Consider the following 72,089-nt stretch of genomic DNA (forward strand, 5'->3'; position numbering starts at 1 on the left):
TTTAACTGTTTATTTATTTGAATTTTATGCTAACCTCATGTGTCATTTTGCAGATACTGAATTAGATAAACAAGGATCCAAATGTACTCTGGGATGGAATAATGACAGAAGGTGCAACAAATCTGTCACTGTACACAAAACTTTGTCGGCCTCATGTTGCTGTCAGTTTTTTTGACAACCTCCCCGAGACGCTCGACTAGAAGTCCCCATGGACGCGTCACTTCCTTGCGCAGACAGCCAAAGTCAGCCGGCTCTGACAGACAGTCAGACTGTGGATTTTGACTCGGTTATGCACAGCCCCTCAGTAGACAAGCTGTCTGGAACAGAGACTGCGCACTGTCTTTCAGACACCACTGATAAATCCACACATCCACATGTTTCTGCAGACCCACACAGCCTAAAGTCTTTATCGTCCATCCAAAATGTATCAGAGCAGTTTTCGCTTTCCTCAGAGGCTCCACCAACGGATGACAATTCCAGGGTTCAGCGCTGTTTGAGCCAGTCAGGAAGGAAATCACCTCTAATACGTCAACTCTGTCAGGACCTCATTTTACCTCAGTCTGAATCTGCTTCATCTCTTCTCATGGAAGGACATACTCCACCTGAATCTTTTGGGGCTGTGTCACTCACACTTGAAGGTTTGATGGAGAACCTTCAAGTGTGAGTGACACAGCCCCAAAAGATTCAGGTGGAGTATGTCTTCCATGAGAAAGAGATGAAGCAGTTCAGACTGAGGCTAAATGAGGTCCTGACAGGTCTGAAACAGACCTCCATTAGTAGGTCGTTATCACCTCAGTCGACTGGCTCAGACAGCGGCTGAACCCTTGAATTTATCTTGAGATCTGGAAAGCCGAAAACTGCTCTGATACATTTGGATGGACGATAAAGACTGTGGGACTGATAAACATGTACTGATGTGTGGATTTCATCAGACGTGACAGGATGTCATCACAGCTCTTGTGAGGAACAATCCACAGAGAATAATGAGCCAGATGTGAGTGAACACTTGGGGCTAAGAACACCTGCTGTAGATGCTTGTGAGGAATACTTTATGTTTCTAAATGATGAGAGAGAAGGAGAAGCAGAGGTCACTGGAGCAACCCCGCAGCGCGGCAACAGCCCTATGGAGGTCTGGCAGGACGCACATCAGTATCTGGCTGGTGATGATACAGAAGATCGGGATGTTTTGCATCACTCTGTGATCCAAGAAGCTCTCTCTCCTGCCAGTCACTTGTCGTGTTCCCCAAGAGAGACACAGGTTTCACATTACAACCCTGAAGGTAGCAAGGGGATTGGCTGGACGGGCGATGACACCAAAGGTTGGGGGCCACCAATTGAGAGGTGGTCATCAGTAGACAGCTGGGCAAGTGCACTCTCAGATTGGACTGGGATCATTGTAGCTCCATCTGAGGACTTCACATCAGCCTTTTCAGAAATAGGGGCTGAAATAGATGCATTGACACAGGCTCTATCAGAGGTAAATACTCATACAGAAGCAGAGACTGTGAAAGAAGGACACAATCTAGAAACAACAGCTAAGGCACAAATGGGCGTGCAGGATCAACCTCTAAGTGCACAAAACATCTCAGAGAGCTCCATCCACTCTGGGCAAGGCTGTCTCTCTTTGTACCTCGACTCTACAGGACTTGAACCCCATCACACAGAGGGGGCTGAATCCTTCTGCGATCCAACACCCACCACACAGGGAGACAAGTGTTCCCCATCCAGAGGTGCACCTGGTACAACGGTGGCCTCTTCAGGAGAAAACACAGCAGATGCAACTGTGGTTACACTGATGCCTGGATCTACTTCTGCTGATCTGGACCTCTCTCCGTTTGATGAATGTGCAGAGTCCCAGGACACAGAACATTTCATCATCGATGAAAAAACCCCAGTCGTACTGAGCATAATAGAAGATACAGATTTGGACCCTCCTACAGATTTAATAACCAAGGAGGTAAGATGATAGATCTTTGAACACTTGAGAGGTAAAAGTTTGTGATCAGTATGAAGTGAAAACATGAACTATTACAGAATATTTTGCAGTCGTGCTTGGGGGATGTGTGCAACTCTTTCCAGTCTGTCTGTTTGCATGATGGCCAACAGCATCGTTGGCCAGCAGACAAATCAGTCATGCCCTTTAGAAACACAGGCACAAAGTTAAAAAACATTCCTGCTCTTGTCCTTGTCGGCGTTGTCATACCTCTAATATCACTAAGCCAGTCATGAGTTGCGCTGAATATAAAATCCACGTATGTCACCACACACCAGGCTCGCGAGCATTGTCGGCTTGCTTTGGATTGGAGCCATTCAGTTTGCAACCAAGTCCTTGCACCCACAGCCTTGATTGGATAAGTCGTTTGGCTCCCAACCTCAAAGACTGACAGCTGTGGGTGCTGAGGGAAAAATGAGTACCTAAGAGGAAAACTTTGGATTGACAGAAATGGCACCTAATAATAGCTGAGAGTCCAGTGATAATAGCATGCATCCTTGGCGTGTCAGGGTGAGAGGAGAGCACAGCTGAAAACTGAAACACGACCCTCCATTGCCCTCTCTCTATTTGTACGCACCCTTTAACACACCCATTTCCACCACATCTCCTTTAAAAAGCCACGATCAGGACCCTGACAGGGTCTTGGGGCCAGGAGACTGCTTTTGGTTGACTTAGAGGTGCAATTGCAGCTGGAGGTACAGTCTTTAACACTGACAGTCAGGGTTCCAGTTGCATGCAGGACATATGGACTGGTGGATTGGGTATAGAAGCATGGTGTTTTATAAACGTCTGATTTTTGGCTCTATAGAAAGGTACGTGCTAAAATAACAAATATCTGATCAGTCTTTAGTGTAATTGCCTGATACTGAACCCTAAGGCAGTATATTAACAGCACTGTTACAGTGTTCTGTGTTTGTCTATGTGCAACCATAAAGGAAACTGAAAGAGAACTTTTTTTAATTCTCAGTTTAACACTTTGTTGTTCTTTGTCCTTTTCTCTATCAGCCTGTTGGAGATAGACTGTGTGAAGTGACAGATGAACACAGGCTTGTCCAGCTGGGCTCAGTGGCCGAGCCAGAAGCTAAACTGAGCTGTGGGCGATCAGAAGTCAATAGGGATGAAAACAAATCAATAACTGATTTTAGTGTCCTCACCGCGGACGCTCTGACAAACTCAAACGTGCCAGGTGGAGACACACAACCTGGCCTGCATTTTAATGCGGACAACTGCGTGTCTATTGGCACGTTGCCAGACCTTGATAGAGCACGTCAGGTGGAGGCGCAGAGGGACAGTCCCACATTTATTATGCCCTTAGCTCCGGTCAGTATTGGCCCTTCCCTCAACTGTAGGATAAGCAGCAGTTTGGAAGGTGATCAGATTTGTTTGAAAGGCTCTCTCAATAACAACAGTTGCAATCAAGTAAGACAGAGTGCTGTCTTGCCAACCCCGGATGGAATTACTAACAAAACATCTCTGGAAGGCGGTGAGGAGTTGATTCATGAAAAGCAGAATACAACAAAGACTGCTGAGAGATCTTCACCAGAAGGACTACAAGACTTGAAAACTAGTGACACTATAGACTCTTTCTTTTCTAGAAAGACAATATTTGAGGAGATTGATGACTTCAATAGGGAACTAGAAAACTTCATCCCTATCCACGCTGAAAATCTCTTCATTTCAAAAGAGAAACACATTGCATGCATCACTTTAGATATTTATGATCCATTTGTCTCCAAGCCCGTAAAACCCAAAGCTATTAAATCGGAGAAGACTGATCTGACTCATAAAAAGACTGAAAAGATGCCTCACAAAACCCACAAGAACACCTCAGAGGGAAAAACACGATCCAAAAAGGATAAATCGGCCGGTCATCATCATTTCACCCAACCTTCCAAAAAACAGGAAAGCAAATGTCACCGTGTTTCTGCTCAGCAGACCTCCAACCAGCAAGAAACTCACCCTACTATTGGAGAAAATCATAGCAGTGAGAACAGTCAATCTGGACTTGAGGCCAAGGAGGCTACATTGGTTATTGAGACAGGTGTAACCGAGAAGGCAACAAGCAAGCCACACAGCAAGAAGAAAAAGAAACATGGTCAGAATACAGCGCCGGGGGAGCCACTGGCTGAAGTGGAGAATGGAGCAAAATCAAAGACTGCAAAAGGAAGAATCGAGCTGTTCGAATCTAAGTTGGGTGCCAAAGCTGGCAAAGCTCAAAAGGAAAGCGAACAGCCAGATGTAGCCGAAATAAAGTCCCAGCAGCAATCGGAGGCTAAAGCGTCAGAGGGAGAACAACCTCCACATCCCACAGACGATAAGGGCCACCAGCCAAAGAACTTTACAAGTCCTCTGAATGATGATGTGGTTAAAAGGCGACGTCTGTCAGAGGATAAGTTTGGGAAGATTGTGAGCATTTTGGAGTCTAAACTACCAAAGTCAGATGTGTCAGCAAAAGGAAAGGAAGCTGAGCTCAAGACTGATGTTGGAGGAACTCGTAAGAAGGCGTACAGTGAAGTGGTCAAACAGAGGATTCCACCCAAGGAAGGTACGGGAATTGATTAAACAGCTAGTCCTCTGCATGGAAACACATAGTTCACATGGCATTATTAAAGCCTATCATAATATCTGCAGAGCCCAAGGTGGTGAAGCCTATACAGGCAGTGCCCGTGAGTGGTGACCCCCAGAGTCTGTGCCTGTGGTGTCAGTTTGCTGCTGTAACCTCGGCCTACACTGTGACCTGGAGCAGAGAGGATACTGTCCTGGCTGAGATGAAAAGAAGGTAATTCATATGACTTTTATGTCATTTTTAGCAATAATAATGTCCTACCGAGCTGGTTTAGCTTCCCTGCAGCTGCTTTGTATCTGCAAGCTGCTTTGCAACCCACAGGGCGTGTCTGTTTTCTTCTACTGAGTAACACTGTCCCTTTGTCTGAAGTGCAGGGGATGAGAGCAGAGTGACCCTGACCATCAGCAATGCTTCTCACAAAGATCTGGGCAAGTACCTCTGCCAGCTCAGCAGCTTATATGGCTCAGTCAGCTTGGACTACCTGCTCACATATGAAGGTAACAAAAAAAAATTTAGCTCATTTTTGAAAGTGAAAATGTTTAAAATGTTTACATGATGTATATAAATGAAAACTACATTTTTTATTTTCCCTGTTATTTCACAGTGCTCAGTGAGGTTGTCATCCCCCTGGCTCCAAAAACCATTTCATGTGAGTTAAGATTTAGGAGCATGTTACTTTATACAGCTGAGCTTTAAAAAGAAGACCCTAGATGTAATATTGTGTCTATATTTTTTTCCTCCCCAGCTGACCCTGTTGAGGTTAGCAGTGAAGAAGAGGACGCCCATTTCTCCAGACTCTTGTTCAAAGACGATTTCTTATCCGATCAATACTTTGGAGACAGCCATCCTATCAGTATGATCACCGAGAAGGAACACTTTGGGGAGGGCATGCATCGGCGGGCTTTCCGGACCAAGCTGCATGTGGGTCAGATACCCCTGTTACTGCCAGGTCACTCCTGTGTGCTCAAAGTGCACAATGCTATCAGCTATGGGACCAAGAACAATGACGAGCTTGTTCAGAAGAACTTCACCTTGGCTGTGGAGGTACGAATATCACAATTAGTGTGTAGTAATTCTTCATGGCTCAAGGAGTAATTATGAGATTATAGAAGACTGTAGGAAAACAGCCCTTAGCTCACTACGCCCTCGCTAACTCTCCTGATGATATCTAGCCTCTGTCACTAGTTTCAATTTTACTTTCAATTTACTTTTAATTTTTAATTTTACAAAGTAAAACATGAGGCTAATTTTGGAAATTACGGTCTCCATTAGAGTCAAAAAAGAGGACAAAGCAGATCATATTTTAAGGTAATTGCACCTCATTAGAGAGGGTGCATGGGGAGGGGTTGGTGGCTGTTGGAAAGATGACACTGCACCAAAAACCTCCTTGTGATTGCTTTGGTTGTTAGCATATTGGTGCAGTCACCTGTGGTTTGCATGGAAGACACTGACTTGTCTGCAAACACTTGCTAAGCTCTAGCCATGCAGTGGCAAACCTTGAGAAAGTACAACATGAACCAGAATCAAAGTAAACGTTGTGTCTCAGTGCTGCAGTTGGCATGTTTGCAGACATGTTAGCATCTTCCATGTTATCATGTTAGAACCGTAGCAATCAGCCAGCGATCGAATCAGTCAAAAGAAGGTTTCTGTCAACTGACTGGTGAACACATTTTCTCTCTAGCAGCTGTGGTTGTTAGGAGCTCACCGACTAATCTCTAAGCCTTTGTTACTGGGGCTATCAATCTGAGCAACCACTCACCAGCTGGTTGGAGCATACCTGTTTTTCCCTAATGACCCGCGGTTCCCCTATGCTTTTAGACCATTCTTAAGTGTGGCTGGGGCCTTAGTGATGTGACTCTACACTGTCACACGTCCACTATGGTGGCCAAGTTAGTTATCGTTAGATATCTGACTGCAAAACCTAATTTGGACTAATTGTGTCCAGTTTCAAAACAGTAAGGTAGTGACAGTGTTAAAGCTCAGGGTGAATCTTCATAACAGGAACTCAGTTACATTTTATACACAGTCTATATATGATTAGCTTTATGGTTGTTGCTATCATTTTTTTTTTTTGGAGACTGAAGTGACTCTTGACTGTGAGGGAGACATGCTAGGTAGCACTAGCCCATTTAAATGTGCTGGTGTGTGGTCTAGCAGCTTAAAACAATTGTTTTAAGCTGCTAGACCTCTTGGGCCAGCTTTAACTGCAGTTAAGCCCCAGTACACCACAGTATTTGACAGCTAATGGCGTATTTAGCACATACCTGTCACTCAAAGTGGCCATTCTCTCAATATTGTAAACTTTAAGCCTTAACGAAAGTTAAACAGCACACTTTTATAACATCTATAAGCCATAAAGGAAAGATCAAAAGTGCTCTTTTACCAGACTACAAAGGAAGTTTTACTTTTGTCTTCAACTACATGCATCATAATGATAGTATTCTTATTTTACAACTCCAAAGTGTCTGTAATAGACAGTATGCTGTTCTACAGAACATACTGCAATTTTTTTCTTTGTATGTGTGTTAAAAGTTGGATTAAAAGATAAAATTCTCACCAATTGATTCAGTTCACTTCATTCTGTTTCATTTTATTATTTTATTTATTTTTAATGGTCTGCAGGAATGCCAGGTCCAGAACACAGCAAGAGAGTACATCAAAGCTTACACTTCTGCTGCTCAGTCCACTGAAGCCTTCGGAGACATCCCAGAGTGAGTGACACGTTTGATAAGCTCGTTATAATTTCTTCACTACATTAATTCGCTTTTAACCGGATACACTTTTTTTTGGGGCATTCACCAGGATAATTCCCATCTACCTGATTCACCGTCCGTCGAATGACATCCCCTACGCCACGCTGGAAGAGGAGCTAATCGGGAACTTTGTTAAATATTCAGTCAAGGATGGCAAAGAGATCAACCTGATGAGGCGTGATTCAGAGGCAGGACAGAAATGCTGTGCTTTCCAGCATTGGGTTTACCAAAAAACCGACGGCAACCTGCTGGTTACTGACATGCAAGGTCAGGGAAACAATTAAAATAAAAAATTTTAAAATATGTTTTTTGTGGGAACTATTTCTTTGCAGGTTAGAAATCTAAACACCTATGTGATTTGTTGCTTTTCAGGAGTTGGCATGAAGCTTACTGATGTGGGAATAGCCACCTGTAAGAAAGGGTGAGTATGTACATTTTTTTGTGACCAAAGATACTCTACGTGCAAACTGTGATTTTGAACTAACTGATCTCTTAATGTTATTTATTTTCTTTGTAGATACAAGGGATTCAAAGGAAACTGTGGCACCTCCTTCATAGACCAGTTTAAGGCCTTGCATCAGTGTAATGTGTACTGTGAGATGCTAGGTCTCAAATCCCTGCAGCCCAAAGCCAAAAAGCCAGCGTCTGCTCCAAAACCCAAACCCCAGAGCTCCACTCCACCCAAGAAGAAAACATTTGGGCCAGTAGTTAAGGGGAAGTCATAACAAGAGGAGAATACTGGACTAAGGATTTGATTATGAATTGAATCCGTTACCTTTTCTTTTTTTAGTGATTCGCGTGATTCACTTTGGACTGAATACTGCAGTTTGGTGGACAGTTTCTATAAACTTTTTAAAGGTAACAAATGTAGCACAAGCTGGGGCTGACGAGACTGTTGATGAACTGATGAGCGAGCAACGATTTCTTCTTGTTTTTCTACTCCTGGGATATTTTCAAACTATTAGTTCATTAAATTAATGGACTTTTTATTGATTGATTAGAGGAAATGTCTTTAAGTTAGGTTGTATGAATGGGTGTGGGTTTGTTTTGTGCGTGTGTTCGCTTTGCAAACTGGCAAATAATTGATGAACATGTATCCAGTTTAATGTTACATTATATTTGTTCATGTGACTGATTTAGAATGACATCATGATCCTACTCTGGACACAAAACAAAGACATTTTTACCCATAAAGTTGATGTATCACTTGAATGTATGTAGAAGTGTGAGCCGTTGTGAGCATCTCTCAGCATTTCTAAGTTAGGCTTTGGTGTAAAAGTCCTCCAGCTACCCACATTCAGTGCATGTATAGGGAAAGGCACGTAGAGTGAACCCTATAATACCACATTCATCTGACATCGAGAGGCTTTACGACCCCAGGAATATTCCAGCTATTCAGCTGCAGTCTAAAACAGTCTTTATACATTATGCCTCTGATCACTCCTCACGTCTACCTTTCAGACCCTGACCCACATTGCTGGCATCGCACTCAGGTTGCAAATGTTTAATTTCTTTCACATATGCGTGGTAGGACAGGTGAAAGATGTTGAGTCAACATTACTAGAAGGAATACAAATTCCTGCGTATGTTTGTTCACCGCTTGGTCTTGAAGGCATCCGTGAAATGTGAACATCTGTCAGCAACAGATCAAAAGCACTTTATTTATGGTAAACAGAGACAAATGTGCAATAAGCTTTACATTTACAAAGCTGGCATCAGTAGTAGTAAACCAAGGTCTGTTTTAAGGTCTCCAGCAGCAAATTAGCACCTTGAATCCAAAAAGAAAGTGGGTCACACTCAGAGGCTCAGCATCACATATGATGCATAAACACACCAAATGTCTATTTCCATCTCCTGCCCTGGTGTAATGTGCACAGAGTCATTGGCACAGCTGATATACAGTCTTGCTTTACAGTTTGTACAACAGATTTAATAAGAGGATTAAAATTTAGAAAAAAAAAAAAGAAAAAAAAAAACCCACACACCACAAACACAACAACACTTAAACCCAAAAGTGAAGGGGTACGTCGAGGGGCTTTTCACACTGTAGCTATTTAGTGTGATAATGGCGTTTGACGAAGAGGAAACAAACACCATTGTCACACTCCACAGCTCTGGAGGACAAGGTTTTCTGCAGACAGAGGCGCTGTTGGTGCAAAGTGATTGATGGGTGACCTGGTGAAACAGAGGGGGGAAAGAGCAAAATCAGGAAAGAAAAATCCAGATTAAGTGAATTGTGCAGTTTATACTTGGCCAAAAAACCAAACCCAAAACAGATGTTGAAGCCAAAAAAAAAAAAAAAGCCATAGTGTCATGTAAATATTCCAGGCTTATTCAGCATGTTCAAAGTCCAGTCTAGTCGCTCCCCCCCCCCCCCTCCCCCCTCCAACTGATTGTAGGGATGACTGCAGCTGTGTGTGTGAAGGAGACAAAGAAAGACACCCATGTGAGACTCAATTACCAAGTTTGCCTTAACGTCTTTAAAATGAAGAAATTAAAGACTGGGTCAGGCTGTATGCCAAATGAGCTTGAATGAGTTTTCAGTCTACTTTTAATGTTAAACACATCTGAGCTGAATCGGTACAGGGGACGGTCCCGAGCTCTTTACAATTTAAACCGTTCAATCATTAAGCTTCAGACCTATTGGAGGGAAATGTCTACTCACCTTAATTTTCAAAAGGTCTTTCCAGATTCATTTATACTTAATAGTTGCACTTTTCCCTGCAGTTACTCTTCTACTCTCGGTCTTCCTGCTCATGCCAGTGTCGCTTTGTTAATGCCAGTTTTAAGTCCAGTAGAGCGTCCGCAGCTGCAGGTTGGTGAAGTGATCCGTGGTGCATTTGGGTTCAGGGCTGTCCCATCCAAGTCTTTATGTAGACAGAGCAGAGTTTGGACAAACAGCCAGTTGCACATTAGTGATAAGCTACGGGGGAAGTATTGATCGACCCTGACCAGAGGTAGAAGGTGGAGGGGAGACTTTTTTTTTTTTAAATACAACTGTTCAGGGCCTTAATCAGGATTCACTGAAAGTCACTGTGAGCTCAGCAACAACAAACTTAAGACAGGTGCTGCTCCCAAACAGATAGCAGTTTGGTGGAAATGAAATTTCTTATTTTTGTTGGAGGTAGGAATCTAAAATACTCATAATGCCATGTGCCGTTTCACATGTTCTAAATTTTAAACACCAAAGTTCCTAAGAGTTTATTCATGATCAAAAACATCAGTTCTAGGGTCACAACTTAATCTGCAATAGCTGCCAGGTGAATGAACAGTTAATGGCTAAACCACACGAATCCCACAAGTTTCAAATGTCACAAGAGTTAGCAAAAAGTAACTTGCTGCAATAGTTGAGTTATAGATATGGCTGGTACTACGGCCAGAAATGTAGATTATATTGAGACGGATGCTTGAAGGTTTTGAAATATAAAACCTACATGTAATTAGATGTAATTCATACATTTTTTTTTTACCAAACTGAGAATAACAGCGTGCATGAATTTGACAGGTAAACAAAGGCCTGTATGACACTGAAAACAGCTTTACATGAAGGGTCCAGTGTTTCACTCAGAAACAAGTGTTTAGCCTGAAATCAAATCTATTAAAAGTTCGTGTACCTACAAGAACAAAACAAACCTGTTTCAATAGCACCTGTGATTTTTATTTATTATTAAGTGAGTGAAAGCGTTTATAAGGAGGAGCTACAGGAGAAAAGTTGGCTTTTGGTTTGTTTGTGACCAGATTGAGGGTAGGAGGGCTTGATAAAATGTCCCCGGACTGGCAGGGTGGCTTTTATTTGCTCGTCCTTGAAGCTGATAACTCTTAGATTGCCTGTGTGAATGAACTGAGGTCCCTTTACCGCCCACGTGCACACACAGAGAAAGATGGTAGTAACTTTCAAATATTTGTCAATGCAGACAAATTTTCTGTAAAAAAAAAAAAAAAAAAAGCAGCAGCAGCATAGATACCTGGAAATTGAATTTAAATAGTTAGAATTGGAGAATGTAGGTGGGGAAAAAGGTGCAGCAGCAGCGCTCCATCTGGGATTACAAAGATTTCTGAAAACTTGTGAGTGAAGTAAGTTGGCAGAAGTGCAGAACTAATACACTTTAAGAGACGGTCAGTCATTTTTGAGGAAGGTCAACAAATGAGTTAAAATACAATAGGGAATAAAAATATAGGTGCATTTTTATCCACCCAAATTTCTATGAACGATCAGTCAGTAATAAAGTTAGACAAAGTCTCTGAATACATGTTAAAAATACACTCACTCAACTTTCATTTTCAAGGGAGTCGTGCAGGTGTTATGGAGGACTTAAGTCATACGATGCCAACCTTTCATATTTATAAGAAGCATATGCACAACTATAGAAAGCAACCAAAAGTTTTTGGCTGACGATTTATCCTAACTTTACAGGATGCTCATGCACTTGAGCAGATTTCTCCAAAGGGGCTTTATTGAAACCGTAAACAGTGTCCGTTTCATGGCTCTTCCACCTCGTTTTTAAGGAAAGTCGGATCTCGAATGATTAAACGACACAGTGTGTGAGAAGTCTGATTTTTATTTGACTGAAATTAAATGAACCACAAAGAGTTGCAGAAGTCAGCGAACTGTGAACAAAATGATATTAACCCTCATTTGTTTAAAAAAAACAAACAAACAACAAAAACAACAAAAGCAAAACTGTACTGAGTCAGTCTGAGTGTTGGGATCATAGACTGGAAGAAACAGAAGGGAGGGAAATGTAGAGAAAGGGGACAAAGGAAGAGATAAAAGAATATTAAAAGACGTGAAGGCTCAGCTTCATTTCTGTCAACTTTTTGGAGCAGCAGCCCAGATTTACAGACCACATATTGCACCAAGTGAGTGCTTTGAATAAGAGGAGGGGAGGGGGAAATCACATTCAAGTAAATGACAAGAGACATAACAGGCGACATGACCTCAGAGTGATCTATAAAGTGCCCTTTAGGTTCAATAGTGTTAGAAAAAGAGAAACAAGATAGAAAAAAAGAAAACACTTCTTTTCTTTGTAAGAAACGTGCTGCTTTATATTCAGTGGGGATCACAGCTTTTCTCTCAAACATCCACGCGCACACACACGCACAGCTTCATTTTAGTGTTGATCAGTAATACTTCTGTTAAATGTAATACATACATAAATTCATATAATCATGAAAGAACTTAAAATTGTTTTTAAATCTCCCCTCAAGTACAATTTACAGCATTATGAACAGCAACAGGCATGAGAATATTAATGTAATCGTGACGTCTCAGAGAAACTACCCCCCCTTAATTTTAAGTTTTCCCTCCCCAACTTCAAGATCAATTACACTTCCAAATTATTACGTAGCAAACACAAGATACAGTTTCATGCTGCTCTCAAAGCACTACAATAAAAACAGTTTTATTAAACACATTTGCTATCACTGTAACAAATGATATGGATTCATCATTTCCCAGACTAGCCAGATTTTCACTTCACACACCATGGCATATATAGTAAAGAACAATTGTTCATCAGTACAAATACACTGAGAGTACTTTCCTGGAAGAGTTATACCAAATGTTCAAAAGAAAACATGTTCCATGATGACAAAACGTTGCTTGTTTTTTGTTTTTTAAAGGAGAAAAAAAAAAATTCCCATCTCTGGGAACTCATCCCCCATCTTTGAATCATTATTAGTGCCTGAAAAAAAAAGAAAACATTATTCTACAAAAAGGCTGCATGGTGATCTCTGATCACACAGTGCAGACAAGGCTCTACGGAGGGGCGTGGCCAATTTCCTGAAATGTGATTGGCTAGCATTCCTAAGGTAATCTGGTGTTGGTCTAAGGATTTGAGAGAGTTGTGATCATAGTGCCGTTGCAGTTTCTTAGAGAAATAGTGCATGTAGAAGCCAGATTAAGGCCATGCGAAGCACCCCTCTGTAGAAGACGGTGCAAATACTGTGCTATAGTGTACATAAAGGAGCTATTGAAATGCATTGGTGTTTTCCAGCACTGTAGATTTTCACAGGACGAGGGTAGAGGGGGAAGAAACAGCGGATCAGGGGCCAGCTCCCGTCATTCATTGCTCATGCCTGTGGATAACAGAATTCAGCATTCGAAACAGTGCGACACTCCCTTCCTTTCCCCAGCACCTTAAAATGAGGGACCTACCCAAACCGAAAAGATATAAAGACGTAGGCATATTGGCTCGACAAGTCGCTGTACAGTCTCGAACCACCGTGCAGTGGAGGTGGCTCGCAGTCAGGCATTACAGTACAACATGCTTGCACAGAACTGCTACAGCAGCTGGTTTGACATCCCCGTTTCATTTTGTCTTATCGTTGGCGGGTTGGATGCGGTTGGAGGGAGCCGTTCTAGTCGACTCCCTCGAAGCCCTGCGCGTTCTCGACGGCCATCAGGAGCTTCTCTCTCAGGTCTTCAAATGATTCATAGGTGGGTAGATCCAAGCGGTTAAAACTGGAAAAGAAAAACAGGTAAAACAAATAAGGTAACATTTTAAATAAATAAATTAATTAAATTTTTTGGTTCTGTATGTGGCAATTTCATATCATCCACAGTGATCACTCAAGTCATTTTCATTTATATCGCACCAAATAGTTGCCTGGAGGCACTTTTTACTGTAAGTTAAAGATCTTACAGTAATTCAGAGAAAACCCAACCCCGTCTCATTATTAAAGTCCTACCCCACAGCTCACGATCATAGTTAAGGTTGAGAACGTAGATCGACCAGTACATCAACAGCTTCACTTCTTACCATGACAGACCAGTTCAATCTCCACATGACCATTGATGCACCACCAATCTGTCTGTCACATGAGATTATAGGAAGAACTGCAAATATGCAGTGAACCTCTGTACAAGACTTGTGTAAACCTTTCACATACAAAAGGGCTTCAAATACTATGGCAGTATATAAAACAGTGGCAATAGTGCTACACTGTAGTTGAGAAAAAAGCTCAAAAGTACGATTTAGCTCATACGTTCTCCTGCGTGGCTACAAAAAAAATAAAAAAATACAAATTCAGTCCATGATGCTAAAGAGAAGAACACAGACCGCACACACTGAACACTGGACTGGACGACCGACAAACTCAAAACCAAGAATATTACTGCAGAGTTTAATTTGGTCAACAGGGGGCAAAAACATGAATGTCTTCACACTAGCTGGTACCATTCCCACATTTTAAAAAGATAACATGGTAAACAACCTTTAGCAGCTGCACACTTTTACCTTGCATGTGACAAAAACTCTGCCAAGCTGAGATTCCTGTCAGTTTAGCTTTAAGTGCCTGCTGGGACTGCCACTGAAAGTATATACGATTTTTTGCTAAGCACCACTGTGCAGTTTCACAGAGCTGCTAGCACAGCTGCAGACTCTCAGCTTTGTTGTTCTGTGAGTGTGTGTAGCAGTGACATACCATGTGTGAGCTCTTGGCAACTTATCTGGTGTTCCCCACTGCTCGATGGTGAACAGCTGAGGACCATTAGAACCTGGCACAACGGGAGAAACAATTATGATTCCACTCTTGATGCACACACGGGGACAAATTAAACCCTTTAAGACCTTGGCTGCAGGAAAGCCTTTGGATATTTACTGCATTTTACATAAACATGTGTTTTTTGTTTAAAATGGAAATACTGGGTCAAGTAAAGCTGTACAAATAAATCTAAAACAAAGGATTTCTTTTAAACAAATCAATGTGACTTTTTACAACTTAGAAAGAGATGTCAAGATTTGCTATGTATGGAATTACATTTACTCAATGTGGTAAATGGACCACAATTTGTTAGAAAAGGATTTTTGTGACCTTGTTGCATCTTGTTTTGGCCGAGTATATGCTAACACTGCTACAAAAGTAGAAAACACCACACAAACACCAAACACGTACCATAAAGCTCAGCAAAACCATTCATGGGCACTCGTGATGTTCCAGTGACAAACTGGAGGAGTCGAATTCTTTTTTCAGCGTCCATCAGCAGGACAACCTGACGAGAGAGAAACGTTTCAATTTCCCAAAAGTCAACAAAATTTTTCAATCAAAAAATAAATAAATAACACTGTCTTTATTAATGCTTTCCCATCAACTCAACACAAAATTATATTTGAGGAAAGTTTCTGCATATAGTTTTCCAGTGGGGATGAAGTTTTAGATCTCTGGCATGAGGACATGGACGGTCTCACTTTGTGACCTTCAAAGAACTTCAAAGAACTGCTGGACTGCATTTTAGGGTTAACAGTTAGTTAACAACTAGTTTAATAACTAATTGGCAAGCGGTGAGGGTAGGTTTATGTCAACGAGTATTCTTACAAATATATGCAGATTATAAATGTACATTTGAACACATAAAAAAATTAAAGGAAAAAGTGATGACACAAAATGAAACTGAAGCGGTCGAAGCCCTTAATCAGATGACACGACACAGCAGTCTCTGTGGCTGGTGTGTGTTTGCTGTGTGAGTGTGTTAACGCTCAAGTCAAGACAAATGATAACGAGGGGCAGGTACCACTTTCATCAGAGCAAACAAGCCTGTTCTTCCAAATAGACTTTGATCTTCAAAAACGAGGCCAGCAACTTCCACTCGCAGGCCAGATGGAGGGAAACGTGCTTTTATGATGAAACGTCCAGAAACACGTAGACTAACAAAGTTTAAATGGTTCTGCTGCATCCAGTTATGAGTCTCGAACTGTGTAACTGAGTAATGAGCATACCTTCCAGAACCACTGTATGACGGGATGATTGGGACAGTAGCCATTCTTGTAAACGGTGTGTTGTCGCCAGTCGTTGACGTCAACGTCACCCAGACCACACATGAGCAGCTACAGAGAGACGGAGGCAAAAGAAAAAGACAGCATTTACACCCGGTGCCACATTTTACCATAAAATAAACCCTTAACAGAAATTTTAACGAATCTTTCAGCTATAGCCTTAAATAAGTGGTTTAATATACGTTTCCCCAGCAAGCAAGGTTACTTAAGACAGTCTAAAGATGACAAAGCAGCTTAAGAGTAGGATAAAATATTCTCACAGAAGTAGTATGTTGATTTAAAAAACAATTAATTTTACCCACTGGCTAATGAATTAAACTTTTCTTTCAGCTTTACTAGAAAGATATTCATACCTCCAGTTCGTTTTCGTCAAAGATCTTGATCAGATCTATTTGAATGAGCTCAGTGAAGCCCTGAAAATTAAACAAAAAGAATTATGATAACAAGTAAGCAGGTTTAGAAGAATTTAATTTCAACTCTTAAACTAAGTAATGGTAAAATGAACTGGTCCTTATATAGCACTTTTCCACTTTTCTATACAACAACCATTCACACAAGCACTTTTCTATGCTTTGTTTATGTAAGTGCTTTCTAGCTAACATTCACACACATTCATACTTGGAGTTAGTATCTTGGCCAAGGATATTAGGCATGCAGACTGGAGCAGCCAGCGATCAAACCACCAACCTTTCGATTAGTAGATGACCTGCCTCTTGGGCTCTTAGCCACCCCAAAGGCTTAGGTAAACTAACTAAAAATCAGTGGCCACATTGCCCTCGAGTGGTAAGCATATGGCTGTACATAAATACCTCCAAGAAAGCGTTCATCTGCTTCTGGACCCGATTGACAAATCTCCACTGAATGACCAGACTGACGGAGGAAAAATTCATATATTATTGTAGATGAGCAGATGATTGCAATTTTGTTTATAAATATGAGTCAACGGATGACATGAAAATCAAAATACTTACTCTATGTATTCCTTCTTGTTGTCATTGGTGACCACCATGTCTGAGCCACTGGGCTTCAAGTCAACCTGGTAGGTCTGAAGGATTAAAAAAAAAAAAAGAAGCTGAGTTTTCTTCTGATATGCAATAACATTAGTATACTGAAATTAAAATGAGGTTTTAACTGATTAAAAGTGACTGCTTCGATGCCTGCACACCTGCCCAAAATTGTCCTCATCAATGCAAAACCTCAAGTCCAGTTCAGTGGGATCATTCTCCAGAATCCACTTCAGAGAATTGTAGTACTCACTGTCCTATTAGACACAAAGAAAATTAAAGAATTCATTGGCCTTCACTTGTGAGAAAGGAGAGTTTGACTTCATCAATGTGAAACTGTTCCAAAGAAAGCTAAGCAAAAATATATGTATTTATTTTAGTAAAGCAAGTTCAAAGAATAAATATTTCACAGATCCAAAGTCACTGGCTCTGTAGTGCAAAAGAAACCTTACCACAGACTCCATGTCTTTAAGAGAGATCTGTTTTCCTAGCATCATCTTATAGAATGGTCGGATGAAAAAACCTGAAAAGAGGCACAAAAAACCCCCAAAACATGATGATAATCATCAACATCACTTTTATTTTCTACATTCTACAACACGTTTAAAAACACAAGTGACAAAGTGCTTTAACCGAGCTAAAATTCTGTGCCAACTTTGCAATATCAAAGCAATCCTCTACAATCAAGTCGCCTACCATCCAGCAGCTTTCCATGAAACACGGCCATTCCAGCAACACGCCCGATGAACTTGAAATAGGAGAGGTGATCCTCATTGCATAGGCCAGAGTTGGGATTAATTTGGAGAGTGTAGTTGTCCCTGGAAAGACATGAGCACAGATTTAAAAAAGTATTCGATTAGACAGTAATATCGATATCATAAGAGTAGACGTTTAAAAGCATACACAGCACAAAGTAAGTAATTTAGGTAAGCAATGAAAAGAAAAAACAAAAAAACACAAACAAATAGGAACAGTGGAGTGGAGACAGACATCTTTTAAGGCGATTTCAAAAAGTTTTATTAGCTTTTCATTGAACCACATCTATAGACTACTTTTTCCATTTAAAACTTTCAATTCTTTGCCCTTAAATGTCACCATTTATTTTCTTTGGGTACCTCATGTCAAAAATATGTGAGAACAAAGTCATTAAATATTGATGACGGTACAACATAAGACACTTTGACCACCTTAATGCGTATTGTGTGTGGGAAACCCTTGTTCGACGTTGGCTTTTTGAATAAGAGGAAAAGCTAATCAAAGTAAAAGGAAACTTTCACAAGTCTCATGGGGATGACACGGCAGCACTGCCCCTCAACAGCTAACGCAATAAATGAGTAGAGATGGATGTTTTCATGGCTCAGAACAGAAAGAATGGTTCCTTTACGACTAGCTTTGTGTAACACTATGTCCTGAGTGGTGTGTGAGATCCTGTTGAATTCTCAAGGGTTCAACGCCTTTCTTCAGTCTCAAAAGCAGCTCTTAAAGGAGGCGCACACAAACGAGCAGACACTTACGTGGCAGAGTATTCGAAAAGGCCGTAATAAGGATTGAACATCTCCTTAGATAAGAGGAAAAACCACTCTCTGGCCACACCGCCGTAGTCTAATCCTTTCTCCGATTCAAACTCGATCCATAGACGTGCCTTCAAAACATCTGGCCTCTTTAATGACATGATTCGACGGTAAGACTCTTCAAAGATGTTGTTCCTGTGTAGCTTCATCTCAAATCGATTAGGGATGTCAGCCTGAAATGGTTAAAAGTAAAAACTGTAACATGTGTTTTGTTGGAAATAATAATAATAGAAACAGCTAAAACAAGACAGTTTTTAGAAGAAAGTAATGTCAATGTGTCATTATGCAAGAGTAGCACAGACAGAAACTAGAGACACAGGATAGAAAGTCTTACCGGTTTCTTTAATTTCTTTCTGAAGTAGTCATATTTCTGCTTGAATTCTCTGGAGTAGGGAACCGCCTGCAAAGACAAACAAAACACAGAAGTCAAGAAACAGTCAAAAAATTATCAGTCTCCTCGTTGGGTTTCCTGATATAAATGTGTAAACACAAGCGCAACATGGTGGCGACCTTCCAGTGAGAGTGAAGTCTGAAGTGGTACACAGAAGGACACCAGGTTAGCATGTTACAAATGCAACAACTAAGTGATTTATCTCTGCTGTGCACAGACGGGCCGGGGCTGATGAGAGTGCACGGCAGATAGAACTGCTATGTTAAGAGAAAAAGCTGTCATTTGTATGTAGCGACTCCCTAAACAAGTGGGGCAGTAAGAGGAAACAACTCACGGGTCCTGTGATGGCTGGACTCTGTAGACGCGGGTCCTCCCACTGCGTGTTCTTTGTATCTGGATAAAATGAACACAACAGAACATAATTTCACTTCATTTCATTTGTATCTTTAAGAAATTATGTTCAGGGACACTGGGACGAAACAGATGTTTGAAACCAGTTTGAGTAAATAAGAAACAAAAATAATGGGAGAAAAGCAATATAATGTGAAAAAGAAGGTTTTCATAGGACTCCATGCTATCCTGTAAAAAACTTAGTACACCCTTACTGCTGCCACAGGAACAAACAGGTCAAAAGCTGCTGAGAGGATGATGAGAATGAGGATGATGATGTAGCCAGAGTCTGCAGCAATGAGAAGGTTGTTTGTGATCTTGATGAGAGAAGTCTCTGTGCTGTAGTGCGTTCTGAAGCCAAAGTGAAAGGGTTCACGGAGTTCATGAATAGGCGTGTTGCAGGGATAGACTATTCAAAGGATTTGATGATGATGTCAACAAAAGCTAAAGCCATGCCCTAACATATCTACTAGGTCTGATTTACTAACAGACTTGATGTGACTAGATGAAACTCAACAAAAGGATGGCATGGAGGTCAGAGTTGGTGAGGTGAAATACTTGACTGTCTTCAAGTCAGATCAGGTGAACACCAACAGCTAGTTTGGAACTTAGCCTTCATGAGAGAGCCAAATCGAGGGAAAAGTCTATTCCTGAGTAGTCTAAAACAGTTTGTGGGAAGTGATGTAAAGTATCCGGAGGAGTTAAACATCCCGGCATTAAAGAAGAGTGCAGTCTGACTGCTATCAGAGAGAATGTTATTAGTAAAAGTCCATTGTAACATAGCGATGATCGTAAACTGGATCCAGCAAGAAAGTACAGTAGAAGGCAAGTACACAAAATGTAGTACAGCTGTTAAACTGTAACAGCACAAGGTAACCCAATGGGAAATACAGATTCCCAGAACTGCAGGTAGAGATATCAAAATGGAGATATTCTGCCATAATTCACAGGACCACATTTGCTAAAAATCAAACACACCATCTTAGCACAGCTTAAATTTACTTTGCAGTCATTCCCCAGCCATGAACTGTATTCAAGAGTCAAACATCAGGCCATCTGTCTGACAGCTAAGGCTTAATCAGGACAATAATCCCAAGCACAGCAGCAAATCTTTATAAAAAAGGGTGGGCCAAAATTCCTCCAGAACAATCCGAGAGACTGATAAGGTCATCCAGAAAATAGCTACCTCGTGTTTCTTGCTGCTAAATGTGGCTTTATGAGCAACCGAATAACAGGGTGTTACTTGGTTTTTCACATGACTGCACACATAACCAAATGCAAGCATGGAAAAGGTATCTTACTGTGGTCGATGTAAAAGGTGCGTCCGTCTGTATGAACTCTTTCTTCCCATCCAGGCTGAAAAAGAAGAAGAGAGGAAGAATAAGAATCTACTAGAAAGCACCAATAAACAGGCCGTGCTCAAATAGCAATTTAAATCCATCCATTTATTTTTCCTTTTCTTCAAATTTATGTTTAATTGAACTTCAGTGACCATTAAATGGTCCAAACAATGACATCCCAGCACTGCAAGCAAGGTAAGCTCAATCAAACACCGACAAAGGAAATGAAAGGATTTTGTGCCTTATTTGAGTTCGGTCTGGCACATCAGCAAGGCAGGGATACGACCACAACATAAAGGTTAAATCACCACTATGAGTTCAAACCAGTATATCACGACTGACACGGTGACCACTCAGTACAGTGTCACAGGCCACACACACTCGTACGGCACCAGCAATCAAGCAAATAAAAACATTACAGTAGACTGAGTGTAAAGGGGTGGGGGGAAAGGCACAGTTCAATCTGTTGAACAAGGTGTAGCTACAAGACGTACGGTATATGTGTAAGTATGCTGCTGCTGCATGAGTGGAGACCAGGCTGAAAAAACTGAGAATACATGCAGCATACAGCCAATTCCTTCCTCTGATATATATGTATTTATATATATATATATAGCTCCTTGTGTTTCCTTTGAAACCTCCCTCCCTCATTGTTTTACTCCCATTATGTACTCTAGTCTCACTCCTTCAGTCAGTCCAACTCCAACAAATGCCTGGGAAATCCATCTAGTGTTAACCGTTTCTCAGACATTGATACAGACTGAGAGATCCAAGGACAATGATGGGGAGCTCCAAATGTTAAACACTAACAGAAGGAGCGGCAGTGGTGCAAGGAGGCTGCACACAGAGAGAGGAAGTGGGGTAAAATACCAAGGAGGTAGAGCGACAATCCACCCATGCTGGTCATGAAAAAAGAAAAGATTGAAAGAAAGAAAGAGAGAAGAGGAGAAAAAAAAGAAAAAAGAAAACAGAAAGCTGTCTGCAGGCATTTGACCAGACTGGACTGGACCAGACAGGTAGGCAGGCAGAGGGAGGGAGGCACCAACCAACCTCCTCTGGTAGGTTCTGCCAAACAGACATGGCCAGGTGTAGAAGAAGCATACATTAGATCCATCAGAATGAAGAGAAAAGAGAAAGGGGGAGAGAGAACACATACACACATGCACACACACCACACAAGCCTGTGAGTTGTACAAACCCATAAAGCTTTTTTATTATTACTGTCATTAGTAATATTCTTATTATTAATACTACATCTAGCTACAGTAACATTTTGCCCACTTCCAGGGAAGGTTTCACCTCCTAATAAGGTTATTACAGTCCCCAGACCCTCTTGGCTAAGCTTCACACAAACAGCTTCTGTTCTTACAGGACTAAAAATGGAAATGTGTAATGGAGTCCGATCACATGAACACATGAAGTTTCATATTTTACTGTCAAAGTAATTTCTTTCATATTTTAATTTTAAACATAAACAGACCAATCACATGCCGATTACAACATGCACCATAACACAAAAAGCCAATTAATATGTTGGCTTGATTCTACTTTAGCTAAGACTACATGGTTGTACTGCTCCAGAAGAGCAGAGTTGTTACACACACATTAAAGACGGAGTACATATTGCTAATGATGAGTGCACAAAGGTATGTAGTCTTTGTGATTCATGAGGTTGTTTTTCATCTCCATTGCAGGCCAAAAGTTAAATATCTACTTAGTCTTATAGTAATTGTACTTACAGGAAGAGGGCCAAGGTCACCAGGCTCCATTGAGTTCTTATTCCTCATATGGACCGGATATTTCAACCTGGGATCCTCCTGATTGTCAGCAGTGAAAGACAGGAAAGTAAACAATTATACTGGAAAAAGCACAACAAACTCTAAACGTGCACTTTGTTCTCTATATTAAAGTTAAAAAAGCAGCTCTGTCAGTGTACATAAAATTGACCTTACCACCACCAGATGTCACTAAAAGACCAACACTAACTACTGCCCCACATTTTCTAATCACTAGATTAAAATCACAGAGTGTTTTTTCTTCATCCCTAAACAGCAATGTGCTAGCTCACCCAGGTGGTGGTCCTGCTGTTGTGGTCGATGAAGAAAGGCCGTCCGTTTGGAGCTATTCTCATCTCCCATCCTGGGGGCAGGAAGCTCTGCTGGGTCTTGTGTTGCGACTTTGGGGAGCTGTAAGGGGACGGCTGGGGAGACTGAGGGTTAGAAAGTGTGTCTTTCACAGCCCTCCGTACCTGAATGTTGTTGGCTCCCTGGGGGGGGGGGGGGGGGGGGAGTGATATGAAATAAATAAATAAATAAATGTCATGTAATGTTATCTCCCATTTCATGATAAAATAAGGATACATATCGAAACTTAAACGGACACTCCAAAAGTTGATTCTGTTCAGATTCTGTTCATCTGGACGTAGCGTTTTGTGGGAGACTGAAGAAGTCACTTGGATGAGTGACGAAACGTTTCTCCCACAAAACGCTACGTCCAGATGAACAGAATCAACTTTTGGAGATTTACTTTCCTGGATGATTGAGAATGCATCAAGACGTTAAACGGACACTGACTGACAGCGAGATACAAAATTAGTGATCATTAACAAAGACAGAAACACATCTTCCAACAAATCGCTTTTTCTTTGTCTACTCATAAAAAAAGAGAGAAAAAGATTAGAATTCTTAGCACCATGAGATTTCCATCTAAAACTTGCAACATTTGAACATATCATCACCACTTTTCTCTTTAAACTATTATATCACTTAACACCAGGCTCATTTCTGATTTCCATGTTCCATGCTGTTTACTCCATCAACCTGTAAATGAAAATGTCACACACATCTGATTTATCACCCTTCCCAGATAATGCGTAAGACTTCTCTTGCTCTCTCTTGGTTACCTAGATACTGAAGAAGTACAAGAACAACTAACAAATGTTTACTTTAAATCCAGCAGAACTCATTAATCTAAATCTGGTAACAGAGCTTTCTGTCAAGGCTAAAAGGAAACCTAAGTACAACATAATACCTGAAACTATTTATATACAGGAAAGTGAATATCTCTGGTAAAAGCTCCTTATGTCGTCCAGACTAAAAAGTGTCCCTGCATCAGATAATTTTTTTTTTTAATAGCAGTAATCATCACTGATTGACCTTTTTTTCCTTCTTCTTTCAAACAAGAGAGAAGGAGTGCATTAATTAACCACATCCCCTGCAAGTTGTAATTACAACAATCTGCTGCGACTATTTCGCTTCCTTTTACTTCCACAATACTCGCACACACTTTAATTAAACCTTGTTCAGGTCTGTTCCCTAGGTAGCATCTTCGCCACCGAACGAAGCCATTAAAAGGCTGCAGAAGCACTAGATGAGATCATGCATTTCTACAAACGTGTTGATCAGACTTACATTTGCATTCGTAGTGCATAATTTAGGTTGAGGAAAAAATGTACGTGCAAATTAATGCGATGCAATTAAATTGACAACCTCAAAGGTTATCTGCATGATGTAGCCTGCAGCTTAAAAAAAAAAAAAAAAAAACACATTAAAATGTGAAGTAGAAATTTCAATATTTTACCAAGGTGTTATACGGCTAACGCATTAACCACTTATGCTGTGTGAATATTAACACCCTCTGACCAATGAGTGAGAGAAAGCAGTCATATAAAGCATAATGTTGGGAACAACGTAACATGGATGACTCTATGAATTGCTATTGGTCGTTAACATTCAGGTTATTAAAAAGCAGTAAAGAAAAAAGCTAATATTTAATCTGTCCACTAGATGAGTCAAACACCAGGAATGTACACGGATTGGCTACATAAAATCTCCTTGGCAGAAAGACAGATGTCTATTAAGCTTTCTGTGTGCTTTGTTACTTTAGTTAGACCTTTGATGTTTTGTTAGCATAGAGTAGCATCGGAGAATGAATTAGCCTTGAATGCGGTCTTATTTGATTATAAAAACTTGTGCAAACACACAGTAATATTGACACAGCCTTCCTTAAGTTCCTTATTTACAATTTGTCACGCCTTCCCAAATAAAACCGATTGGCCATTGCGTTACCAAAACAGTCTTTATTTAATAGTTTTTCCACTCCTTCACTTGTATGTCCCTAGTTTTATTTTAACAAATGACATCATTAGGGGCCCATTATCAATTTAAGTAATTTAGCCATCTTAGATTTACCACACCAGGTTCATGCTATTATTCTTTTAAACCATAGCGTGAATCAAGGTGCTTAAGGAAAGCTCGGATCATATTATTCATCTAATCAGTGTTTAGCTGCAAGGTCCTTTAGTACACAGTCATGAGCTCAACTTTCATTAATGAGGAGAAAGTAAGAGCAATATGAAAAAAGAAAACTGTCATTAATGGAGAGATCCCAACAACACTTGAGAAGATTTCATTAAGTTTGGCAATGAGGAGAAGACAAAAGCAGCAACCTGAAAAGAGGAGAGCTAACAGGTGGAAATGTTAATCTTTAGAAGGAACAGGCAGAAGTGTGAGAAAGTGAAGATCACGATTTAGTCATTTGGAGCACATGGCAAGAAAGGACAAGAGGGTAAAGATTCAGGAAGGTAGGACAGAAATAGGTGGTCCTCAAGTATGTAGAGGAAAATGAGATGGGAATGATGGTGGAGAGGGACAGTACAGGTGGCTAATTCTCACCTCCAAGGGGGTGGAAAGGGTGACAGTAGGGGAGCTGAGGCTACGAGGTCGTCGGACTTGGGGCTCATGGAGGTGGTTGTTGGAGGCATTGGAGGAGGAGGAAGGGGTGGATGCAGGTGCCAGGGCTGAGGCTCCTCCTGATGCTGCTGCTGCTGCTGAGGTGCTGGCGCCATCTTCAGTCAGCTGTCAGTGAGAACAGCACTTTTGAGGTTAGGTTGGGAAGAAATCAAGCATGCCATGCCGTTTGCCAAAAATAAAAAATAAAAAGAAAGTCTCTTTGAGAAGCATGCTTTTCTGCACTGGAAAGGTCTGGATGCAGGCTTTGTTTTCCTTGGGAAATAAGCCACTAAAATCTCAAAGGCAGGGGTCATTTCAGGGCCACAAACAAAACAACAATAGGATTTTATGTCCAACTAGAAAACAATGACAAAGGTTTGAAATAGTGAGATTACCACATAACTTTCACCCCTAGATGAGGTGGGAGGTACAACCCACATTTACAGCGGGGTATAACTTCAGAGCAAACACAGAGGAATTATTTGATAGATTTGCCTCTCCTTCCGAGTACTTAAGAAAACAGATGAGGATCAGAGAATGAGGAGACTATGACATTTATAATACAGTCACAGAGTTACAGAGTTGACCATAAAAAGGCACAAATGCAAGGGTGGATTTCAAAGGAGAGCATTAAACATACACCCAGTCCCCTCTGTCTCTCTGTGAGCACTGCTTACGTGGGGCTGCCTCGCTTGCAGACAGAAAGGCAGGGTGGAAAAATGGAGTGGAAATGGGAGGAGGGAGGGAAGAGTAGTGGTTGCGGTCCCATGCCAGGGTTTAGAAACACGTGACCAATACACAGTTGAACTTCATCCTTGTGTTACACAAAATGCTAGACAAGAGAAGGAAGACGCACAGTAAAAGTTGGACAAAGTAGGAAACAAAACAACGCAGAACTTTGACATTTAAAAGCTCTCTCTCTTTTTCTTTCACTCTTGTACACAGAGAAAAGGAGAAACACAGGAGGGGGAATAGAGTGGGAAGAGATCCAACACACAGGTGAAGAATCATGGGGCCGGGTTACGGTCCAGCCAGCCCGACAGCTACACTTCAGACCTGCTGTACCTGCACAACTGGCCTAGTCCATGTAGTGGTGCGGTTGTTATGGTTGACGTAATAAGTTCTTCCCTTGGCGTCCTTCCTCTCCTCCCATCCAGGGGGCAGGCCAGGGGTGGTCAAGGTGTAAGCAGTCGACGAGGGAGACTGGCCAAGTGCAGAGAGAGAGCAAAGCAAATATGGCTAATCAGTACAGACTAGTACATTTAGACAAGTGGAGGGGCTCTAATATTTTATATTGAGGTTGCAGGGAATAGATTATTACAATCCAACTAAGTGAACTATTAACCATTTCCAGCATAAACATTACAGAGTGTCAACCAAATAATCACAGCATAATCTGGTGATGTATTACACAGACAGCATGGCTGAACACTGGCAACATTTTACGATGCAGCGTCATGGCTCGTTATCAATGACTGATCAGTGGCATTCGTTATTTACAGCTAGGCTGTCAGTTCTTGGTCAAAACACAACAAACACAGAAACACACACATATAACAGACAACTTCTGATCTAACGCTGCAGATCACAATAAGAGAATAAAGAAAAGACAGGTTTTTAAGCTATGTGCTAATCATGATGATTTATGTTTCTAATGTGTTCAAAAGTAATTGCTTTAGTGTGTGAATGTGTGTGTGAATGGGTGGATGACTGGATATGTAAAGCGCTTTGGGGTTCTTAGGGACTAGTAAAGCGCTATATAAATACAGGCCATTTACCATTTACCATTAAGCTGTTTGCGTCCATTATGAAGTATGTGTAGTGTGAAAGGGGCAATCTGTTTTTTGATGATTTTATAAAGTACAGATCATCATTTGGCATATGATCTGATTTTTAGGGGAATAAAATAATGTTCCTGTCAATAAATTAATAAGTAACAGTGCTGTTTAGGCTTTGCTGGTCCACAGGAACTGAAAAAAAGCTGTATTATTTTCTACACTGCAAAAATAATTTAAAATGCACGCAAGCATTTCTTGTAAGTTTGTACTTCGCTGAATTTGCAAAGTGATTTCACGCTGTGAAAAATGGGATTTAAATGAATATTACTCCCTTGCATAGCTGCCAAGAAACAGCTACATGGCTTTAGTCTTGACCTAAAATGTGACTCTATTGTGATATCATTTTCTTGATCACACTGCCCTGCTCAGCATATGCTCGTACAGGACTTTACTGGAAAGCAACACTGGTGTAACAATGAGGAAATCTTCCTAATGAGTAAGCTCTAACTGAGTGCAGGATTAGAAGTCATTCACAAAACTAGTCGGGTGACAGTCCCATCCTACATAGTGCTGTGCATAAACTGAGATATTACCATAGGCTCCTCACCACCTGAGACTGTTTGAGCTCTCGTTCTTCTGGACTGGGAACTCTGCTGGTGGTAGACAACATGGAAGAGGGTCTTTAGTTCACAATAGGTTATGTTTTAAGGGTGTAAGTTAAGAGCCAAGTGTGGGCACAAGCGAAGGCTGAAAGAGGAAAACTGAGTGGACAAAAGGGGGGAAAATTCATTCTCAGAGGAGGTGAGGAGTGGCAGAAAGACGAGAGAATCTTTTGGTTATGGGCCTAAGAGCGCAGTGACTGAACAGCAAGGACACAGGACACAGAGTGAAGCAAACGGCTGCTGTGATTGGCAAGAGGGGGACAAAAAGAAGTATCATCCCTGTGCAATCAATAACCTTTGGAAAACAGATTTTCCCCCCTCCATTCAATGTGCAGCATCTTTAATTTCAACCAGAAACAGGTGCGTCCTGAAAATGTGCAAGCAGGTAAGTGATTTACAGTGCTGAAGGTGGAAAAAGGAACCAGCCTTAACAAAACAATCAAATTTTGAAGGAAAAAAATGAAAGAAAATGTATTTTCTTTCATGTACACGTTTTGTTTCTCCGTTTTAAACGCAGATATGCAACTAGGTGTTGTTCTGCTTACACAGAAGTACATGAACAATATCAGTCCTCCAACAGCAGCCTTTTATAAAGCAATTTAATAGCTACTACTGCCAAAACAAATAGAAAACTAAAATATGGGAACAATTTTAAATCTGTACCGTCAAATTAAAGCTACCTCATATCCTCCTATTAAGTTAATGACGTATTTTAAAGTATATTACAGTCAAATTGACAAAAGAAAAAGATAATGAAATAGAAGGGGGGGGGGGGGGGGGGGATTTCCTGTGGTTGCTCACTACGCCCACAGGAAAACATTAATCCTTGTATAGACCTCAAACAAATGCTCCCCCCCCCCCCTAATGGTTTCTAAACAGTCGTCCAGTTCTGAGAAACGTATCATAGAAGGGAAAGAAAGACACGAGCACCTGTACTGTCACTTCTTCTTAACAATGCTAAAGCTCACTGCTGTGTCGCAGCTGTGTGACTGACAAACATCTGACTCAGATCTTGTGACAGTTTGTTAAGCTGAATCCCAGCTGACGCCATGACTCAGGACTCCAGGGGAACCTTGGTGCACTTCTTAATCTTACTTTTTTGTCTCAGAGTTTTTAAGTGGAATCATGATTCTGGTGAGACGTAACAAATCAAACACAGTGGAATGTGAATCACAAAGAGTAGTGATGAGAGACGAAGAGGTGTGGTAACCCTAGAGAGACAAAAAGTAAAGTAAGTAGAATAAGTGGTACAGTTGAAGCAGGGAAGAAACAAAGGGTGAGGTGGGTAGTAGCATCTGCTGGAGGTTGAAATGCAAGAGGAGCAAGAAAGGTGATTTAGCATGTGGTAAACTAACAGGACAGACACATCCACGAGGAGGAGGTAAATGAGACATTAGCAACCTGCTTAGACAACACAGAAAGAGAAGGAAAGTAGAAAAAGCTGGAGGAAGGGTTTGTGGCTTTAGAAATATGTACCGTAAGAGGAGGAGCCTGGGCCTGATCACTGACGCCATCCGTCATACTTGAAGAACGGAGTCTGTTTGACAGCTGGCTCTGTTCAAAGGAAGCAAAGAGAGAATAAACGCCGCTGCCAGCGCTGCCTCTTGTTTGGCTGCCTACATTTACACCAGGTCCAGGTTTTTGACAATGGAAAATTAACGGTTCTCCAGTCTCACCAAAGCAGAGCTGGGCCCTGGCACTTCGCCGTTTGTATCGGGAGTCAGCGACAGCCTCAGATTTAAGTCTTCTGAGAACTCCTGGGTGATGGGTGTTGGTGTGTGCTGTGGTGTCAAAACGGAGGAGGGACCGGGCAGAGATTGAGCCAAGCTGTCGTTATCCTCTTCTGTGATGAGCTCCCAAGACTACCGGCACAACAAAGAGACAAAATCTTGATGTAACACAGATCTTTTGGAAATATACCACTGTAGATGAGTTTAAGTGTGCGTGAGTGGACTGCTCTTTCCCCCCCTCACATTATCCAAGTCCCTGGGCTCCAGGTGCTCGTTCTCCAGGTCTTCACTGATGTGGCGCCTTGATCGGAAAACGCGGTGGGCTTCCTGATGGATTTGCCGCTGTTGATTGTCACTCTCAATCTCTGAAATCACGTCTCTGAGAGAGATTTGGTGAGAAAATATGAATGGAAACCAAAAGTTAATAATCATGAATTAATTCTCCTGTGCAGGATTATTTAGTAACAAGAGCCAAACACTGTTATATTTAGTTATTTCAACAACAATTTACAGTCTATCAGGTGTGCTCAGAATAATGATGATATAAAATATGTCCATCATGTTTTGTCAACCGCGTATACTTTGTTGAAGGATTACTTTGACGAGCGATATGCTCTTTCATTTTACTGCTAAGAGCTACCTCAGAAGGTTAAAAGCATTTCTTCTATCTGTCTCCTAAATATAAAGCTAAGTCAGAAGGCTAGCCAAGGACAAACACATTAGATTACTGACATTCAGTCCATTCTTCTGTCTTCAGTTTTGTGCAAAGCTAAGCTAAGGGGCTTGTTTTTACCCTGTGTGCACTTATTTAGTTTTTAGCAGAAAAAGTGATAAAGCTCAAAAATTGAACTTTTTAAAAATATTGTAATTCATTTTTTCTTTTTAATATATCTATATAATTAATAATAATAATTTCCCAATTAAGTGGAGACATGGAATATGGCATTATTGTGTGTATAGAGAGGGAATTTGTGTATATTTTAAAATGTCCAATTATAAATTTTTAAAGGAGTGTAACGTCTACAAATAGGAATAACTGTGGCCGACGCCAGTTGTTTTGATGTTAAAAAAAACAACAAAACAAAAACATCTTAAATAATATTTTTGAAGAGTATTTCCTCACTAAGCTTGCAGTACATGGGCAAAAATCCTCAGACTTTAACACTGTGATTTTTTTCATGTATAAAAACCAACAGTGACATGTGAAAAGTTCGAGGCTGTATTAGTGCGAGATCAGGCGTACACGTTGGAAGGCCGTTTCCACTGTGTAGTGCGGTTGTTGTGGTTTACGTAGTAGGTGCGTCCCAGGTTGTCCACTTTTTCCTCCCAGCCTTGAGGCAAAGGAGGCAGCAGCTGCTGGGGTCGCTGGGAGCCTGAGTCAGCAGACTCATCCCAACCCTGAAAGACAGTATGGTTGAAGGGTAGTATGGTAGGTTTAAGCCAAAGATCAGAAAGAAGTACATTAAAGATTTAGCTGGTTATATTTTTCTGCTGTTTTTTTTGTTTTCATGTTTTACTAAACATTTACTTAATGCCTGTGTTTCATAGCTGCCAGCAGGCAGGTGTATCTATGCCTACAATCCAAGACGGAGCTGATGTTTAAGCAACAATCTCACTCGTAGTGTTGGCAATTTTACGCTTAATTTAATACGTAGGCAGAAAAAAGAGCTACTACAAAGGAGAAAATAAGCATTAGTAATGAGGCTTTAATACAATGAAAAAGAAAAAAGAAATACAGACAGTCCGGGGGGGAAGGGAAATTTTTTGCAGTATGAACATGAGGGGTGCCATTTAAGCTTTCACGCTTTGGCTGCTAAATGTCATCTTATCTGTGAAGCCTTTCGCTCTCTAGCTCTCTTCCACACATCCAAGAACACATATTAAAGTAGGAAAAGCTCAATTTTCTCCAAATAACAGGCCACATTGTAAATGTTTTTTCCAGACCCTGACCTGGAAAAGACTTTTACCAGATGCTGGCAGTGAGCGGCTTCCCAAATTCTCAGAGAAATAATAAAAGAAAAAAGAAAGATGCTCTCACATTACTTTTGGTTCACAGTGGGACATTCACTTTCAAGCTTAGAACTATGTTGCCTTCATGTGGCAGAAAGGAATAACAGTAGAATCTGGTTTGCTTTTATTGTGGAAAAAACAGTCCAAAGAATGTCTTAGGTAATGCAAAGTCAGCAGTTTATACTAACAACAGAGGATTAGACCTTACCTCAGCCTCCTCCCTCATGTCTCCCCCCTCCTCCTCATGACCTCCTTGTTTGGGCAGATAGGCCATCTTCAGACGCAGGTAACCCTTCACCCTGGACTTGTGACTGAAAGGAAAACATCTGCTTTAAATACTTCCTGCTCATTAGTCCTAGTTGGAATTCCAAGTTCAGTATTTAGCTGACAGCCGCATGAAGTTATCGTTGTCTAGACTCCAATATGGCCAGAGTCTAGACAGTGTTGTGAACCAAGATCTAACTTTAATAATGTGTCACTGTCTACTCCACTTGCTAACAGGGGGCAAACTAGACAGACACAAAAAAGCAGCTACTATTTGCCATCTACGTTTTCTCATTTTATATCAAACAAAGCCAAAACTGACCTTCTTGGCCGCAACAGGAAGTCTTTAAACGTGTAGGGCCGCTCCATGGCAGGATCCTCTGTCTGCAAATAGAGGAGGTTTTTGCTGACGGCATTTAAGTGAACACAAGCAAATACACATGTTGCGATATCAGAATATCACAGTCGCCAGCTTTCAACAGAGGGTACAACCCTCTGCACAGACATCCCAGGATCATTATGCAATCCTGAGCTTCTCCTGTTACATATTGAGCAGCCTTTTGTAATTCACAGCAATCTCACACCGCTCTCTGACAGGGCCAAACCAGTCCGTGCTGGCTGCTCATCGCATAATGCCCTGTGAGATACCGCTGAGGCCAAAAGTCAGTTTTCATATTTAAAAGAAAATGCTGGAAAGTTTTGTAAAAGGAAAAAGAACATGTGTGAAAAGTACCAGTGTCAAGTTTCCAAATAATGGACCTCAATTACAGTCAAAACACTGGTCTCAAAATATTAGGTGGGGCTCCTCAAAGCAGGAATATGAAATAGATTGGAACAAAATTCCAAGTCAAAATATTAGGGGCAGTATTAACATAAAATAATATCTAATATTAATTTTATCAATCAAGCTCCCATTTAGGATGTTTTCCTTGTGGACTAAAGCAAGTTCTGCAGACACTTTTCAGTCCATGGAGCTCCACTCTGTCCTCCTCCAATCTGAAGAGGTTAAAGTCACAGGGAGGCAACTCTGATGAGTCAGGTGAGTAGCGAATAAGATGGTGCACAGTTCAAGTTGTTTATAATGACTGGTCACCCATAGTTTGAGGTCATTATGGACTCATAGACCTAAATCTGGCCTCAGTGGAGCAAACTGTGAATGTGGCAAAAACGACCAACGAGCTCACTACCTAAGCTGCTGTCCTAACCTTGAACATCAACACCCTTTCAATGAAAACACTGTTCGGTCTCCAAGTTGAGAATCTCCGGAGATTAGTTCTCATCAGCCTGATGATAATCCTTACTACAAACGTCAGCTCAGTTTGAGACAGAAATGCACAGTAGTATGGATGTCCTGGCAGTTTCACGGTCCCATCTAAAATTAGCAGCAGCACTGCAAGAAGTCCAGAGGTGCAAAAGCAGATGACTTTAAAGGGGAAATTCCAATCATACATGGTTTTTGATTTGCTAAACTTTCAGACCTCACGTGCTTTTATTTATCTGGTCTCACCACATACAACACAGAGCCCGGTAAAAAGAGGTAGTTGAGTGTGGAGCCTGCTTAAATACAGACGACCAAGAAAAAGAGGAATGGCGTTGTCCTGTTATTTGCTAAGAGGAGGTCACGGTTCCATAAGGAAAATGTAGCTACCAGATGGACTCTGATGAGTCAGTATTCATGTCCTGTTTCATGAAAAGTAAAAGGACATTTACAAGAAGCTATTACGGAGAAAGGAGACATGACTAAGTTATGCCCAGTAACTATTAATTAAAAACAAGCCTTGGTTTGTTTTGTTTTTTTAGCATAAGTCACATCAGGACTAAATATTATCCATGTTGTCCCAAGGCTTCAACTCTCAACGTGACTCAGCTGTAAGCTTTTATCTGCTAATAATTTCCTGGGCCTGTGGGACCCAAATAGGGCATTAATAATTAACCCCAAAAACTTTTACTGATAGGCTTTTAAGGTCGACAACTAAGACAGAACTTTAGGGAGCCACAACCAAGCTGGCAGCAAAGCTCCCAAATGTGCAGAGGTGCTGCTGCTTCAGGATGATTTGTAGGTCTCTTAAGCCTTTTGCACATAAGAGCTCTACTCAGTTTTGCCATTTTCACAAGAAGCAACTTCAAACGTGTTCTCTGTGCAGAGTATGCAGAGGACAGAAGGACATCAGACGCGAGACAACTACCTGGTTTACTCTTGCATCACACCGACTTACTACTTAAGAAGGTTTTAAAAACAACAACAACAACCAAAAAAAAACCCATTTCTTGTCCAGTCCAGCTGAACAGTTGCAGGTGTGAGAATGGCTTGTGCTTGCATCAGACCTCAACTGTAAAAATTCCCAAGCACCCTGATTCTGCAGGTCGATGTTGTGTGTTTACATGCTAGACAGCCCGCTTTCCCTTTCTAATACAGAGAGCGCTGTTTAATCACAACAGAAGCATTACCTGTGACTAGCACGTTCTCACACTCAAGATGGGAAAACACAAACAAACTCCCTCCCTGACCTTCACAGAGGTTAATCAGGAACAGCAAAATTGTAGATAAGAAACAGCTGAGCATTCAAAACAGTGCTAAACCAGCCAGAGTGTCCACACGCACTCAAGCTTTACACACATACAGACGTAAATAAATGACAGCAGAGATGTAAATAACTTACTGGCAGATGACTGAGAGGAACATCAACTTGCCCCAGGAAATCATCTCTAGTCTAGAGGGAAAGAAAAAGGTCACATTTAGAAGCTGAAATTCAAAAAGAATGACTTTTTGTTTTTGTTTGAGTGTGTCTGTGAAAAGCCCGAAGTATCATTAGGGATAATGAAGGGAAAACCACAATGTTGAGGTAAAAATCACCAGATTATCCAGCAGCATTTTGTATGTATTAAAGACAGGTGGAAAGAAAGGCAAAAAGAAGTTCATTTCATGGACAGCCCCATCCAGAAATACAGTGACCTCCAGCCTAATTTGTGAACACATGTGGAAACCTGAGAATCTAAAGTTTAAAGGCAGTAAAGAAAAACTGTTCAAGTATTTCCACGCGGTCTTACTGAAAACAATTGCACTTGATTAGTTATGATTTAAGATCAGCTTCTCTATCAATCAGGACAGATTTCCACATGTGTCCAGACAGAAGGTTCAGAGCGAGATTTATTTATGGACAGGCCTTTTGCAACACTTTATGGGAGAAAAACCTGCGATCCCAGCAAGGAAAAAAACATCTACAGCCACCAGATAAAAGCCAAATCAGCTGGACAGAGGGAGAGAAGGGCAGATGTGACCACAAGGAAAAATTTAAAACAGGGAAGGTTTGTGTCTGAAATTTAAGAGGCCCATAGATTTGTCCGTTACAGAGTATGGATTACCTGTCCGAGATGGAAAAGCCCATTCTTGGAAGTAGCCTGTGTGTAGGACACAACTGATTTAGACAACAGGCATAAACTAACTGATTGACACACAAGCTGGGTTGAATGATGCAGTGACAGATTTACGCAAAGACAACTACAGTAGTGCAACAAAAAAAACCTACTGACTGTCAATTATACGCTCTCCCACTCACCACAATTACAAAAAATTAAATTAAAAAAAACCTTCAGTCTGTTTTCTACTTTAAAGACTGATTATTGTTAATGTACAACAGAGGACATTTTCAACATTGTTTCCACAACTTTCACACGTGCCACAAATTCCAGGTAAATTAAGTGTGGGGAACACTGTATATATGCTTATTCTGACAGTAAAATGTGATATTTATGGCTACTTAACTTGAAATCAGCAAAAAAAAAAAAAAAAGTTTTCAGAAGGAATAAAAATCAAAAACTGACTTAGTTCTGAAAACAGTATTATACCTCTGGATGAAGAATAAGAACAAGCAGAATTTAAGCCTCTACAGAATAGACTGCATGGCCTGGAAAGGATTTTTTCACACTGATTTGAGGTTAAGGTGTTTAAAGATTTAAAACAAAAAACAAACCAAAACACCAGCTTATTCTGATAAACAAAAGAAAAAAGAGCTGTGGAGTGACTGCACTGGGCTCCCACCACAGTTAACCGAGCTGGAATTCAGTAGTGAAAAGGTTACAAATGAGTCACATAAAAATGATGACTGATTAACGCACAGGCATGTAAGCACACACACACACACGAACGTATGTGAAGTCACTCATCCTCGCACGTCCACCCACCTCCACTGAATAACACACTGTAAATGAGCCCTTCTTGGAAAACAGGAGTCACTACTGTGCAAATTACCGCAATGCATGCTTTCAATTTCTAAACCAACCAAACTAAACGATTCACTTACTGTTAACATAACTCATTTAAAGCAGCCCGACATAAGATTCCTCCAAGTTTGAGAGAGCATCAAAAGCAAACTTGACCACAGCATAACCACAACTCTTTTACCACATGATCACATAAACAGCAGTAGCACTGTCACTTCCAGTGTATGATATAAGCAATTGCAATGATATTATCACATGGAAAACAACACCTTCTGCAGGCAAACCTGTTTTGTTGTTGTTTTTTTTAAATGTCACTAACCAAAACAAGCATTTCAGCTCTGACCTTATATACGGAGTTGGATTTAATTACAGAGTCATTAAGAGGTCAGATTTGAGTCTGCAACTGCCTCCCAGGACCAGGTTACACTCTGAGAGTGCGACCAAAGACCAACAGAAGGAAGTACGGGTGGACAAAGAGGGGTGGCTTGAGGTATGAGAAAAAAAAAAAAAAAAAAGGAAAAAAAAAGAGGAAGCTAGCCCAAAAAAAGTTTGAAAACTGAACACGAGTAGGTCACCGAAACAATTGCTTTTCACACGCTTCTAATTTTACTCTGGCAAGTTTGGATGAGAATATAACCATTTCAGAGATTTGTGCTGAAATACCACTGCAACATCTGTGGATTACAAATGATTTTGTGGTTCTCACAGCACCAAAAAAATGATAAAATGAAATAAAAAAAATAAAAAATAAAACCCTAAATGTCGCCTGCAGCAACATCTCTCTCTGACCCTGTAATTAAATCCAACAAGCAAAAGCACCCAGACAGCGGCTTTCATGGCCAATGTTTATAGGATATTTTGCTCTTCACTTCAATTCACATGTAATGAACGAGTAAAAACCTAATCTATTGTCATTCCTAAACACACTCCAATCTTTCAAGACTATAGGAAAGCAGCTAAAGTGCTAAGAACTGGAAATGCTATGAAGCTACAGGAAGATGATGACAAGATGGTGACAGGGTGTTTACAACAAAGGGCAATCTGGAGCAAGTCCAGGCTGGCACTGAGGTTTAAAAAGGCTGTCTCACCTTCTCAACAGTCTCCCTGCTGACACAACTGTATTACAATACCATGCAATTCAGAGAAGTCCACGCTGTCAGAGAAAAGCCCTTCGCAACACAAGTGATTTGAATGCCTCTTACATGCTATCGGACCAAAATAAAAAGTGTGCCCTCACCCCACTCGTCCACAATCTTGCCTCAGGTAAATATAGCCAGCCTACTGGCCTCCAGGAGCTCTCAATGAATGGAAACCGAGGGGTACTAAGGCAGGGCTGTAACGAGGGCATGGCACGGAAGCATAGCCATTTGCAGCTAGTCCATCTGGTGTGCGCACACACAAACACACACACACACGTCATCCCAAGCCCAGTTTTAAAAAGGGGCAATCCAACTCCAGGCAATCAGTTGGGGAAGACCTGTCATTATGGTCTAATTGGGAACTTCCTCGTTGCTTGAGAAACAGGATGCCATGGAGTCTCACATCACTACCATGAGGGGCGAAGGAAGAGGTTAATTTTTCCCACTAGATCTGAAAACGTTTTCTTTCTTTCTTTTTTTTTATCCAAACCTAGATTGTCTATATCAACACCACCCTTGCCCTTTTCATCATCACCTTTGCTACTGCATCTTGGCATCTCCTTTTTCATCACCTGAATAATGCGAAGTCACTGGCAGGACTGTGCATCACAGTATCTGCCTGGATGCAGACTAAGCTCAGTCAAACTGAGTGGGAAGAGATATTCTTTAGCCGACTGGTCACAACTTCTACACATACAAGCAAGCAGAAACCGATGAGGTGCAATAAACTCAAGCTGATGATTAAATGCAAAAAACTGCAGTTCCTGGAGTGGCCACTTGAGGCTAGCTCCAAAAGGAAAAAAAAAGCATGTTTCTACTTTTACAAATAACCAATCTGGTTTGTGGCGGGGGAATCTTTGGGGTTTTGGGGGGGGTTGACTCAGATGAATGAAATCAGTGGTTTGGTCAGATGAACTAAAACATGATATGAGCAAATAGCTTCCTGTTTAGGCGGTCCTTCCTGGAGCTAAACATCTCATGATAAACCTACATCCTGCTGGTGTAAACCTCAAACAGTCAATGACGGCCCTATCATTTAATTTCAAAATCGACTATATTTAATTTTAGGCTAAAAATTGAGTTTACAACTCCAAAGTGCCATTTAAAAAATAGCTTAAAAGAAACATCTAAAACGTTCTACATCGAAAGTATTTAAAAGTTTAATAAATAAACAGCAATTTGGGTAACTCGATACACTGATTATAGCATTCTAGCACCAGAGTTGGACATATGCATAAGACTGGAGAGCAACACCAAAAGATTTCAGGCTTTGAGGAAACCGACGCTGCTTGTGAAACTTTTTGATCATTGTTTGGGCTGCACTGACATGTTAGTTCTTAATCGCCTGCTGAGCAGCTGCAACGATTCACATCCATACCAGCCAAGAACTGGAGAAGACATGCCGCTTGCCTGCTTTCAAAACCAACAAACACGCTCGAGGTAAACTAAAAATAGACACAGCCAGCTCTTAAAGAGTGCTGACTGCACTTAAGGGTATTATCAAAAACCCCAGTGTCGCATTTCTGTGAAACGGAAGGCAACAAGTGCATGGGAACAAATTATCCATTCATCCATTTCTTGCACAACTAAACTGGCTGACGTGTGTGAGATTTTAAGTCGTTCTGGTTATGAAGTGAAAGAAAAGCAGCATGTGTGATTTAGATCAGCAAGGTTGTCTGGGATTTTTAGGTCCAGGAAAGTCACCACCCTGTATCAGCACCACACGGATCTCTCCCTGTCTAGCCTATATTCTTAGTGTTAAATAGTACTTAAGCAACCACTGCAAATTAGATGTGTTAGACTGGCTTTTTCATTTGTTATGTCCATGACAGTGCTGGACCTCACCCTTTTGGCTACAAGAGGAACAAGCCAAGTCATATTAAACTAAATGTCACATGCCACCCACTATTTTTGGATTTGTTTACTATTCATTCTAATATCAGTTTCTCTAGGAACATTAGAACAAGTCTATAAATGTTACATAACGCTTTTGTAATTCAACAATTTTTCACCAAACATTTCAGAGGCAGAGTATGCTTCTACTAAACTTTTCCACACTCTTTACCTTGGAATTACTTGTCGTTGCTTCATTGCCAAAGCTCACATCCTGATTTCCACCTCCACCCGGGGTAAAATATATCTTCAAATGTGGCTGCCTTCTGGGATTTTCCCCACTAAAGTTTAAAGTACAACCATCAGGTCTGTTTCTTGCTTCTGTCTCCACATCTGTTTCATTCTCGTCTATAGTCTGACTGTCTGCACCACTTTTCTGATTATTATTTTCCACCAGCAGCCTCTGATGAGACGAGCTTCTATGTAATCGAATTCTAGGGTAGCGCACCCTATGGCAACCTCTTGAGCTGTTGGGTCCAGCATCTGTGCATTGTTCTTGTGATGGATCATCCGGTTGTCTGCCCTGCTTCTGATCCTGGCTCTGATTTTGCTGGAGCTGAAACACTAGCCTCTGCTTTGTGCCATTAACACCAGAGGACTGGTCCAGGCTTTGCTGCTGGACAGACCAGCCGGTACCGCCATAGGGAAGGATTCTGAAATGCTGGACATCAGAGCCGTCAGGAGAATTCCTCTGGATGTAGATGGCACCAACACTGATGCCAGGCTGGCGTCTGTTATACGTACAATGACTGCTGGAACCAATACTAAAGACCCTGCGCTTGGGAAGGTTTGGCTCTGCCAGAGAAGATTGCACACTTAAAGAATCAGGGCTGTAGTATGGAGGAGGGGACTGCCGCGGAAAGTTAGCTTGACTCTGTGGTTCGGTATAGGCAGGCGCAGGTCCTGGAGGAGTATAACAGGGTGGTGGGACATCATCAGCATGACCACTGGAATCTCCATTACTGGATCCATTGGAGCGCTGAAGGGAGATGTGCATGGATGAGCTCCTAGTAGGACGTGGCTCAGTGTAGGCGGCAAGCTGGGGTATGAACATGGAGGAGCTGCGTTTAAGCGAAGGCTCAGAGTGGAAACCAAAAGCCGCCGACGGGACGTGCTCCGTAGCAGAGTCCTGGGAAGGCCTCGATGCTGGACGTGGCTGCACGAGGTGTGCCGTGACCCTATCGTCGTCTCGCTGCTGCACCTCAAAGTCTCCTTCCAGTATGTCCGGGGCTGTGTTACTGTGTCCTGAGCCAAAGTACAAACGCAGACGCTGTGCCATTTTCACCCCACGTCCAAATCTCCCGTTGCCTCTCACTTTCTTACTGAGTGGCTGCTGGTTCTCTCCTCTGGCTCTTGCCTCAGTATCCTAACTGTTGCCCACTTCTCCTTTGGCTAGACAACTGATCCTCTTTTCTTCCATTCCCCCCTCCCCTCTCCCAGCCTCTTCCGCAACTTTCCTTCCCACACCAAGCTGAACTGAGAAAAGAAGTACTCACACCACAAAAGCAAAACAGCCACTGCAAAACAGCTGACAACTTTACACAACGCACTCAAAGGAGAGGGAGAGTGAGGGCTGATGGCTACGAGGAGGAGGGTGGGGGGGTGGGGTGGTGTTTTTTTAAAAACAAAAAAAAAAAAAAGGAGAAAAAAAAAAAAAGAAAAAAGGAGGAGGATCCCTGTATACCAGTCTCTTAGCACCATCAAGCACTAGCGACAGACGGCAGAAATAGCCTGAGCCAAGTGACAGCCAGCATTCCCGACATGATTGGATATGAGTGGCCGGCACTCCTGGTTTCCGAGGTGACAGTGGATTGCCATCTCCTGTTACGACCCCATACTGCCCTCACGTAGCAAATGACCCCCCCCCAACGACCCCACCTACATCCTGCTTGCTTACTCCTATCCATCCTCCGCTCTATTAACATGAACTTTTTCTAACCCCGCCAATTCCCCTGCCTCCACATCTCATTAATGTCCTTTCATCTGGCTTCATGAGTTTTTAAACTATTTTCTTCATAATTTAAACATCATCTGGAATTTGATTTAATTTGCTAAAATTGATATCTCAGTAAGAGTAGCTCAGTTTCCCCAGAGTAGCACTCAAATATCAAAACACCACTCACCAAGAGTACACCTGTTAAATTAAATCGTAACTCATTCCTTTTTCAATATTGTGGCTTATATTATTTAACAAAAGAAGTTCCCAACGTATTCATCTTAAATACAAGTCATTTCGTCTTTTGACTGTGGATTTCTTTGAATGTAAAAATAAGTTAATAGAAACTTAACTAGAGTGACAAATGGCTGAACTACTGCATGCTCACCTACAGAAACGTTCGTCTATCGTTGACTAAACACTCTTTTTGGATCAAACTGAACTAAATGGCGAGCAGCTTTGGATTTTTAGGGAGGGGTGAAAGTTCAGCAATGTGATCAAAATGGGAAAGCTGGATAAAATTAGAGCATTATTACGAAAAAGAGTGCAGCAATGTTGGCAATGCCAGTCAGCTGTTTATTTGCTCCCACTCAACTCCTTCGGCATTGAACGGTTCCAATCATTCAGTGCTGCCTGCAATCAGCCTGTTCTGGAAAAGACATGCTGTGAACTGAAGGAGCAGAAAGAAATGGAAGGGAAAAGGAAAGCATCAATAACTTCTAGATTCTAGATTCACAGCAAGGTTACTTGTTAATTGATCACCAATTGCCATTTGGTGCCAATCATGTCAAAAATTCAACACCAAGTCTGGAGCATATAATTTATCCTGTAATGTCTTGCAGCTTGGAAACAGAAAAAAAGAAGCATAAGGAAGTTGGTGCTAAAAATGGATCAAGAAAAAAAAAGTGAGATTGAGAGTAAAGAGCAGATTATCTGACAGATCACAGAACAGCATGGTCCTCACTCGGAAAAGGCATGTCTACTTGAAACAGAATAAACATGCAATGCCTGCCATACACAGCCAAACATTTGACGCTGCTTTTATAGGTCATTCCTTTTGCATCCAAAAGCAGTCCGAGACACAACTTGGCTGTGATCCTAGCCTGTAATGCTGAATGAAATCATGCACAAATTCTAATGCCTAACTCCAAGTTACAACACAGAAAAAGACGCTTTGTTTGCAACATACTGTACATTAATGTAAAAAAGCTCCTACAATTTGATTCATCACAGCATCATCATGTGAAAAAGTGGGAGTTCGACTACTTTGCCCTGAAGCCAGAGTTAGTGGGGGAGTCATCCGCCTCCGTGCACAGAACTGACAAAGCCCCTATCACAACTTGCCATTTCAGAGCTACACGCTTGAAAAGTAACTGCCTTGTTTTAACCGCTTGGACTGGTTCAACCTATGGCTTAGACCACAGTGCGTCACCTTATCTTTTTCAAAAAACAAGTTGCAACCAGCAGCCTGTAGTATTTCAAACGAATGAAAAAAAGAAATAAATATCAAAGGTCTGCATTGTGGACAAGAGGGCATCAAGAAACAATACTGACTGGACAAAGAAGCCAAAAGAAAGACACTGTAATACAGGAAGACTCACGGCTTGGCAGCCAGTTACACTTAGTGATGACACACTGCCTGCAGTGTTAGGCACAGTCAATAAATGTGTGTCTGTGTGAGAAATGTTATGGGGAATGTTCTGTATAAAAGAAACAAAATGCCAATGTGTGGTCCAATGGCAGCGAGCCCAGCTTGCCAAATGACATAACATGCCTGCTTCAAACTGCACTGTGCTGTAGGTCTATTCAGCCGCTTCTTCAAATTCAACCATCAGTGTCATACATAGTTCTCTTATATTTGTACTATGCTCCAGTACAAAACGAAATGCTGACCAGTGGTGGGGGAGCTGCCTTGGCACGCACCAAGAGAAAGACAAAAAGCACCTCTTCGGACATATAAGGAGAGGACCGTGCTTGAGGCTGCCTGTGCTGTGCTCTCGTCTCATCCTCTTATACAGAAAGTGTTCACTGTACTGAAGGAAAATTAGAGCTGCACTTTTTAGAAGGGACGGAGTGCAAATGAGCAAGTTAGACATGTGTTACATGCTTAGATCAATCAAATAGTCATGTCTTTATATGGTTCACCTAGAAATAAAACTAGAGATCGTGTTGTTACAAAAAGACACTCCCCAAACAAATCCCAAATGTTTTAACCTCCCACGATGGTCCTCAGCAACAGCCCTGAATCTGAGAGGCCCCGACAGAATGTGCCTTATCCAGCCAAGATCACCAAAACTATGTTGGGCTGCATCCGCTGTTTGTTTTATACAACATCAAACCCAGGACCCAGAGTTACTGAGAAGACATAGGAAACAAATAACACTGCTAGCAGAGCCTTTTGCTTATTCTACAGAACAATGACTCCACAGTAGAGCAGGGCGATATGGCCAAAAATATTTATCACGATATATATTTGAAAATTTGCGATAACGATATAACTGACGATATAATTGATGCGAGACAAAATACAACTCCACAATATTACTAGCGCAAAAAGACAACCTTCCATTTATTTTCACTTAAACAAGAAGCTGGTTTTTATGTACATTAAAGCTTTATAAAAATGTAACAGTGCAAATGCAAATTCCTTGCTGAAAGTTTAACCAAAAGGCATTTCCAGTAGAAATGGGCTGACATATCCTGAGCATAACCATGTATAATATCCACTGAAGTTAAAAAGAGGTGCTTTGCAACATTAAACTGCAGTGTGCAGTACGCATTTTTCGGACCATAAGGTGCACGGGATTATAAGGCACATTAAGCGAAACAAAGCAGTCAGATAAATCAAACTTTATTAAACTCATTCTTCTTGCTTCCTCCATTTCTGTACCATTGATTCATTAATGTTGAATTCTCTGGCAGCTGCTCTATTCCCATGTTGTTGCAGTATATTAATGACTAACCTCGTATTGTGGATGGATTATCTCAGTTGTTCTCCTGACTGAAGTTTGGTCCGTTTACAGCACCCTGCCATGCGATTGCATTTGTCTCTAACCATGAAGAACCTTCACGTTAACTTTTATAAGTGGAAAAGTGTTAGTGTTCGTCCTCCAGCTTCACTGTTTATGTTATGCTAACATAGCTGTGTCGCTAGCGATCACGTAGCACATCATTATATACCAGCTAGCCCAACTTCAGTAACCCTACAAACGTCACTGCTGTTTAGTTTCCTGTCTTCATTTATGTTGGAAGTGATAGCAGAGCTGTACGTTTGATTTTTTTCAGAAATCTCTCCGTCAGAACATGCTATATCATGCTTAGGTAACTAGCGAAACGAGCGAGCTAACTTCCGCTAGCTTCCTGCTAACTTCTAACTCCGTTAAATGTAATAACTTTTGTTTTCATGGATGCCTGGAAGTTAAACTTTATAGTTACACCTGGTAAAGCAGCAATGCTGATCGTTTTATTAAAGATGAAAGAATTTAGACAGTTTTTAACTCTAAGTGATGCTGCAGTGTTGTTTGACCTGAAACATACGGAGTTTAGGACCCAGATTACTCCCAGATTTAAGAGCATCTTAGTCCGACAAATATGACAATAACAACGGCCGCTTGCATGTTCTGCAAAAAATGTGCTTTGTTGTGTATCTGACGGACAAACACCAAACCAGTTCCACATCACTGAAGTTGCACCATTTTTACAAACCAATTCTGGTTCATCTGTTTCACTCAACAATCGGCCATGTGCGTATGAAAACAAAGGCACTGCGCATGCGCGTTTTACTCCCATTCTATCGCGATATTTCATTTTCCTATCGTTGCCTAACATTATACCGGTATTACCGTGAACGGTATAATATGGCCCAGCCCTACTCCACAGTGTCAGCAACCACTTCTCTTATGCACGCCTTCTCTGAAGATACTCCAACCAAGGTGACGTTTAGAGCCAAGAGTGAATTAGTAAATTGATTACAAGACCTATTTGTGATGGTTTTACTCACTGCAAGAATTGACAATGTGCAGACATTTAATTTAGTTGTCAAGGCAACTGAGGGCCTAAAAGGGGTTTTAATTTCACAAGTCAAGGAAACCAGTGTTCTCGTCTGTGGGGGAAATCTGAGAAATTTGACATAAGAGGAATGTAGGAGCTGTTAGTGGATTACAGTCTGAAAGCAGAGTACCAAAACTAGCAGTCAAACAAACTGTACGCTGTTTATAATCTACAAAGCCTAAAGCTGAAATCATGTCATGTTAAACTGGGAAAATGGTTCACATCTCGAAAACTGTTAACACACGAGGGAGGGCAGACAAAGTCAATAAAACGTCTTCTAAGTTATTGAAAATCTCTGCGGTATAATGAAAGCAGAACTGGTTGAGACAAATTTAGCAATATCAGTTTTACAGTCATTATGTTTTATTGGCGTAACTGAGACTAGAGAACAAAATAAAGTGCTACTGGAAAGCAAATTATCACCATAGGACATTAAATGAAAGACAATATATTGTGCAAATATTTCCAAGGAGAACAGATTGCACGAAGCAGATTAAACGACACGAGACAACTAAATAAATCTACAAAAGTGGAAATCTTACCAATCTGTTTTCATCGAACACCTCAAAGAGTAGCCTATGATTCTGTGGACACACCTGTGGGAGCAACAAAATAAGGAAGATGTTAGAGACGTTGCTTGCTGTTTATGTCAAAGTGTATGTGCATTTGCGGGTAACTGGCTGCTTGCTTTTTGTTTTGTAATCATTTAAAACTGTGCAGAGTCTTAGAAGGCAGTCAGCTGTCTAATTATCGAAACAGAAGCCTAAGCTGTACTCATTTTACTATAATACACAAAATCTGTTTCCTTGCAAACAATTCCTACACTATCAGGAGTTGAGCAATCAAAGTTGACACAAAGGTACAGCTTATACTCTTAAAAGGCTGTTATCCATATTGCACATTATGACATCATTATGCAACTTAACTACCTAACAACAGGAAATGACCAATTTGTATCATTTATTCACCCATGAAATCTTATAAACTATTCTATCGTTTTAATTTCACAAAATGTTATTGATTTAAAAAAACTTGAATTATAGATGCCTATCAACACCACCTAACAAACTGAACTGAACTAAACACCCTCAGTCTAGAGTTATCATGTCACTATACTTATAACGTCCTGTTTGATTACAGGGGTGGAAGACGTGGGTTTCATCGCCATGTTAAACTGCAACCAAAGATTCACAGCTATACAACTCCTGCTCCAAAGTAGAGCAATAACAGACCGTCAAAGCAAAAATAAATAAAAATAATAATCATCATTCACGAAAGCATTTCAAAATCTGAACTCACTCTAAAGTAGAATTCTTCGTTCCATTTTGGGTTGAGGGTCTGAAACACAGTGTACAGAAGCCACAATGAATAACTGCATTAAAACACAATAAACAGCATCATTAGTTTACACAGAAAAGAGAACAGATGTATGAAAAGCATCCCACTCAGAGTGAGAGAAGAGAGGCCACGTGCAAAATTAGGCTCTATCTGGCATGCCAATGATCCTCTCTTATATTGTTAGAGGAGGTTTGTAGCAAACTTGCTCCTGTGATAAGAATAAGCCTTCAGATTAACAGGCGTGAGGATTTTCACCCACTTTCTGGATGCATCAGCTCAGCAGTTACACCCCCCTCCAATCCACTCTCCTTCTGCCTCACACATTTGATGTTTTTATTAGACTGGGAACTAAGTGACAGTTCTCATTAAAATTCCTTTGGTGACTCAAATGACTTAAACACTCAAATGTCAATGAAACCTGAATTTCACAAGTTACACTGAATAATAAACATTAAATGTTTTACAGCAGCGATAAAATAACATCTGTACTAAAACTACTGAGATACCACAATTACAAATTAACTCGCTGTACTTGGATGAACAATATTAATGAAATCTGCAGCTCACAAGGCAAAAACAAAAACAAAAACATCCAGAACAGCCTAACCTCAGTTCTTCTGTGCTCAGGGCATCATCTAGATACTGATGTTTGCCTCAGATTGGCTTTTTATTTCTTTGTCATATCCCATTTTTTTCATGTCATCTTGCCACAAGCCAAACTCTTAGCTTCAACAACAAAGATGCCATCAAAGGTGTCCCACTTAAAGATACATGAAGCCCACAGAAGAGCGAAGCACCACTGCTTCTTTTTCTGCTCCACATAGCAGTACTATTGTCAGCTATTTATATCCTATAAAGAAAACCATGGCCACTGGCAGCATATGTTTGGCTGCATGTAGGCCTGAGCTGCTTGACTCCAACACAGGCTTTCGTTGGCAGCTTCTTATAACCAACTTTACTACCAGGAAGTAAGAAACTGAGTCAAGCTATGCTTTAAAGTTTAACCCCTGCACATTATAAAGTACAGCCTCAGAAAAGAATAAAATGGAGTGCAGCAGAACCCAATACATTTCAGATCAAATTTAAACCATGCAGCTCAGAAAATTCAAAAATCCTGGAAATCAATATGCACTTCCACTCAAATTACAGCTTCCTTTGAATTGGAAACGTCTCCTGTCCTGGGTTTACAATAATGGCAAGTAATAGCTCCCCCTGCTGTGAAGAGATTTCCTCCTCAAAAAGAGGCCACGGGGGAAGAGCTCGACCAGTGTCTCCCTGTCCTGAACAGATAAAGGAAGCACCACCTTTTTGTGCCTTTCTGGAGCTTTGCCTTGATTGGTAGGTGTGGGGGTAGGGAGTGTGTGTTGGTATTAAGATGATCTGTGATCCCACACCTGTGACTTTAAAAGGGACTCAATAAGTGCACATTTAAGTGGCTGAAAAGGCCCATCTAAAGTGCAGGTGTGGAAGTAGATTAGTTTGGCAGGAGTGGCCAAGCTAGCCAAGCAATACAAGTAGGTTCATTAGAGGTCATTGGGCTTTCAAGGCTCAGGTGGTCGAGCGAGCTCTCCACTAATATAGGGGCTGGCCATTCGATCCCTCCATGTGCCAAAGCACCATCAGGCAGTACAATGAACTCCAGATTACTTCTTGCATAGCAGTCTGCTGCCATTGGTGACTGAGTGTGTGTGACTAAGGAATAAAGCTACGGCTCTGTTCTCACCTGGAATTAACATGCATCTTGGGTGATCCAATCACAAGGAGAAACCTCCAAGTACAGGTGTAGGAATGCACACGCAGATTTAACTGCTCACACCATATTCAGATATGCCGTGGGCTACACAATGCCATTCGCTTGTTTTAGCAGTGTGTACATAAATTTATCTGGAGCCACATTTAAAGAACGCCTACACAATCAGTGTTCTTCCTACCAGTGGAGAAACACAACGTCCTCCTGCACTAGTACTGGCTAACAGACTTATTCCCAACAACTCTGTTTACAACTGTAAATGTACACGATAAGAAATCTCACCAGCACATTAGTGTGATAGCATGAAATATCTCCAAACTACTGCCCATTTCCCGTTAGCTTCTGCCATTTATAATAGTTCTCCCATTAGCAACAGGTGCCCTGCTGGTGAGACCGGCTGTAAAATGAACATAGAGCAGCACACTGTTTTGAGTCAAGATTAATTAGACTTTAATTTGAGACCCTGAATAATTAAGCAGGTTTGCAAAACTTCTGTAGGCTCCATGTTTATTTGCAGAGTAGCAGTCCACTTGTGACTGCGTCATCCAAGACATAAACAGGACCTCTAAGACAACAAACATCAGACTAAACATGCTACAGTTCAATGCTTCAAAGTCACTGTTTACTTATGGACTTACCTTTTTAATCGTTTTTGTTTGGACTAGGGCAAGCTCTCTAGTTTCATCAGCAACATAGAGGGAAAGCTTGACATAAGGATCACTGCAAAACCAAAGCAGAAAAAAAAAAGTCGGAAGCATATCCAAATTCAAACCATCTGCTCCCAGCAATACATATTTACCAAAAACAGCACACATCTATAATAAATAGGATACATACATTTCATATTACATTTAATTTCCATATCAAAACAATGATTTCCAAAGTGATAAAAGACCAAAGCAAATTACATATTAGCATATACAAACAAATTAAGTTTTTTTTTCTCAATGCAATCAGTTATAGTTCCAGTGTAGACAGTTCACACTTAGAAGAAAAAGAAAATTGCAATTGGTGCGCCTTAGTTAGACACTCCTTCCATTTGAGTATCCTGAGAAATAAAAATCCTGTCTTATTGGTAAAGACTGCTAAAAATAGAAACAGCTAAACGTTTTGAGGAGAGAAGTACAAACAATAAGCAGACCATGTGTGACTGTGCTATTTAAAACTCCCCACGTGGCTTATTTGAAGGTGCTGACAGGGTAGAAATCTCCAGTGAGCTCTGGTCTGAGCGGCGATCTACTGTTCACTGCGAAGACCAATTAACCTGATGTTAGTCACAGCAGGCAACACCTGGTACCGTGTCACACTTTGCAAAACCCTTCCCTGGGAGAACTGACTATTTAAAAGGTCTGTGTACATGTGGAGGGGGTGACTTTGCAAAGTTACATAGTCCTACATGAAACTTTCACGTTAAAATTACAACGCAATTAACACAGACGATGCTTTTATTTGTGCATTTGTATATCTAAATAGGATATCTTAAAGCATCCTCTGTGTTAACAACTTTTTATTGATCAAGTTAATCAACTAGGTTTACTGAAAGCTAGAGTTTGGAGGTTAAAAAAAAGAAAAAGAAAAACAAAGAGTAAAGCAAGAAAGAAGCTAAGCAACAGCAGGGTTTCTGCACAGACTTTGTTTTTCCTTTGCTCAACCTAATGTAATAAGATATTTGTGCTGCAGAGACAGTTTGGTGTGAATTACACTTTTCTGGATTTGCAGGTTCAAATTAGTTTCTCTAGTAGTGTTAGAAGAGAGATGACTATATTGACATTAGAGATTTATTCAGTGAAAGCAAATGTAATACACTTTAATTGGTACCTCACAGTCCACAATTTATAAAAGCAACTGTAACTTATTAACAGATGCATATTACCTGCATTACAAATGAGTGGTGACTTGCCAACTTGATATCTCATCAATATGTAACCTGGATTCCAATCAAGAGAGCCAAGTCCAGACTTTAAATCATTAAAATATATTCACACACCTTAGCTGTTACCCAACATGATGAAAAGAACTGAAATTAAGTGGTATCAACACAGCTAATATACGTGTTAGCCACCACCAGACACTGTTATCTGTGGTATATAAAGATGATGTGGAAGATAATGTTAGTAGGGCAATTTAGGCAACTCAATAACTGCCTACTACTACTACAATAACCCTTCCCCTGCTACTTACTCTTCAAACCACTGCAGTCAAGAACGCGACTGCTTCGGCTTCAGGTGTCTTTGGTCAAATTAGCAGTATGCTGAGTTGACACAGGTGAATGGTGCGATTGCCGTTTTGTGTCGAGATGATGATTTGGGGTTTCTGGCACGACCCACATGGCACATTTCAGCACCCTTCACAGAATTTACTGCCACAGCATCCTGTAATAACCTCTTGTGGTCTCAGGAGCTACAATTGTGGCTGCTTAGCAAGAACTGCTTAGTATAAGGTTAAATACAGGATTTTAAACACTTTTTAAATATCAAAATATTAGAGAATGGGTTTTAAATCTATTCAGACATAATCAGTAACCATAGCATTAGGACTGACCTAATCAGCAATTCAATTTCGCAGCTACAGTGCAGTCTTACTTTCATTTGAAGGAAGCAGTTGAGATAAAACAAAAGAATAAGAACGAAATTAGACGGGCAGACAGACGGATATTGAAGGAGTTGCAAACATACCCTAGGCAAAACAGGTGCTGCTAGTTAACCTCTTCAGGAACCCCACAGCTTCTAATTGTGTGTTTGTGTGGTTCTATGATATGTTGCGATTAAACAAAAACAATGAGACCACTGTATCCCAGCTGCACGGAGACTTCTTGTCTCCTTCCTTCTATGAGCAAAAATCCTTCTAAGGGTGGGAGAAAGGCTACTTGTGGTCAACACAAGATTAAAGATACCAAAAGCAGCCGGAATCAAAGCATAGCCCCGTACACTTGTTCTTTGAAGTTACTTCCTTGAGTTTCTCTCATCGCCGCACAAAAACGGTGAAAACAAAACCTCAGAGTGTTTCATTTAATCTGAAACAACAGAATGTAACACACGAGCCACAAAGGAGCACCGACAGGAACACATTTGGAGCAAAAAGAAGAAAAGAACAGGCTGGAACTGTTTGAGCATCTTATGAGGTGACAGACTGCCAAGTCAGCACTGTCTCCTGTGGTAGCTAGCCACACATCAAGACCTCATTCAGTGCACTGCATTACAGTTCAGCTTTCTCCTGAGCCAGGCTGAGCTGTCCTGCCAGCAGGGCATCAGGATGCTAACACATGCACTCTGGCATGCGAGTAGCACTCACACAGTGCTACACATGCCAAGCTCTTCCTCAAACAATGTCTGCATTCTTACAGTTCAGATACATTACTGTGATCAACAGTAGGCACAGAGCTCAAATTCAGAAGAGGCTTCCAGTGCTCCTGTGGTGATTTCAGACAGATATACAGTTTAATATAGTTAAATATTTCTTTACAGCCTCATGCAACATGTTACTTTAAAGAATGATGATAAGCAATCTTCAGTGAGTCTGTCCTGTGAAGTCTTGCTACATGTTTTGCATTGCAATCACATTTGCAAACCTACTCAGGCATTCAATAACATGTAGCTAAAAGACCTATAACAGCAAAAAGCTGTCACATGTTAAGATTTAGATCTCTTCAGCTGAAGTGCTGTGCCATTTAAGTGACTTACTGGTCATTGCTATTTCTAATGGAAGTTTGCGCTTCAGCATAATAAATATTCCATGTTTAGTTTGACACTAGAAAGCTAGTTTCAAATTAAGAAGAAAGTCTCTGATTGGCACATGGAAAAATACAACAACAGCCAGCAGGATGGCAGAGGTGGTGTTGATAGAAGTGACAGCGAGTCATTCAGCATATTATTAGAGCAAAAGCAAAGCTGTGGGTAATTAAAATTCAAGGAGCAGAAGTTACACTGCTTAACAAAAATAAAATTACAATAACTAAAGTTATTATGTAACATCATGTAAAAACTGTATTAACAGTCTGTTGCACTTCACAGACTCACACATGGGAGGGAGATATTGATGGACATAACGCTTCAGAGATCATCAAAAGTTTAACCACACTGTGTTCCCACATGTGGGAAGGTATGTGGCATGTATAAGAATTAGTCAAGCTCTTTTATCTGGAAGAAGGGTAACAGAGGTGGGTTATGAGTAGGATAGGAGAGGCAGGATGGAAATCATTGATTAACACTTGAGGTGCAAGGTCTGTAACTAGAAGGAATGTAGGAACTGTGCATAACACTGTGCTGCTCAAGGTTAAAAACGACTGGCTAGAAGGAGAACCCCAAAGAGTTGGGATGCTAAACACAATACTACAACTAAGGTCTGTCTAGTTTTCCTTAAGCATGGATTTCTTCATGTAATGATCCATGGCGAATCATTATTAGTGAGTGAAGTAGCTGACATGTTTGGCATGACCCATCTAAACTGTGATGATGTGTATGCAATGTTGAAGGCCTCAAAAGACCTAGTTTTGTGAAGGAAGAGAACATGTAGAGCACCAGAAAGAAAGAAGCCCAAGTCCACTCACCAGACCTTCACAATGACAGCAGGAAAGCAACCTAACACTTCTATTATTAACACAAAAACAGTATCTTCTGACGTTTTCTCAGAAATTCCATGATACGCACCTGGCTCCAAGGATGTCTTTCTTCGCCAGATCAATTCCTGCAATGACCTTAACCCGTAACACTCGTGTTTCATGCTGCAGACAGAGGGAAAGAGATGATGGGTCAAAACATTTAATCAGCTAAGTTAAGTCATCTAAGATATTTCAAGCAGCCAGCTGCAATGAGCTGCCTTTTAAATCAATAAAGCTCACCTATAAATAAATGGCCGTTTGTAACTTGGCACCAAAACTCAAACGCAGTATCCGAAAATATGTAGACACTTAATATGCTAAACCACCTCATGCCAGGCTGTGACTACACTTTTCTCCAAGTCACTGCAGCGGCAATTAATTTACTGGGGAAGTCTCTGACATAGTTAATGATGTTAGCATAACACCAGATGACAAAGTGAGAAGAAAAGGGGAGTGGGGTGCCTTACTGAATGTTTACCTCATGATCACAGTAAATGCTTTGTTTCATGGTATAATCATCAATGAATACTATCCCCATCTGTTTAGTGTGTGTGAGGGAAGTTTTTACAGACAAGCCTCATGTCAGCAGGGTACCCCAGAGCTATCATGATTACTAAAAAAAATTATAATAAATACAATGTTAACATAAGAAGGCACCTAAATTCTACGCCAACATTTCAAACCCGATGTTAAAAATATTTTCTAGCCAATAAAGATCCTTCCCCCAGATATAATGATTTTGGTGGTGCTGTTGGTATTTGTTTCCTCTTTGCTGTCGCTGAAACATTTAAGTCACATAACATACTAAAAACTTGAAGTGACAGAACAAATTACCAGTGGCTAATATAACCAATATTGATAATCGGGAGCTAAATCGGCCAATCCCTACATAGATGTTAGAGAAACTAACGTCACAGGGTTCAAAGTGCATCTACGTAACACAGATTCAGTGAATTGCTGAAGCTGAACCCTCTTACATCCTTCCTGGTCAGACTGACAGATGAGTCAAATGCAGCCAGAGTGCAAATTCAACAATCAAGAGTCACACCCCTATTTCCCCTTTGAGAAACCATTAAAGATATATTTTTAGCTGTCCACCAGGATTATCCAAAAAAAAAAAAATTCCACACTGCTTGCCATTTGAGAGTACACTGCTCCGATCTCACATATAACAGCTCCCCTATTTAAAAAAAAAAATGTTTGGAGATATACATAGATGCCCAATGTTTGACTCGTGACTATGATGCTGCAGTATTAAAAACAAAAACAAAAAACAATAACGCTTGAATTATTTCATAATTAATGGCTACATGCTTTATGTAAATCTGAATGCCATGGCAACTCAGTCGTCTACATCCAAGATCACCTCACTTATCAGGCAGCCACGATTACAAACAAGAGGTAGTTTTTAAATCTGACACAGCGGTCGAGCTTGTACCGGGATCGAGCCATCGCACCCGAGAAATCGGTCGGTTTCCCTTCTGCACATCTGGGATTCAACAGAGCATTGCGAGGTAGCGGTTAAGCTCCAAGTCGCCCATAAATTGAATTAAACCGAGGATGGAACGAACCAACAGAGGCTGCTGACTAACTTGGACTGCTTGGGTTCACGACTGTAGGCACAGTGGTGAAAGTGCTACTGAAAATGAGCTGAGAAAACTAGTGGACACGAAGACAGGGAGGAACTGACAGCTGCCGAACATTACACTGGAATGTTATCCAGGGTAAGGGGTTGTTAGCTTGCCTATCGGGCTAACGCTGGCCATCTCTGGCTGCACCCCTCTTGAAGAGACTCCTGGTTGTAGTATACTTTTTATGGGCTCGGTTGAGTTTAAAGCTTACCTCATCTTCTGAAAGTCCATATATCGGTTCGTAATTCGCAGCCATATAGCCTGCGGTCCACGCTATATACACACAAAAACAAGCCGCTTTGCAAAGCTAGCTAGCTAGCCTTGAACAATAAAGTCCCACTCTCCTCTCTGTGCCGAGCTGTGAAGGTAAAGTCCACTGTGAAAGCAAGTCCTCGGCACGCCGCGGGTGGTTGGTTCTCAACCGGATAACGTAATCCTTTCCCGCGTGGTCCGTCCAGGACCCAACTTGGAAATGAAAAAAATAAAAAAAATTACAGTGTAGCGAAATGTTTCGACTGAGGCAAACCGCTTTTGTCAACTCCGAGCTTATCCCTCCCGAAATGTTGTGACACTTGACTTCCTCCTAAGAGCTCAGCCAATCGTGTGCCAAGAACACGTGATTGCTGTCAAACTCAGCCAATAAAGTGCGCCTTGAATTCCCTAACGCGCCTGGCTGGCCAATTAAATAAGAAGAGGACGTCGAAATTAAGTGGGTCGTTTAATTTTTTTCTCGCTCTTTTTGTGTTATGTAGAACTATGTCTCACTGTTGAAATAGCCAGAATGTGTAAGATAGTTTTCACATATAATATCACCATCTCCACCTAACTGACGTCACGGAGAGCCCGAAGGGGATCGTGACGTGGGCGGGGCTTGTAACAGGCAGCCAATCACGTGCTGCAGTCACAGCAAGCAGCAGGTCTGGTCCGCTGCAGGTACTGATCTGGATCACGAAATTAATTGAGTCCAGGATGGGCGAAAACTGAGAGTCACTTTTGGAAATCGAGTTAACTCAGCTCATAGATGAGTCAGGTATTGTATATTCATTGTATACCGTAAAATTACAACTATAACTTTTATTGCATGTGCGATCACGTATGTTGGTGGAGTCTAAAAAATCCATGGATTGTGACGACCAGAGGCGGAGCCAGACATTTGAAACACCCGGGGCTTAGCCCAAAGAGTAGTATGCATGTGGGATTTTTTTTTTATTTTTTTTTTTTGGGGGGGGGGGGGGGGGGGGGGGGGGTAGAAATGACTAAAAGATTAATAGGCTCTGTTCAAAAAAGAATGACTTCATATAGGGAAAAATATATATCACATGTGCAGGACACCTTAAACTAGTTTTTTAATTAAGCAGCAAGGCAGAACAAGGTCAGGGCTGTATCAAGACACGAGGACTAAACCCCAATTCAACCAGACCCAGAACTGATCCAGAATTAAAACAGGACTACAACAGTTCAAAATCAGGACTACTGAGGACTTAACCAAGACAGAACAAGAATCAGAACTAGATGATAGCACTAAAAATCATCATAGACCTGCACTACACTTATTTTTTAATTCTACCAAAGTCCAATATTTAGATTGAGAAAAGTTTATATAATTATTTAGTCTTGTTGTGCAAACAAGCCTGCAGAACTTAATAAATATAGAATTTGAAAAATAACAAACCTAAAAAGAAACACTAGGTACGAGATACATGAGGACCTATGATACGGTGATACTTTTGGTAAACAACCATTTGACTAACATGTGTGTCTCACCTGCTCTTGTTCATCTGTTCTGTCCTCGTTCTCCTCTCTCTCCCTCTTTGTGCTGACAATCATCAAATATACAGTTGAAACCAGATATTTACTCTTCAGATAAAAACACTTTTTTAATTGTAACATCAAATCAGACTAAATGTTTATTTTTTTAGATTGATAAATATAAAAAACATATTTGTTAACTTTAAGAGTAAAGAGAGAAACTATCTGTATTTCTTAATTGCAAATGGCACCAAATTGTATTCAAACTTGAGCCACATTTATGGAGCTCCACAGTTCTTTTTCTGGTGTTTTGGTTGACATCTCTTGGTTTTCCCATGTCACAGAAACAGGCTCTGTGTTTTGCCTTATATGCATCCACAGCTGTGCCACCAGTTTACTCACATGGACTCTACTAACCTATCAGAAGCTTCTTCAGCTCAGAATGGAATCGTCTGGAGTTTTCTTATTAATTAACAATAAATTTAGTGTACATGTACTCCTAAATTTGATGAAAGTGATAAAAATAGCTCTGTCTCTCTTTATTCTGAAATTTAACTAATTCAAAATATATTTCAATATTTATCTAAAACAAAAGTTTACTCTAAATTGATGTTGTACAGTAAAAATGTTTTATGTTTTCTCCCTAAAGTGTATGTAAATATCTGGTTACAAATGTGAATATCCTGCTGTGTACTGAAATCCCTCTTGTTTTGCATAGAAATATACTGAACAACATACAAAGCATAATATATAAAATAACATTTACCTGAGTTTTTTCTTTGAAAGAACCCTCGAATGTCCATTCTTATGTTTCAGTACATAACTGAAACCGATTTAGTCGGGGAGGGTAAGAACTGAAAATATGAAATAAACACACGTAAGCTAAGACTCTAAAAAAAATAGCATTTGTTCGGCTTTTCATTTCGCCATTTGTTGATTCACTTGAAGAGCAAGTAAGGTAATATTGGTCAAGTGATCAGTTTCATATCAATCTTTCGTGATGCACCGTCATATTTACATTATTTGTACGGTACGAATGATTTGCTTTGGTACCTGGTCAAACTTAAGCTCTCCTTAGTATGGCTGGCTCCGTCTCTCCAACAGCGCACTCACGGGCAGCAGCTGCCCCGCCCCCTCGCTCAGTCGCTTAGTGCCTGAGCTTGGATCATACCAATATCAGGGGGGGATTCACGCACAGTCGTAAATTCCCACAGTGTGCACTATGTGCTTCGAATATTGTGTGTACTTTTTGTTTTATACAGTTGTCAGCCAGGCATCTAACTATGAAAAAATTACACTCCAAAATACCCCGGGCTTCTGACAAAACAACCCGGGCTTAAGCCCCGTAAGCCACCCCCCCGCTCCGCCCCTGGTGACGACCTTGACATGTCGCTAATTAAAGAAGTTCTTTATAGTGTCCTTCAACCGTTAACATATATTTGCAACAAATCATTTCAAACTGGAATTTTTCCAGATAAAATGAAAATTGCCAAAGTGATCCCATTATATAAAACTGGTGATAAACAGATTGTGTCAAATTATAGACCGGTATCTTTACTGCCTCAATTTTCGAAGATTCTTGAAAAACTATTTGCAAACAAACTAGATTCTTTAATTGATAAAAATGATTTATTGAATGATCATCAGTATGGGTTCAGAAGAAATCGTTCAACATCTCTAGCTGTGATGGAATCTATTGAAAATATTGCAACGGCTGTGGATGAAAAACAGTTTGGAATAGGTTGATATACATGATAGAGCATTCTTTACTTTTACAGAAGTGTGAAAGGTATGGTTTAAGAGGTGATGTACAATTTTGGTTAAATAGTTACTTGAATAATAGGTTCCAATATGTGAGTATTAATAACATGAAATCTAAACTTAGAAAAGTAACTTGTGGAGTCCCGCAAGGATCTGTTTTGGGACCTAAGTTATTGTTACTTTATATAAATGATATTTGTACAGCCAGTGATACTTTAAAATATGTGATGTTTGCTGATGATACAAATTTATTTTGCTCTGGAAAGGACAAAGAAATTACTGAAAACAGTGGAAACAGAACTCATGAAGTTAAATAGATGGTTTGTATTTAATAAACTATCATTGAATGAAAGTAAAACAAAATTTCTGTTATTTGGAGGTAGTAAAAGTAATATTAAAGTAAAATTGAATTTAAATAATGTTGAAATTGAAAGAGTATATGAGACAAAATGTTTAGGAGTAATTATTGATGATAAACCTTGTTGGAAGCCCCACAAAGAACATGTGAAATGGAAATTATCCAAGCCTGTTTCTATTCTTTATAAAACAAGAGACTCTTTGAATAAGAACTGCCTTTATTTATTGTATACTTGCCTTTGTTTGCCTTATATGACTTATTGTGCGGAAATTTGGGGGAACACATACAAAACATATTAGGATTCAATTTTTAAATTGTAAAAAAGAGCCATGAGAATAATAAATAAAGTTGGATATAGGGAGTCCACCAACCAGTTTTTTGTAGGATCATCTATGTTAAAATTCATAGACATTATATATTCTAAAACTTTAGAAATGACATATCGAGTGATGAAAAAGAATGTTCCAATTCGTATTTTAAGTATGTTTCAACTAAGAGATGGAAAATATGATAGAGAGGGTCTTATGTGTTTGAAATACCTAAAGGAGAACCAATGTTAAGTATAGATTTGTGTCAGTTTTGGGAGTGAAATTATGGAATGGACTTAATGATGAACTGAAGACATTTTTCAGGAAGAATTTAAAAATTTGTATCATACAAGGTTATAGAAATTTGGCTTGATGAATAATTTTGTGTTGATTTAATTTCTTGATTTATCATTGATTTCTTTTCAAATTGTTACATAACTTATTTATCAATGTTATTTATTTTCTTGGTTAAGGATTTGATTATTCCTATGGGGGTAAAGGACAGGATAATTATATGCCACAAGGCTTCAGCCTATTCCTTTTTCGGTTACTGTTTGATTGAGTACTTTTATGTAAAATGTAAAATGTTAATCTGTTGTTGTTGACCGAATAAACTTAAACTTAAACTTAAAATTACGATTATTCTATTATGTGAACTGCTGTGGAAAAAAAAAATCTGTTCTGGTAACACTCCGACACATTAGAGGCTTGTTCAAGTAAATGATTTGCAATGACAGAAAGAAATGACAACATTTCCTTTCGTTTCTTTAAGTAGTCTTTAGGAATAGTTCTCCAGGCTTCATGAAGAGCATTCAAAGCTCTTCTTCTTTAAATTTGCCTGCCTTTTTGTTCTGTTTCCTGTCAAGTAATATTGATGTCCAGGCTCTGGGGAGGCCCATCATTGACTGATAGTGTTCCACTTTGTGTTTTTCTATGCTTTAACCACACTGGCATTGAGTTTTGGGATCACTGACACTGAAAAATAAAGCTGGTGATAATCAGACACTTTCCAAATGATATTTCATTGCAGATCGAATCCTAATGGTGCATTTCTGCATTCACAATTCCACCAATTTTGACAAGATCTCCAACACCACTGGCTAAAATGCAGTTCCTATCATGACAGACCCTCCACCCTGTTTTACGGTTAGCTGTAGACACTCATTGTTGTACGTCTCTCCTGACCTCCTCCATACATATTAACAATAATTTGAGGCAATATTTCAAAGGTGGATTTATAACTTATAACTATTATGTCTAGGGTTGGCTGAAGACTCAAGACTTTAAAGGAGAGTTAGCACTTTAGAGGGTTAGACATGCCAAACCCTGCAGCTGGCATAGTAACAGATACCTGAACCATTAATAATAGATTGATTACGGACTTCCGGTTAGATCATGAGAGGGTGAAGACGCGTGTGCCACAGCTCCTGCACCTGATTTTACGAAATTTCGACAAATATCAAAGTAATACATCTTCTTCCCACAAAGCAACATAGGGATTGTGAAGAGTGCATTCTTCTCCAAATGCCTCCAAAAAAACTAAATCCGAAGCTAGTGGCGACAGAAACGACCGAATTTGATGTGGCCTCAACTGAAAATGACGGCGCCAAAGCTGGCACGCCAGTTAACTCCGCACTCGAGGAATATACACAAGGTAACAAACAAGTACTCTCTGCGATTACTTCCTTGGATAATAAGATAACTCAAATGAAAATAGACGTTTGCGACACCCTACGTGGGGAAATCGCAACGCTAAGGGCTGAAAATAATGAAGCCATCACAGCTCTAAAAACGGTAATGGAAAATTACAATGCACAGCTGAAAGATCTATCAGAATCAGCGACAATCACTTCTAACTCCGTGGTGAAACTAGAAGAAAAAGTCAAACAACTTTCTAATAAAGTGGAACAACTATCCGAAAAATACACTGATCTGGAAGGGCGTTCAAAGAGGAAAAATATAAGGATAGCCGGAGTACCTGAAGGTAGAGAAAAAGGTCAACGTCCTAGAGACTTTGCGGCAAGGCTACTACGAGACCTACTAGACCTGGACGAAACCCCACTGGTGGACCGTGCACACAGAGCCCTACGAGTGACCCCAGAAGAAGAGGCCCCGCCACGACACTTGATTGTGAGGATACACTATTGCCATACTATGGAAGAAATACTTCGAAGAATCTCCACCAGGAAAAATCTGAAGCTCGGAGATATCCGCGTTCAGATTTTCCGCGACCTACCCCAGGCGGTGGTAAAACGACGTGCAGCGTTTACTCCAGCAAGAAACCTGCTTCGAGACCAACCCGGAGTTAAATATGGACTTCTATACCCGGCTAAACTTAGGGTGACACACAATGGTACGGAACTGGTCTTTATAGATCCCAACGAAGCACTTCGCTACGCACAAGAAAAATTTGGATCTCAATAAGGACGGCATAAGGTAGATAAACCAGAGCTCTGCATCTGGCCCAATGACACGTACTTACTTTGATATAAAAAATCATCATTTGCCCAGGAGCTATGGACAAAGGAAGTTTTGAGATAGAATATTTTGGTAAGCTTAGTTTTTGTTATAGCATCCCCTCGAACTTTTTTTTTTTTTTTTTTTTGGGATACACGGAAGGGGATGCATTGCTTACGTTTTTTTTTTTTTGTCACGGTTACACACGGGTAGGGGGGTGGGGGGTGAGGGTTGGGACCCATATCTCGACTGTACGAATATGGAAAATACGAGAATTAAGCCGCCCTAAAGTATACAAATGCAAGATAATGGAAAGGTAAAAAATGTGGATTTAACTTTTTGTACTTGGAATGTAAAGGGTGTAAATGAACCTGTTAAAAGAGGCAAAGTTTTATCGTACTTGAAATCTCTTAACGTGGATATTATTTTTTTTACAAGAAACCCACTTGAAAAATGCGGCTCATAATAAACTTAAATGTAGATGGATAAATCAGGTGTACTACTCAACACTTTCCGCCAAAACTAGAGGGGTAGCTATCTTAATCAAGAAAGATACCCCGTTCAAACATAACTCCACTATAGTTGATAAGAATGGGAGATATGTATTAGTGACTGGGGAGCTGCATACTACTCCAATTATTCTACTGAATGTCTATGGGCCCAACCATGACGATCCAGAATTCTATAGAAAGGTCTTCAGCTTAATTCCGGATATACCCAACAGTAATTTAATAATTGGAGGTGACTTTAACCTAGCATTAGACCCATATTTGGATAAATCCTTGTCCAAAAAAATCACACCGTGTAAAAGCAGTAATTTTATTAAAACATATATGAAGAATATGAATATCTGTGATGCGTGGAGAATTCTAAATCCATCAGGCAGAGAGTATTCTTTCCACTCCCACGTACACAATAGTTATTCAAGGATTGATTATTTTTTGGTGGATGGAAAAATGCTCCCCCTAATTCGAAATGCAACCTATCATAATATTATTATCTCTGATCACTGCCCCGTTACTTGCTCCTTTGCACTTAGTAACCCTATTAAAACATACAGAAATTGGAGATTTGACCCACAATTATTGAACGATTTAGAATTTAAACAATATATAAACTCTCAGATGTCTTTATTCTTTGATATAAACGATAATGCTGAGACCTCTCCAGATATACTATGGGAAACGTTTAAAGCTTATATCAGGGGGTTTATAATATCATATCAAGCGTCACGGAACAAAAGGAATAAATTAGAACAGCTAAATTTAGAAAAAAGAATCCACGAACTGGACGTCAATAATGCAATGGCTCCTTCTTTAGATAAGTATAATACTATTTGTGCACTAAAATATAAACTAAACCAAATATTATCTATTAATATTAATAGAACTTTCACTTTTGTGAGACAGAACTATTTTGAATTTGGGGATAAACCCCATAAGTTGCTAGCCAGACAACTAAAGAAACTAGAAAATGATAGAGCGATTCATAAAATCAGAACAAGTAACGGAAATCTGGTCACATCACACAAAGATATTAACGATAACTTTAGACAGTTTTATGAATCCCTCTATACTTCTCATCCCACTGCAGGGCCTAATGAAATGCAGGAATTTTTAGATAAATGTGATCTTCCTGTGTTAGACCAGACAAATGCCAATATTTTGAACGCTAAGATCACAATTGAAGAAATTACAAAATCTATCGGATTACTAAAAAACAACAAGAGTCCAGGCCCTGATGGGTTAGGGAATGAGTTTTATAAATACTTTAAGATCAAATTAAGTCCATATCTATTTAAATTATATAACCATGCATACAAAATGAGCACCCTACCTCCAACATTGAATGAAGCAACTATTATAGTACTTCCAAAAAAAGGCAAAGCACTGGAGGAAGTGGGATCATATAGACCTATTTCTCTATTAAATTCTGATCAAAAAATTCTGGCTAAAATACTAGCGAGTAGACTTAATACAGTAATAGATAAATTGGTGCATCCAGACCAAACAGGTTTCATTCCAAACAGGAGTTCTTTTAATAATCTTCGACGTCTATTTAATATAATCTATTCCCCCAAGGTACAACAGGACCTACTTATACTTAGCTTGGATGCCGAAAAGGCATTCGATCATGTGGAGTGGTCCTACCTCTTTGCAGTCCTAGAAAAATTTCAACTGGGACAAGATTTCATCTCTTGGATAAAACTACTTTATAATAATCCCACAGCCAGAATTCTTACAAATCAGACATTATCAACTCAGTTTAAACTCAGCAGAGGTACAAGACAAGGATGCGCTCTTAGTCCATTATTATTTGCCCTGGCTTTGGAACCCTTAGCACAGACAATTCGAACCCATATGGATATACACGGTTATGATACAACATACACTTCTAATTCTATATCGCTCTATGCTGACGACATATTATTATACATAACAAAACCATTAATATCCCTCCCAGCAATTCTCTCCGTGATTGATAAATTCAGTACTTTCGCAGGCTACAAGATTAACTGGGGAAAAAGCGAAATACTGCCCATTAAATTAGAGAATAAACAATGGCTTACATCTCTCCCATTTAAAATAACCTATGAAAAAATCACTTACTTGGGCATTACAATACCAAAAAAACACAGCTCCCTAATGAAAGAGAATTTTCTTCCCTTACTGGAGAAACTTAAAAATAACATTCAGTACTGGAGGACACTTCCTATTTCTTTAATAGGGAGAGTGAATTCAATAAGAATGGTATTTCTCCCGCAGTATTTGTATCTGGTTCAAAACATCCCAATTTTCTTGCCCAAATCTTTTTTCAAAAAGATGGACGCCATCATTATGCCATTTATATGGAATTATAAAACACATAGAATAAAAAAAGACCACCTATGCAAACATAGATCCCTTGGTGGACTTACACTACCTAACTTTATGTACTACTACTGGGCATCAAATTTAAGAATAATTTCCCTTCTATTGGATGACACAGCAATACTCCCTAATGGCTTACAGATGGAGCGGGAGGATTGCCTTCCTTACTGTGTTGGTGGAATACTACTCTCTCCTATTCTTTTGACAAACTCATATTACAATTCGAATCCAGTGATTTATAATACCGTACAAATTTGGAGACAAATAATTAAGCACTTCAAATTGAAAAAACTATCAATGTGTACACCCATTACAGCTAACCCCTCTTTCCTTCCATCATGTGTAGACGGAGCTTTCAATATATGGCAGGAATTGGGAATTTGTAAATTAAAGGATTTATACCTAAATGATACTTTTATGTCATTCCAACATTTAAAAGATAGATTTGGATTGCCTCACAGTCATTTTTTTAGATATCTTCAACTAAGAGACTATATCCGTACATACCTGCCACAATTTGAAAACATATCGTCCGATCCTTTGGACAGATGTCTTAGTGATGGAAGGGGGTTTGAACAGAGAATTTCATTATTTTATAATTCAATACAGGAGATGAGTATACCTTCAACTACTTCAATCAAAGAGGAGTGGGAAAAAGATTTTGGGACTCTCCTATCAGAAGATTTCTGGCAGGAGGCCTTACACAACATAAATACGCCTTTTATTAATTCCCGTCACTGTTTAATTCAGTACAAAATTATACACAGACTACACTATTCAAGGGAAAAACTTCACAAAATGTATCCAGAGTGTTCCCCCCTCTGTGAAAAATGCAAGATACACTATGGAAATCTGTTACATTGTTTTGCACTATGTCCAAGGCTTCAGGGTTTTTGGTATGATATTTTTACTTATATGTCTAATATTTTTAAAAGTAAGATTGAACCAAATCCGACAGTAATCATCTTTGGGATTTCCAACGAAACACAAAATTTACAACACTCTCAAAAAAGGTTTATGGCATATGCTTTGATTATTGCAAAGAAATTGATCCTGCAGCTTTGGAAGGGCAATGAAACTCCTGTATTAAAAATGTGGCTTACTGAACTTATAAACACTCTTCACCTTGAAAAAATAAGATATAGTATGAATGACAATGTAAAAGATTTTGAATTAATCTGGCACCCTTTACTTATATACCTTGGGAAAATATAAAATTTTGTTTACTTGTTTCTCTTCCCTTTTGCCGACAGCCGGGGTATTGGGACCCCTTATGGGTGACTGCGGGTTTTTTTTTTTTTTTGTTGTTGTCGGTGTTGTTTAATTATTTGCCTTATTAGTTTAGAGAAAAAAAGGAGCATAAGCTATGTTATGTCAATTTGTAAAAACTACAATCATGATACTTGCTCTCAATAAAAATATTTGAAAAAAAAAAAAAAAAATAATAGATTGATTACACCATGTAAACCCGTTATTAAAGAAGCCTTATCACAACTTGCACACTATGCACTGACTAATGTGTGCAATGAATACAGGAAATGAATCTGATGATCTGATGAGGCATGTTTGTCTTTCATTGATCTTCCATTCATAGCGCGCCAACATTTGAAGACTGCAAATGATTTTTTGTGTGTCTGTGTGTGTGTGTTTGTTTCACTTTTCAGGAGCAACACCGGTCCTCTTCTACAGTCTAGACGCTTTCTTCCCTAATTAAAAGCTACCAGAGCATACAGACAGGCCTGCGACAAACACCCGGCTTTTATCAGCCAAAGCAGATCTGTTTTATTTGAGCCTTTGATTTGGTCCATTTAACAGACTTTAATCTTTAGAAAAGAAACAGTTCCAGGAAGTAACACTAGATGCCACTGTAGAGCTGTAATTGCTGTTTTGTTTGACCCGTTCAGTCCTCGAACTGGTGTGCTTTTAGTTAGAGAGCGCAGACATCTATGAAAATTAGACCCCCCTTCGCTGCTGTTATTTTCGAGGGGGACCTCAGTCCTTCATCTATGGTTGCTTGACGTGCCTCAGGCCTATTCCACTGCAACAACGCCAGCACAAACGGACGTGCACAGACACGAAGGTTCGCATACCAAAACAACTTCCCCAAAAAGACGCAGTTTATTGGAAACGTGTATAAATGGGTTTATAAATCCGCGCACCTGTGAGCAATTCAACGGAGGGCATCCCATCAAGGAGCATCCTTGTTCAGATGTGGACTGGCTTGGCTTACACATGCCTGTGTGGCAGTGATAGTTTTGAATCCACGTGGAAGAGCAGATGGCCATATTATATAACATTGTTGCATGTAAGCAGAGCTGAAAAGGGGGACGAAGAGAGATTTCCCAAGCTGCCTCGGTTTGAAGGCCTCCAACACAAAGCGTGCTTTTACTGTGTGATTACTCACAAATAGTTTTTTTCTGATGTGAATGAGTCGCTCAGAAGCTCATCGATGTCTCCAAAAGCATTATAATGCTGTTTTCATTTGTTGAACAAGAAAAATACGAGAGGATTTTTGTAGTGATTGATTGCAGATATGGTACATATTTGTGTATATTAAGGGTCTCAAAAAGAAACCCCAAAAAAGCGAAAAAAAATCACTGAAATTTTGCAAATGGAATAAAAATACTGCATGAACAACAACAAGGTTTCACAACGCTTATATATCCAAATAGATGCAAAGCGTATAGAATATCTGCTGGCCTTTCATTTTATTATCAATATTATTATCGTGACATATACACAATAGCGCCTATTTCATTACCGCTTTCCAGGACCTTCTATTCTTTTGGACCCCATCTCTGGCATAAACTCACATGTGGGCTGGCATCTGAGCCTGTTAGATCTCTCTAGGTGTGGTTTCCAAGAAAGTAAACACAATGAGAAGAAACGAAATTTACGTCAACAGACAATGATCGGATACACGTACGATCCCTAAAGATCCCGAAAGGAATCTGTTCCTGTCTCCGTCTGTATCCTCGCTGCATCCAGAGTCGATTTGGAAACAAAGTCGCTAGAAGTGTATTCATTTCTGCAAACGCTGCAGCGGCAGATTTGGGATCTTTTTTTGAGATACACATAGAGATACTTGCCGTCTTTCAAGCGGGAACATAATGTTCAGGGTTATGCTACATCCTGTTGTAAAGTTTCAACAATGCGCCATTCTTTCAAGTTATTTGCACGCTTCTGTGCAATTTTGTGTTTTACTCTTTTTTATATACAGTTAAAAAATGCACTCAGTTCTTTCCCATTCAATCTCTGCGGCTAGTGGTAGCTGACTCGTCCTGTGTATAACCTATGTGAGGATGACCCCGTATAAAGGCCTGAGGCTGATGCTGCTAATAAAAATGGAAAGAGAGAGAGAGAGAGGGAACAGTAGGGACAAATCTTCCACTCGCACATGGCTGGAGCATAAATTAAAACAGTGAATCACGGGCGGACGGTGTCGCCGATGAAGAGAGGAAGAAGGACTTCAAATAAAGCCTACCGGGAGACCTTACAATGTTTACAGCTCCCCGTGAGAGGACAGGACGAGCGCTGTTTTAGCAGGACACATTGTTCTGATTGTCTGATTATGTGTTTTACAATGTTTGTTAATACACAGAGGGGGTAAAAGTTACTAAGGTAGCAGCAAAGAGGCCGTGGCTCTCCTCAGCTTGAAACTTGTGTGGTAGTAACCCTTACCAAACCATCAGTGCCGAGTCTTTGACGCACTTTCACAAGATTTTCATTAAAGTGCAAAAAAAAGGGGAAAAAGAAAAGAAATGTAACTAGAAAAGATAGAATATTACATGTTACATTCTTGTAAGAAAAAAAAGCACATGGGCGGGCAATTTGCCCCCACAACCACAGGTATGCACACACAAAAGCATGACACTTAAAGCACATGGGTACAAACACCATGAACAGCGGGTAAATAACAGTCATCTCTGTCATGAACCATGTGGGGGTTTAAAAAAAATGAATCCAAATGTATGTTGTTGTTGATGTTTATGTCGTTTTTGTGTGCAGGGCATCCACCAAACGTATACCTTCGCACACAAACACACCTGGCCATTTATTTTGCTTTGCGCGATCGTTGATTTCCTGGAACGTTACCTTAACCATAACATGTAACCAAATTCCACAGGGTGACACAAACACGTGTACAAATAAGGGGGGGGGCAGACAGACAGAGACAGAGGGAGAGGCAATACTGTCAGCACTTATTTCCCACTGATTAAACATTCATAAATCAACTTTATCTACAAGACTTTACACTAAACGTATTCTTTCTTCTTGTCTTTTATTCTTTCCCCCACATGTCGTTACGCCTTCTGATGGCTCCATGTCAAACTTGTTCTGCCAGTCGGTAGTACTTCCTCGAAACCTCAGGTCCGCGGTGTCAACCTTAAACGTACATGGGCGGAGCTGCCATACCACACCCCACCCTACCCGGGATCAGCGCAGAGCGCACAGTGGATGTTGGCGATAATCTCGCTGACAGGACGGCTGAGCTGACCGGCGCGCGCTCCTCTTCTCAGCTGTCGGTGAAACGCGTTAAATCACAGCCACAGGTCGGTGTCTAAAAGCCCGCTCTCCCGGGAGCCTGCGGCGAAGTCGCTACGGCGGCGGAGACTGAAAAACTTTCGATCCAGGTAAGTCATAAATGCTCTCTATGCATACTCCATATTTTATTATCAGGAACAAGTGTGCGTGACGTGGAGGTGACACGGCGCGCTGCCTGCGGAGTTATAAAAAGTGAGTGTAATAGGATTTAGTTCTGGATGAAGACATATTCCCTTGCTGACAGCTGACACGCAGGGGTTGAGATTGTCGTCCTCCCTCCCGGTGTGGGAGGATGATGATGATGATGCGCGGGGTCAGAGGAGTAATGAGGTTTCCTGTGTCTGTTCCATGCTTTATTGGCTTTAAGTCTAGTTAGGAAAAGGTGAGGAAGGCCACTGGCCCTTATAGCCTCAAGCTGATCAACTCAGTACTGGATTACAGTGTTAGTTCCCTGCAGCTCACCGAGTCTTTCCGCATTTAGCAACCCACACTGAGGCTTTATAAAACCACAGCTATTGCGTGCAGATTGATGCTGTGATATAAAGTCCATGTAAGTTTCATCACTTCTGCCGTTTTGGCTTTTTTTTGTCACGCATGCTGCAAACCAAGAAGTAAGGATCACAGTTGAAGAGCAAGGGCAGTGCGAGTGTTCCAAGATCCAGCCTGTTCAGTTTAACAGATATCATTTGTGTGTGCATGTTAGGTGCATGTTTGACTGGCTTTATATTAACATCAATAGTAGCTGGTGCTTTTGCGGCAACTGTTGCTATGGAAAAGGTTGTAATTGGCGTCGAAATTAGTGATGACTCACAAAAATTAAGCGCCTTCAGAACCTCTTTTCCAATGCTGTTTTGTAAGGGAATTACATGCTGATACACACTTCTTATAGTTTCCAATTAGGCATTCATTTTGGTCTCCCACCACTTTCCAAGTGCATTCAGCCCAGTTAGTTTATGCTTTTTAATATTTCACAAGATGTCAATATACACCCACTATAAGAAATGCACAAGGCAGCAGATACAATTAAACGCTGTTAGAGCCACCTACATCAAGTCTAAGGCTACGTTCACACTGCAGGTCTTAATGCTCAATTCCGATTTTTTGATCAAATCCGATTTTTTTGTCTCCTCGTTCACACTACAAATAAAATGCGACAGCAAACGCGCTCTAGTGTGAACGCTCAAAGCGGCCCGCATGCGCAAAAGAAGATGTCACACACAACGCGCTCTGTTTAGACCAAGAACAAACAGTATTGTTTGACTGATGGCCGTTAATATAAAGACTTCGGACTTTACGTTTCCCAATTTTTGCTTTAAGTTATTTTGTTATTTACATAATAATGTAAATAACCTAATAATGATCCTTATTGCTGTTTTAGAGGAGCGGTGCTTCAAAGGATAGTTGCAGATTTCTGTCAGAATCTGCAGATTATACAGTACAAATAAAATGTTTACGTTGTCTTCCCAACAGTTTCACTAACATCTACACTGGATGGCCAGGAAGCGTTCGTGATGTCTTCTCGGGCGCTGATAATTGGCTTCAGTCTTGTGTCGGTGACGTAAAAGACGGATTTAATGCGACTTGACCGTTCAAACAGCAGTCGCTTTCTAAAACATCGGATATGTATCGGATTCAGTACCACATACGAAAGTGACCCAGATCGGATTTGAAAATATCGGATTTGCGCCGTTCACACTGTCATAGCATGATCGGATATGGGTCGCATAGGGTCAAAAAAATCGGATTTGATGCGCTTTCGCCTGCAGTGTGAACGTAGCCTTAGATATTTAAGGAGACATTTCACTATCAGAAAATTGTTACAACATTAAACACATGGAGCTTCAGACCAACTAGATTTGTCATAGAAGCTCACAGGAGACACTTGAAGGAATATTTCTCTTCAAAGACGGCCCTAGTGGTTAATAAATACATGTTATCCCCCTTATCGCACAAACCAAGCAAGGCCGAAGATCAGTGGGATCATTATTGCTGCAGGTAGTGAGGAGTGCGTGGTCTGACGTCCTTAAATCTCTTTTCCTGCAATTGAGTGGCTCAAAAACACAAGCGGTCACAGGATACAGGTTGGCCAAGAAAATGAGGCAAGTATAATTTCACAAGCGGCACCTTATAATGCAACAATGAAGTAAAGCTAAAGAAAAAAAGCTGTTCCTGAAAGAAAGAGGCAACCCATGAGGGATTTTCTCTGTGATCTGTACTTAAGAGTAAAGAGAGAGAGCAGGATCTGTTTTTACTGTTTTGGTTCTGTTTTAGCTGCTTTGCCTTTATTGATATGATAACAGATAAACAATGGACACTGCCACTGGTCTAAGCAGTTATCCTAGCAGCACTCAACAAGCCCAGTTCCGAGTGATGGATTAATGCATCCACAGTCTGTATGTAAAAGAGGATGGAAATAGCCTTTAGCAAAGGCTGTTGTGACACCTCAAGCTGAGCATTTTTGCCATTGCCGTCGTGGTGTTTCAGATTTGAAATTTTAGTATCTGTCTGACAAACAGAGGGACGCTGCACTGCCCGTAGTTACCAGCGTTGAGCACACATTACAGATTGTCCTGCTTTATCCATGGGCTACGGGCTATTTAGACAACAAATTCATTAGGAAAGCGATGACCGAGATTACGGAGCAGGGCTTGTTTTCCCACTTTCCCTTGTTTTTCAATGTCCGCACTTCTTTTTGAAACCAGAACATTGCCCCCTGTTAGCCATTAGAAAGAATGCAAGTTAAAGGCCCCCATCAGGCCCCACACACTGTATTTAAAAAAAAAAACAACAACAACTAAGAGTCTTTATGAGATATTTTAAATGTTTTACACCATTTTATGCACTATGCACCCTGTCTTGAAGTAGGTAAAAGAGCAGCTACTTAGCAGAGCACTTAAGGTGCCCATACCTTAGAATTAGTGGAGCTTAGAAGAAGTTTCAACAGGGAGGCAGCTTGCTGAATCTGGTTTTGGTTAAGATGGCTGGTCATTCTTTGATTAGCTAAGCAGACGTTATGGAAATGTGTCACACAGTCATGTAAATAAGTAATGGAAGAAAAGACAGGACTACAACAAGCTGGGTGGGCTTTTCAGGCCCATCTACGTATCAAAAGTTTTATGCTTTGATTGCTAAGGAGCATTCCAGATTCTCACTGTGCATACGATTTGCCCTCTGGTTGTCATTTAGTCACCTCTAAGTTAATATTGGCTTCAGAAAATGGTGCCTGCCCATTTCATATCACCAATGGTTAGTCGGCCTGTGATGGCTTTAAGTTGCTGAAAATAGGGAATGTGTAGACCCTAGAGCTGGGCGATATAAGATTTTTTCATATCACGATATGTTTTTTTCATTTCAGGCGATAACGATATCTATCACGATATAAGCCAAATAACTATATTTGTAAGATTTAAATGTGCCGTTGCTCACAAGTAAAATGTGAAATAATCAGCAGCTTGTTTTTATTTAAATATTTATTTCCCATAATAAATTCAACAGGGTAGATGTACTTAAGGAACATGAGACTTTTTCAG

The 72,089-nt window shown here is 40.4% G+C and overlaps 3 protein-coding genes across 8 annotated transcripts in view; 2 read left to right on the forward strand and 1 right to left on the reverse strand.

Annotated features, from left to right (window-relative positions):
• Window positions 1–208: 208 nt before the first annotated feature.
• alpk2 (alpha-kinase 2) lies at window positions 209–9,850 on the forward strand (the record flags this gene model as incomplete). The annotated part of the gene is made up of 11 exons (XM_080876149.1): window positions 209–638; window positions 933–1,957; window positions 2,999–4,538; window positions 4,625–4,772; window positions 4,929–5,056; window positions 5,164–5,208; window positions 5,305–5,603; window positions 7,182–7,270; window positions 7,362–7,579; window positions 7,685–7,733; window positions 7,830–9,850. 11 exons carry the CDS (start codon window positions 209–211, stop codon window positions 8,035–8,037), a joined length of 4,179 nt encoding a protein of 1,392 aa, XP_080732275.1. The 3' UTR covers window positions 8,038–9,850.
• Window positions 9,851–11,855: 2,005 nt separating this feature from the next.
• On the reverse strand, window positions 11,856–55,083 carry nedd4l (NEDD4 like E3 ubiquitin protein ligase). Of its 6 annotated transcripts, XM_080907042.1 has the most exons (32): window positions 54,723–55,083; window positions 52,930–53,003; window positions 48,922–49,003; window positions 46,495–46,533; window positions 45,738–45,791; window positions 35,320–35,355; window positions 34,617–34,667; window positions 32,279–32,340; window positions 31,901–32,003; window positions 30,926–31,080; window positions 29,926–30,061; window positions 29,629–29,814; window positions 29,429–29,506; window positions 27,884–27,943; window positions 26,578–26,715; window positions 25,456–25,638; window positions 22,851–23,048; window positions 22,522–22,599; window positions 20,744–20,798; window positions 19,387–19,445; window positions 18,996–19,061; window positions 18,605–18,834; window positions 17,787–17,908; window positions 17,543–17,613; window positions 17,252–17,347; window positions 17,058–17,131; window positions 16,896–16,956; window positions 16,440–16,499; window positions 16,030–16,137; window positions 15,209–15,305; window positions 14,738–14,810; window positions 11,959–13,775 (listed from the first exon to the last, which is right to left on the reverse strand). In XM_080907042.1, exons 1-32 carry the CDS (start codon window positions 54,765–54,767, stop codon window positions 13,673–13,675), a joined length of 3,033 nt encoding a protein of 1,010 aa, XP_080763168.1. In that variant the 5' UTR covers window positions 54,768–55,083; the 3' UTR covers window positions 11,959–13,672. The 6 variants fall into 6 exon arrangements, with proteins under 6 accessions (XP_080763165.1, XP_080763164.1, XP_080763167.1 ...); XM_080907043.1 differs by lacking the exon at window positions 35,320–35,355; XM_080907039.1 differs by lacking the exons at window positions 45,738–45,791; window positions 46,495–46,533; window positions 48,922–49,003; window positions 52,930–53,003; window positions 54,723–55,083 and adding an exon at window positions 39,382–40,801 and having other exon boundaries at window positions 11,856–13,775; window positions 27,884–27,940.
• Window positions 55,084–68,451: 13,368 nt separating this feature from the next.
• Window positions 68,452–72,089, forward strand: part of prlra (prolactin receptor a) — a 23,773-nt gene continuing 20,135 nt past the window's right edge. The window contains exon 1 of the mRNA XM_080874813.1: window positions 68,452–68,648. The gene's annotated coding sequence lies outside the window, so the exon portion shown is untranslated. The remainder of the gene's footprint in view (window positions 68,649–72,089) is intronic.

The sequence above is a fragment of the Rhamphochromis sp. 'chilingali' genome (genome assembly GCF_963969265.1).
Source record: "Rhamphochromis sp. 'chilingali' genome assembly, chromosome: 2".
NCBI classification, from domain to species: Eukaryota; Metazoa; Chordata; class Actinopteri; order Cichliformes; family Cichlidae; genus Rhamphochromis; species Rhamphochromis sp. 'chilingali'.

Bases quoted from the DNA above. Each gene is read 5' to 3' on its own strand.
- nedd4l (XM_080907038.1), bottom strand. From the start codon at position 40,488: ATGGCACAGCGTCTGCGTTTGTACTTTGGCTCAGGACACAGTAACACA. The intron at 32,004-32,278 runs GTCAGTTTTGGC...TTTTCCTTTCAG, and splicing joins TTCCTGTTGCGGCCAAGAAG to TCACAAGTCCAGGGTGAAGG. The intron at 20,799-22,521 runs GTAAGTACAATT...CTTCTTTTTCAG, and splicing joins GTGACCTTGGCCCTCTTCCT to CCTGGATGGGAAGAAAGAGT.